At 41.4% G+C, this 69,510-nt stretch overlaps 1 protein-coding gene across 1 annotated transcript; it reads left to right on the top strand.

Moving 5' to 3' along the window:
• The first annotated feature begins 20,397 nt into the window (after nt 1-20,397).
• LOC140492504 (FERM and PDZ domain-containing protein 1-like) lies at nt 20,398-69,110 on the top strand. The gene is made up of 13 exons (XM_072591415.1): nt 20,398-20,417; nt 21,410-21,561; nt 30,460-30,683; nt 33,782-33,877; nt 39,946-40,071; nt 41,792-41,911; nt 44,006-44,142; nt 46,507-46,633; nt 50,800-50,895; nt 50,981-51,163; nt 53,218-53,356; nt 57,867-58,715; nt 66,844-69,110. Exons 1-13 carry the CDS (start codon nt 20,398-20,400, stop codon nt 69,108-69,110), a joined length of 4,536 nt encoding a protein of 1,511 aa, XP_072447516.1.
• The last annotated feature ends 400 nt before the right edge of the window (nt 69,111-69,510 follow it).

The raw sequence follows: 69,510 nt of genomic DNA, 5'->3' as shown, positions 1-69,510 counted from the left end.
AAAGGGCATTTATGTCTGGGGCAATGGAAAGATCCTGGACACTGGGGAAAGTGGAAGTAATAGGGTCAATAGAACAAGCAAGGACAGGAGCTGGATACTAAGTGTGGGGAACACAGCTGGATAATGAAGTGTGCTGGGGTGGGGTGGGGGAGAGTGAATAAATGCACCTGTAACTCGAGTGATGGAGCAAAGTGGACAGGTAGAAGAATCGGAAGGGTTTAGAGGGATAAGGGACAAATGCTGGCAAATGGGACCAGTTTGCCAGTTAGGATATCTGTTTGGCAAGGACAGTTGGACTGAAGAGCCTGTTTCTATGCTGTAAAACTCTGAATTAAATTATCAAAAGACATAAAACAGTAAAATATTGTACAGGCAAATAAATATTAAAGGAAAGTCAGAATCATTTGGGATAGTCCACATAAAATCACAGGCAATGAGAGTGACACTGTATTGGCAGTAAATAATTATTTTGCTTCACTACTTATCAAAGAGATTGATCAGTGGATACAACATCAGGAACATATCCGGGGAGCTATGAATCAGATAGCTTAACATCCGCTTTGGAAAAATGAAGGAATCCCAACTAAAAGCTAAAATAGACAAACATCTAGGGCACCAAAAAAAAACAAATGAATAATCAATATAGATTTCAAAAGCAAACCTTTGATCATACTCTCTGAATTCTTTGCAGTGAGATAAAGAGGAATAGTGGCCGGGGGCAATATACAACATTTCTAGATTAACAAAAGGCTCAGATTCCATATGACAAATGGAAACAGCATCCATGATGTATTAATGGACTGGTGAAAGCGTTGTTGGAAGCAGCCCAAGTAAGATGGGAATGAGATAGCTCCCACACACAGACAGGAACAATTGGGACCCATGAGGACACGCAAAGCCACAGCTTTGACTTGGAGAAAGTGAGATGAGTTAAAGTAGGAATCGATCAAAGTGAGAATGAGCTTAGCCGGGTGGAATGTGGTGGTGGATGGGGACCGTGCCGGTCTCTTTTCGAGGGAGAAAGGAACTTTCAGACCGTTGAAATGGGGATGGATGACTAGAGGGATGGTATATTCATGGTGAAGAGGAAGCAGCTAGGGCTAGAAATTATAAATTGTGAAACGGAGGGAAAGTGTCAGAAGAATAATCAAGACTGAATGAGCAGAGAAAAGAAATAGAATCAAGATTGGAAGTACTGCGTTCAGTTCTGTTCAGCTTGCTATAGGAAGGATTTTATTAAGCTGGAGAGGGTACAGAAAAGATTTACCAGGATGCTGCTGGGAATGGAGGGTTTGAGATGTAAAAATAGACTGGAAGACTGTGACTTTTTCCACTGGAACATGGGAGGTTGATAGGTGACATTAGAGATGTTTATAAAATCATGAGAGGTATAGATAAGGTGAATGGCAGGTGTTTTTTCTCGAAGTTGGGGGATTTTGAAGGTGGGAGGAAAAAGATTTTTAAAAAGACACGACGGATAATACTTTTACACAGAGAGTAAAGGTTTGTGTGTGGAGTGAGCTTCCTGAGGAAGTGGATGAATGCACACTAACAACATTCAAAGGAAATTTGGGTCAATGCAGGAACAAGAAATGTTTTGAAGGATGTGGATCAAGCACAGGCAGGTGAGACTAGTTTAGTTTGGGATTATGGTCAGCATGGAATGGTTGGACTGAAGGGTCTGTTTCTGTGCTGTGTGACTCCATAACTCTATGAAGAAATAGGTTCAGTGGAGTAAGAAGAAGCTGAAAAGGTGGATCTATCAAGGCAGTCTTGTGGGTCAATTTTGGGAAGGAGGTAGAAGTGGATTGTGTGGTTTTGGGGGAACTATGAGATGGGAGGCTGTGGAGGGGTGATCTCAAAGGGGATGAGGCCAGTGACAATTTTGGAAATGGGCTCAATATTCAGTGTTGGGGTCATGGTCTGTGGACTCAAACCATTAACTCTACGGAGAGAGAAACAGATGCTGCCAAACCTGATGAGTTTCAATAGGCTTTCTTGTTTTTTTTGTTTTCATTTCTCCAACGTCCACAGTATTTTGCTTTTAACTTAGAATAACAAACAAGGTCAGGGCACATCAAGTCCAGGAATGGATAGCTAGCTGACTGAAAGACAGAAAATCAGCCAAAAAATGAAAATAATAGAGTCAGGTAAAGGACAGATATTCAAAGTTTCAGAATATGGGTAGTGGGGACAAACATCAACAAGCTTGATCACAACTTAAAGCAACAATTTGGGCTTTACAACCCAAAATAGAATTTCTGTATTTGTGGTCACAGAAGGACAGTTAATGCTGTGGACTGCAGTTAATTACAGAAAAATATTAATCATCTTGTTGACTGAGTATATAATTGACAAAAACATTCTTTAGTGGTATAGAGTTGGTTAGCTCAGTTGGCTGGACAGCTGGTTTGCAGAGTAATATCAATAGTACAGGTTCAATTCCTTTACCAGATGAGGTTATCATAAAGATCCCAATTTCTTAACCTCTCCCTCATCTAAGGCGTAGGGACCCTCAGGTTAAATTTATCACCAGTCAACTCTCTCTGATGAGAGAGCAGCCCTATGGTCCTCTAAGATTTCAAGAGAAGTAAATATGAGATATATATTTTGATAACAAAATATTGGTGTCACATCTAATTTAGAACATCCACAAGCAGTGAAGGAGTAGTGAGATCTGGGAGTATAAATACACAAATCACTAAATGTAGTAATGCAGGCAACAGAGTTTATTTTTGTGAGGAATAGAACTGAAGAGTTAAGATATTATTTCAAATCTATAGATTACTATGTGCAGTTCTGGCTGTCAAATTGTAAAAAAGACATACAGCCACTAGAATGAGTACAAAAATTATTTAAAATGATGGTTTCAGAACTGCAAGGTTATATGCATCAGCAAAAGATGAACAAGCTCTTTCTCTTGAAATTAAAAGGCTGACGGGTAACTCCTGGTGTGCTTCCATTTGTGGGAAAGAACAACAATTAAAGGTCATTAATATAAAAATTGTTATTTCTTTTCATGGGATGTGTGCATCCCTGGCAAGGCAAGCATTCATTGCCCATCCCTAATTGCCAGTGTGAACAGGTTTTGACTTTTTTTTAACACTCCTGTGCTGTTAGGAATAGGATTTTGACCCAGAGACAGTGAAGGAATGGCAATATATTTCCATGTGCCCTTGTTCCTGTGGGTGCTAGAGGTTGCACATTTGGAACATTCTGTCAAAGGACTCTTGGGGAGTTGCCAATTAATATAAGATAGCCTCCAAGAAATGCAATTGTGAATGCAGAACAAACCTCTCCACCTACCTCAAGGTGAGTCGTCGGGATACATTTAAAGGATAATGAAATAAGCAGAGAGTGGAGAAGGATATTGATGGTGACGCTGACAGAGATAGATGAGGGGGGATGGCAAGAGTACTGGATGAAGTATTAATGCTGACATGAACTGGTGTCTGAATTACCTGTTTCTTTGTTATATATTTTTTATAACCAGACATGTTGCTTAAGTCATTTAGACCAGAGTCTGTTACAGTATTGGTTCCTGCCAGTTACAGACTGTGACTGAATTCAATATGGCATTTTTCCCATGCAGTAGAGATACCAATGAAATTCATGTGAGAGATTTAGAGAATCTGCCACTTTTATAAGCAGGAGGAAATCCATTACCTTATCAAATGCTGGTTGTGTGTGAAGTCCAACTGTGAATTCTTCACAATAAAACCAACCTGTATTTATAGAGTGCTATAACAGTAAAACACCTGAATTCATTTCACTGGAGAGTTAACAAATGAAATTTGGCAGAAAGTTCATAAGGAGCTATGAGAACATGTAACTAAAAATTTGATCAGTCATAGCTCTAAAGTGTAAAAGTTTATTTAAGCATGTGAATCTAAAAGAGATCAGTTAGGACCAACATGGGCAGGTGGAGACAGGACAACTTAGAATGAAGAACAGGAAAATAGGAACACTAAACAATTATTTGTATCTGACGTCAGAGAAGAAAATACATTAAGTCTCCCAGAGATGCCAGGTAACCAAGGGACTGGTGAAACTAAAATTAAATTAACTTTAGTAATGTTGTGGTGCTTGAGAAGTTAACTAGATTGAAGATTGATAACTTCCTGAACCTGATTATCTACATCTCAGAATGTTGAAGAAAGTGTTCATACAGATAATGGATGCAACAGTGGTTACCTCGTAAAATTCTGTAGACTCTGAAAAGATTCCTGCAGTCCAGAAAGTAGAAAGCATAACCCCATTATTTAAGAAGGTTTGGAAAGGGAGAAACGAGAACTATAAAATTGTTAGTTTAATGTCATAGTAAGGTAAATTTTATAATCTATTATAAAGAGTGATAACTGGACACAAATAAATAGTAGATTTGGGGAATGTCCATGTGGAGCTATTAAGAAGGAATTATGTTTGAAAAAACCTGTTGGAGTTTTTTGAAAGGTATTATTTTTAGCATTGATACAGGAGAATCAGTGTATGTGATGTATTTTGATTTTCAGAAGATTTTTACTAAGTCTTTGTGTCCAAAGCTACGTGGGTGTTACTGCTCACGTGTCACTAAAAGATAACATGCAGGTGCATCAAACATAGGCAGGCTTTCATCACCTGATTAATTACAGAAGTAAAACATATTGTTCTAATTGTACAGAGCTTTGATGAGACTGCAGAGTGTTGTGTACAGTTATAGTCACCTTACCTAAGGAAGAATGTGCTTGACATACAGGTAGTGCAATAGAGGTTCACTAGACTAACTTTAGGGATGGTGGGATTGTCTTATGTGGAGAGATTGAAGAAAGTGGCTGTGTGTTCTCCGAAGTTTCAAAGAATCTTATTGAAACTTATAAAATTTTCACAAGGCATGACAGGGTGGATGTAGAGACATTTCCTCTGGCTGGTGAATCTAGAGATTGGAGACATAATACCAGAATAAGAGGCAGGAATGAAATGAGAAGGAATTGCTTCATCCAGTAGGTTGTAAATCTTTGGAATTCTTTGCATCACATAGCTATAGAAGCTCAATTACTGAGCAAATTCAAAGCAGAAATTTATTTCTGAAGACTAATACACAGATATGGATAGTAGGAAAAATGGTATCTAGGTAGATGGTCATCCATGATCTTGCTGAAAGGCAGATCAGGCTTGAAGAGCTGAATCACGGACTCCTGTTCCAAGGATGGTGACATTGGGGGGGTTAGGATATTGGGATACTTGAATATAATGTTGAGAATTTGAAAATTGAGATACTGTCTGATCAGAAGCCAATGTAGACAGGCAGGAGGCTGGAAGAACACAGCAAGCCGGGCAGCATTATGACGTGCAGGGGTTGACGTTTCGGGTGTAACCCTTCTTCAGGACTGTAATGGTAAGTGAGTGTAGAGAAGATGGATGATCAGGAATTAGTGCAAGTTCAAATACAAGAGGCGGACCTTGTAAGCACTCATGTTTATGGAAGATAGGAAAACTGCCAGGGCTGCATTGTTAGGGCAACAGAATATGGATGAGGGTTTCAGTAGGTGAGCCAAGCCAGGGACGGAGATGAACAACTTTGCAAATGGAGTATATCTCACAGTCAAATGTGACAACGCTATTGCAAATGGTTTCAGCCTCAGCCAGTAGGTACAGAGAGAGACAAAGTCAGGGATTAGGATGTGGAGTTTGTAGCAGAGGACGAAGACAATGACATCTGCTATTTAGTTGGAGAAAATTCATGCTAGCTTGTATGGTCTGTTGGTCTGACAAATCAGAGACAGTGGAGGGGGTCAAGAGATAAGGTAGACCTGGGTGTTATCAGTGTACATGTGGAAACTGGCTTGGTTTTGGATGATATTGTCGAAGGGTAGCATGAAAGTGAGGGGGCCGAGGAAAGACTTGTGGAACTCTGGAAGGAGAGAAGCAGGAAGAGATTATTGGAATGGATTCCCTGGTGGTGGCTGGTTAGAAAAGAGTAAAGGAAACGTGGCAGGAAGCCTTTGAGGATGTGCAAATGCTCCACATTACTTCTTACAAACCTCTATTTCTTAATAAACTGTAATCAACTTTGATTTAGGATTATATGCTAAATAGCATTTTGCTGATCACAAGTCTCATTGCAATCTGACAGCTGTGGCTCATGGAGCTTCCTCATGTGAGTTCCATGATGTGGAGGTGCCAGTGTTGGACTGGGGTGGGCAAAGTTAAAAATCACAAAACACCAGGTTAGAGTCCAACAGGTTTATTTGGAAGGACTAACGTTCGGAGTACTGCTCCTTCATCAGGTAGATGTGGAGCAGGAACATTAAATACAGAATTTATAGTAAAAGATTACAGTGTCATGCAATGGAATGACAGATTGAACAAACCCAGATTGCTGTTAAGTCTTTCATCACCCAGAGACCACAGTACAAATTCATACTTAAACACTTCAGCACAACGCTGAAAACATGCAGTGTTTTCAGAGGGGTCATCCTTTGGGTGAGTTATTAAAGTGGTGGCTTGCTCTCTCAAAGTCATATAAAAAGAGACCATGTTACTTTTTTGAAGAACAGCAGGGCCAATGTTTCTTCCTCAACTGGTGCCACAAGGAAAAAAGGATTATCTGATTGTTTCCTTCATTGCTGTGTTAATTAACTTGACACACATCATGGGAAATGAGCAGGAGGAACACACTATTGGTGGTTTTGTGGGGGATGAGTGTAAAAGGTTTATATGTATTACCCTTTTTGTGGGGCATGGGGCTTGGATTTCAAACTAGTGTCAAATGGGTATTGGCCTATTTTTGTGAAGGGATTTAACAGTTAACTAGATCAGTCTTTCCAAACTATGACTGAAAACCAGTATATATGAGAAAGTGGGTAACTGCAAGGCCTCCTGGAATGTTAATGGATATTTGTTATACTATGGTAGTTTATAACAGGAGAGAAGAAACATTAAGCCATTACCTGCAGCAGAATCTGGGATGAGCAAAGTTTAAAATTTGGTTCAAAAGCTTTTGATTCGGCTCAAAGGAGATCTGGCTGAAATCATATGCAAATACACTCTCTCTTAGAAGATTATTCAGAGCAGATAAAGGAATATGTTATCTCAGTGACAGTGTATAGTTTGTGAAACTTCCAGACCAGGACTGCTTATAGAATCTATAGAATCCCTAGTGTGGAAGCAAGCCATTCGGTCTTTCGAGCCCATACCTGCATTTCCCATGGCTGATCCACCTAACCTGTACATCCCTGGACACTATGGGGCAATTTAGCATGGCTAATCCACCTAATCTACACATCATTGGACTGTGGAGAATGTGTTAACTCCACACAGATAGTCACCTGAGGGTGGAGTTGAACTTGGTTTCCCTGGTGCTGTGAATTTATGGCTCTGCAGATTATTAAAACACTGAAAAGGTCTAAGATCTCTCTGGTGTGTGTGCTTTCAAGAAAAAGATTCCACAGCTCATAGGACATGAACTGAGAGAAAGCAGTTAAGTCAAAACTATACTTTGGACAGGGAAGAAAAAATTCTCTGGATTATGATTAACTTTGAAGTTCAAAGTGTTAGAAAATAGTTGAAATTTTGTTTTGCTCTCAGTTTTAATTTATTTTGCGTAATAAACTTGTTTTATTGTTAAAACTAAATCTGCAGCCGTGTGCTTAAGTTACAGTGAAAGACCATCACATTAAATAAAAAAAAAGATGTATTTCATTATAAGATATGAATTGTCCAGTAATAACATCAGCTACAATCATAACAATAGTGACAATAGAAATGTAGGAACTTGGATGAATATGTTTGAGGGTCGATTTCCTCTCAAGTGGATAGGAGTTCTTAGTTAATAAAAAAAATAAGGTAACATTATCATCCCAGCAAGGTACATGTTCAACAAACATCTTTTACCATTTCAGCTCACTTCAGCAGAATACCACATTTGCCTCTCCCCATCCAGCATTCCAATGGGATCTTAACCACATGACATCCTGACACAAAACTTAATTTGCCCTTCACACTGCATTCTACCATGTAAGTGCAGGAGATGCAACACTTGCCCTTTCGTCTTCTCTAATTCTTATGTTTAAAAACATTAACATTTATTTCAGAAATAGCCACTTATTCACAAAACTTTCAATGCTGTTTATTGTATTTACTGTTCACAATGAGGTCTCCTCTGCAGTGGACTCATCAAATGCAGATTGGATGACTGCTTTAAGTAAAAGCTTCACAAGTGTGACCTTACACTAACTGTCAATTTAATTTGCAACTTCTTTTCTACTCTAGTCTTTCTGATCTCAGCTTGGTGCCCTAACCCAGTGAAGCTCAATAGAAGTTTCTAGAGCGAGGCTTCATCTTTCCATTTGGGACTTTACAGCCTTCCAGACTCAACATTTATTCAATAATTTCAGGTCATATGTTATGCTCCCAGCTTTTCAGATAATAATGATTTCAGTGATCAGTAAAACATTCCTGTTTCCACCCTAATCCTCCCAGCTCTGTAGAAAGGTAATTGACGTGAAACAGTGTAATAGAGTTGTTACTGCACAGGAGACCATCTCAAGGCAGCTCTTTGCAAGAAGTACTCTATTACTTCCACTGCCCATTCTGCTCCCATAGCCCTTCAATTCTTTTTCAGATAATCATCCAATTCATTTTTGAAAGCAATAATAAATGTCTTCACCACATTCCCACATCATTCAATCAATGGAAAGTTTCCCTCTATCTAATTTTTCTTCAGTTCAAGATTTTGAACACTTTGACAGCTGTGATCTCAACTTTCTGTGACTTCTGTGACAGCTGTGACTTCACTGTGAGAAAAAAGATTTTCATGCTTGCAGCAAACTTGCAAGTTGGGACAAAAAAAGCAGGAAACAATCGTTTCAAGCTAGTGAGAAGGGAAACCAAGGGCAGATTATAATAAATCAGAATGATAGAGAGTTGCTATAAAGAGTGTGAACAAAAAATATTTTCTAACTAGATCGTTGACAAAAGGACCATGTTGATCAGGAGTCTGGGGCGTACTCTATGAGGTGCATGTTTTTCTGTGAAAAGTGGCTCCTTGTTTGCTTCCTTTCTATAATTCCAGATTCCTACAGGTAGCAGAGTGGTTGATTTTGCAGCTGAGTTATGGAAGTTGAATTTTTAGTAATCTTTCTTTTTGAAAACCTTTTACTTGAAACAGCATTGTCTTGGGTAAATTGTGAGAAGGAAGAGACATGAGAAATTTCTCCCTGTGGTGTAGTGGTCAGCGAAGGTGGTTATCTCAGAGTACAACGGGACCTTGATGAGATGGGCCAATGGGCTGAGGAGTGGCAGATGGGGTTTGATTTAGATAGATATGATGTGTTGCATTTTGGTTAGACAAACTAGGGCAGGATTTATACACTTAATGGTAAGGCCTGGGGAGTCTTGCCAAACATAGAGACTTAGAGGTGCGGATGCATACTTTCTTGAAGGTGGAATCACAGGTAGACAGGGAGGTGAAGAAGGTGTTTGATACACTTGTTTTTATTGGTCAGAACATTAAGTGTAGGAGTTAGGATGCCATGTTGCAGCTGTAGAGGACATTGGTGAGGCCAGTTTTAGAATACTGCATACAATTCTGGTTGCCCTTCTATAAGAAGGATGTTGTTAAATGTGAGAAGGTGCAGAAAAGATTGACAAGGATGTTTCAAGGTTTGGAGGATTTGAGTTATAGGAAGAAGGTGAATAGGCTGGGCTGTTTACCCTGGAGTGGCAGAGGCTGAAGGGTGACCTTATAGAGGTTTATAAAACTATGAGGGGTGTGGATTGAATCAAAAACTAAAGCCTTTTTCCTAATGTAGGAGAGTCCAAAACTGGAGGGAATGGGTTTAAGAGAAAAGATTGAAAAAGAAGCTGAGGGCTAAATTTTTCATGCAGAGGATGGTCCATGTATGGGATGAGCTGCCAGAGGAAGTGGTAGAGGCTGGTACAATGACAGCATTTCAAAGGCATCTGAATGGGCACATGAGTAGGAAGTGTTTAGAGGGATATGGGCCCAATTCTGGCAAATGGGACTAGATCAGACTGGGATGGCACAGACAAGTTGGCCAGAGAGTTGGTTTCCGTGCTGAATGACTCTGTGACTGTGTCACAACTTACATGAATCTCATTATACCATAATCAGCACAGAGCCTCTGTAAACATTTGGCCTCTAGGCCTTCAAATTTTTTAATGTTCTTTACTTCTTCACATTTACCCGGAAGTGCTATCACGTACAACCAGTTTTTCCCACCACTGGATCATCTGGCAATATTCATCTCCTATCCACCATCATTAAATCACCCGTGTTTTCCAACTGATTTATTTACATACAAAGCCCATTAGGGCAATGCAGACCACCAAAGATGAGAGAGAACGAGGAGAGAAGGATGGGGCTTGGCCTTTAACTGGCCCCATAAGATGCTGCTCATTTGTGCCTCCATTTTAATCTGAACCTCGATGCAGCAGTGGTTAAGTTTAAATTTAAGTTAAAACTTTCTTTAATTCACCCTCATTTAAATATTAACACCACTGACCTGTCTCTGTAGGGGAGGGAGTTAGTTGCGATGGCTCAAATCTGAAGTGGTCATAAAGAGAGTTGGTTCATTTGCAGCAGTTTTGGAGTTGGACTTTTGCAAATGTAATACTCTCCCAGTGCAGACGCCCTTTTGTCTGTCACGTGGTGAGAAAGGCGCAGGTTAAAACCTCAAACACTATTCTTATCTGCTAAGCAGCTAACCACATTGAAAGCATCATGCCCTTCTCTCAGGAGTGTGAACTCAAATTCTATATGTTTGAATTTATCAAGAGATCTATTTATATCATATATACCATTATCTTTGGTAGAATGTATTCACAATGTTTTCAACAAACTAATCAATACAGTTATTAATTCACATTTTATATTGTGTCCCATCTCTGCAAAACATCTTCACATTTATTGCAACATTCTCTTCCCTTCTGTAGAAGAATCCATTCAATTTTTAATCCAACCAATGAAGGAAATCATTCAATTAATTCCCATCTGTAAAATAATTCATTGTGTTTCATATATTATTCACAATGAAGTAGGAATTAATCCATGTATTCTACTTATACTATAGTGTAATTCATTCACATTTTACATCTTACACTCATCTATAGTGCTTTGTTTACATAATTATTGAAATTTTACAAATGTGAATATTTACATTTTATTCATTTATCAGCAACTGTGAATAAAATCATTTACATTTTATATCTTGTTCCCACCCCTTTCCACCCTACAGTAGTGACCTGCATAACAATAAACCTAATTCTAACTGTAAGGCAGTTTTTTTTGTTAAGTTGGAAGTGACACTCCTCTTGAACTGTTGTCTGTGTTTTACTCAGTTGCAGGCTGCCGCTCCAATGCCTCTAACTGACCTCCCAGAATCGCAAACCTGCTGCCATCCTTAATTAGAAGTAGTCCCATCTCCAGATTAATTAAGAGTTCCCCATAGAAATAACAATGAATGACTGTTGTGACCAGTGGGGGCAAGTTCAGGACTTGAGCCTCATTACAGAGCTGTTTCCATTGCCAGTACAATTGCTGTGCCTGTGTACCTTTAAATCTTTGTGACCTATCAATATTGTGTAGGTTTTATAGATATGCCTTCCGTGTAATAGCATTTACATTGTCATAATGTTTTGTGACACAACTTGTAATGGTACTTAATCTTGTAAATTTCTTTGTTTGCTTCTCATATCCACTTTTGATGTGCCAAAGGGACAATGTAACTGTAGTATTTGAGCACTCGTTGCTGCTGAGTCAGCAGGTTTTAGGTTCAATATTCCCCACTCCTGGGATTTGAGCTCATCATCCAGGCTGACACTTCACTGCAGTACTGAAAGGGTGCCAAACTGTCCGGGGTGCCATGTGTGAGTTGAGACATTGAACTGACCTCTGTCTGCTGGCAGTAAAAGATGCAGAACCACTTTTCAAACAAGAATGGGGAATACACCCAGTGTCTCAGTCAATGTTTATCTCTCAACCAACATCATGATTGACCATTTAAGTTATTGCTCCTGGTGGGATCTTTTTGTGCAGAAATTGGATGCTGCATTTCTCTGCATTTACGTGACTACATTTCCAAAGTAATTCATTCACTATAAACATTTTGACACACGGTGAGTCGTGCTGTATAAGTTCAAATTTTTCTGTTGTTACCATCTTGGTATAAGAATATTTGTATTCCAATATTTGTGAGTTTAAAATGATAGTAATTGGGTGCCATTAGTGAATATGTAAACCATCTTGAACCTCAATGTTTGCATTTCAAGTCCTGCTGGCCTCCCAATCTCCTTGGGATATAAACTCGACTGTATCCAACAATTCCAGCTGAATTTTAACTCCTAAGAACTGCTAAATGGGAGCAGATGTTGGAGGAAGTGGCAGTTTTGGGATCGAGGGGGGAGCTGGGGAAGTGTCCTAGCCTTGGCCATTTTCACCTCCCTCCACAATAACCTTCCCACTGTCTTAATGTCAGGAGTAGGGATGTTCACCATGATTGCACGGTTTAGTTCCGTTCATAATTCTTCTGGTGAACAGAACAGTCCGGACTCATTTGAAGCAAATGTTATGAATGTGGCTCTTTAAAAGAGAGTTATTGAACTGAATTGAATTTATTGTCACGTGTACCGAGGCACAGTGAAGAGCTTTGTCTTGCGAGCTATACAGGAGATCACAGAGTTAAGTAGCATAGATAAGTAAATAATAGGTAAACCAGCGACAAAAACAAAAATACAGATACAGGTGAATGTTAAGAGTTTGTGAGTCCATTCAGTATTCTAACAACAGTAGGGTAGAAACGGTTCCAAAACCGGCTGGTGCGTGTGTTTAGGCATCTGTACCTTCTCCCCGATGGGAGAGGTTGTAGAAAAACATTGCCAGGGTGGGATGGATTTTTGAGAATGCTGGCGGCCTTTCCTTGACAGCGGGCCTGGTAGATGGATTCTATAGATGGCAGGTTGGCCTTTGTGATTGTCCGGGCCGAGTTCACCACTCTCTGTAACCGTCTCCGATCTTGAATGGTACAGCTACCAGACCAGATAGTGATACATCCAGACAGATTGCTCTTGATGGCGCTTCTATAAAAGTTGGCAAGGGTATTCGCCGTCATGCCAAATTTCCTCAGCTGCCTGAGGAAGAAGAGACGTTGTTGGACCTTTGTAACCAGTGCGTCCACATGAAGAGTCCGAGAAAGCTTGTTGTGGATGACCACTCCCACAACCTTGACACTCTCTAGTCGTTCCACCTCTGTGCTGTTAATGTGCAGGGGGGCATGAGTAATATCCCACCGAAAGTCAATAATGAGTTCCTTGGTTTTGCTGACATTGAGAGCTAGGTTGTTCTCAGTGCACCATTTTTCCAGGTCCTCCACCTCCCGTCTGTAGTCTGTTTCGTTGCCATCTGAGATTTGACCGACTATGATAGTGTCATCAGCGAACTTGTAAATGGCATTAGTCTGGTATTTGGCGACGCAGTCATGGGTACATAGTGAGTATAGTAGGGGCCTGAGTACGCACCCCTGGGGGGGCTTCAGTGTTGAGTGTTAGTGAGGATGAAATATTGCCCCCAGTCTTCACTAATTGTGGCCTGTGGGTCAGGAAACTGAGGATCCAGTTGCAGAGAGTGGGGCTTAGTCCGAGATCACTAAATTTAGTAATCAGTCTCAAGGGGATAATAGTGTTAAAGGCTGAACTGTCGTCAATGAGTAGGATTCTTACGAAGCTGTTCTTGGTGTCAAGATGTTCTAGGGAGGAGTGAAGGGTAAGTGATATGGCATCTGACATGGATCTGTTGGTCTGATAGGCAAATTGGAGTGGGTGAAGAGTAGTGGGGAGGCTGGAGTTGATTAATGCCATGACCAGCTTTTCAAAGCACTTCATGACTATTGAAGTTAGGGCCACTGGGCGGTAGTTATTGAGACATGCTGCACGAGCCTTCTGAGACACAGGGATGATGTTGGCCCTCTTGAAACAGTCAGGGACAGTGGCCTGCTGCAGGGAGAGGTTGAAGATGTCCGAGAAGACCTCTGCCAGTTGATCTGCGCGTGCTTGGAGTGCACGGCCTGGTACTTCGTGTGGTCCCATCACTTTCCTTGGATTCACGTGAAGGAAAACTGATCTGACCTCTGATGCAGTGACTCTCATCAGGACTTGTCAGATTAGGTGTTACCTGTCTGCCGAAATTCTGCTCAAAGCGAGCATAGAGGGTGTTGAGATGATCTGGGAGGGATGTATCATTGTCAGCTATCTAGCACTGACTCTTTTTAGAACCTGTGATGTCATTCAGTCCTTGCCATAGTCTCCAGGTGTCTGTCTGGGTCTCCAGTTTGGATCGGTATTGGTCCTGTCTTAATAGCTCTGTGGAGGTCATACTTGGATTCCTTGTATTTGAGTGGGTCTCCTGATCTGAAGGCCTCACGCCTGGTTTTTATCAGGTTCTGTATGTCCTGATTCATCCAGGGTTTCCCGTTGGGGAACACCCAGATTGACTTCCTCAGTTGTGTTCTGAGATGTCTCCTTTAACCTGAGGTGTGACAAAAAGTCCTGAGTAGGGATAGTGGTGATTACATTTAATGTCAATCCAGAGACAAGCCCACAGTTTTTGCTGTGCCCCAAACGTCTACTAGATGGATACAGTTACAAGAACAAATCCACAATCTACTCAACTTTCTATCAAGCTCTCCTGGGTTCACTAGGATCCCCTAAAAGGGTGGATTATCTTACAAACCATAGTTAAACAGGTTGGTACTCTACTTCCAAGAGTTTAAAAGAATGAGAGGTGATCTCATTGAAGCATTTTAGATTTTTAATGGACTTGACAGAGTAAATGCAGAGAGGATGTTTCCCCTCATGGGAAAATCTAGGGGCAAAGGGCATAGTCTCAGAATTAAAGGCACCAATTTAAGACTGAGATGAGGAGTAATTTTTTCTTTCAGGAGTTTGTGAGTCTTTGGAACTTCTTGCACAGTGAGCTATTTGGAGCACAGTCCTGCTGTGTACTTAAGGCTAAGACAGCTAGATTCTATTCTAGATTCAGTTGGGGAATCAAGGGTTACGGAAAAAGAGCTGGGAAGTGGAACATGAAGAATGTCAGATAAGCCGTGATAAGCTGTGGTAAAAAAAATGACTGCAGATGCGGAAAACCAAATACTGGACTAGTGGTGCTGGAAGAGCACAGCAGTTCAGGCAGCATCCAACGAGCAGCGAAATCGACGTTTCGGGCAAAAGCCCTTCATCAGGAATAAAGGCAGTGAGCCTGAAGCGTGGAGAGATAAGCTAGAGGAGGGTGGGGGTGGGGAGAGAGTAGCATAGAGTACAATGGGTGAGTGGGGGAGGAGATGAAGGTGATAGGTCAAGGAGGAGAGGGTGGAGTGGATAGGTGGAAAAGAAGATAGGCAGGTCGGACAAGTCCGGACAAGTCAAGGAGACAGTTACTGAGCTGGAAGTTTGAAACTAGGATGAGGTGGGGGAAGGGGAAATGAGGAAGCTGTTGAAGTCCACATTGATGCCCTGGTGTTGAAGTGTTCCGAGGCGGAAGATGAGGTGTTCTTCCTCCAGGCGTCTGGTGGTGAGGGAGCGGCGGTGAAGGAGGCCCAGGTCCTCCATGTCCTCGGCAGAGTGGGAGGGGGAGTTGAAATGTTGGGCCACGGGGCGGTTTGGTTGATTGGTGCGGGTGTCTCGGAGATGTTCCCTAAAGCGCTCTGCTAGGAGGCGCCCAGTCTCCCCAATGTAGAGGAAACCACATCGGGAGCAACGGATACAATAAATGATATTGGTGGATGTGCAGGTGAAGCTTTGATGGATGTGGAAGGCTCCTTTAGGGCCTTGGATAGAGATGAGGGAGGAGGTGTGGGCACAGGTTTTACAGTTCCTGCGGTGGCAGGGGAAAGTGCCAGAATGGGAGGGTGGGTCGTAGGGGGGGTGTGGACCTGACCAAGTAGTCACGGAGGGAACGGTCTTTGCGGAAGGCGGAACGGGGTGGGAAGGGAAATATAACCCTGGTGGTGGGGTCTTTTTGGAGGTGGCGGAAATGTCGGTGGATGATTTGGTTGATGCGAAGGTTTGTAGGGTGGAAGGTGAGCACCAGGAGCGTTCTGTCCTTGTTACGGTTGGAGGGGTGGGGTCTGAGGGCGGAGGTGCGGGATGTGGACGAGATGCGTTGGAGGGCATCTTTAACCACGTGGGAAGGGAAATTGCGGTCTCGAAAGAAGGAGGCCATCTGGTGTGTTGGAGTATAATTGTTTCATCTATCACTGATGAAATGGAGTTTTGTGTCAGCTTCTTTCACATTGTGTTAAAAGTTAGTTTGTTTCCTGCTGATCATATCTTGGAAGTGTGTCTATTTGAACACTTCGAACGTACATGCTTTGCTGTTTCGACAATATTTCAAATCTGTTTAACATGCTGTGTTTGTACTTTTATTGTAATATTTTTCAACTACTGCTGACAATCCTCATTGCGCATGGTAGCATGAGCATTTTTCAAAGGAACAGTTAAACCACAGTCTGCCTCTTCATGGGGTGGCACACTGCACTGTTAGAGGCTGTATCATTCAGTAACTCTCTCCTCCACCTTAGGCACATTTGAAAGATTCACAGCACTGTTTTGAGGAATGACAGGGAATTTCTCCATAGGCCTTGATCAAAGTTTATCATTTCAAGCAGATTATTTCATCCTTTGATGTCATTGCTGTCTCTGTTACCTTGCTGTGCACAGATTCACAGCTGTGTTTCCTACGTTGCATGATGAATATAACATGAAAAAATAGGAGCAGAAGTAGGCCATTTATTCCTCAAACCTGCTCTACCATTCAACCAAGTTATGGCGAATCTCCCATCCCAGCCTCATCAACTTGCACTGTCCCTGTGACCCTTCATTACCTTAAAACCCAAACAATGGTCAGTCTTTGACTTGAATATGCTCAGTGACAAAACATCCACAGCTCTCTTCTGTTGGAACCTGACGAGACTCAATCTGCTGAGTGACAACATTTCACCTTACCTTGGTACTGAATTGCTAAGCCCTTTTCTGAGATTGTGACTCCTAGTTCTTCACTCTTCTGCAAGTACAAACATTCTTCCAGCACCTATTTTGTCCAGTTAATTAAGAACTGAATAGGTTACAAAGTGATCCCCTTTTATTCATCTAAACTCTTAAGTCTGTAGACTTTGTCTGTTTAATCTCTCTTTATGGAACATTCGTAATGCCCCAAGAATCACTGTGCCTTCATTTCACTCCCTCTGTGAGGAATGTAAATCCCTTCATAGGAAAGGAGTACAAATCCTTTTACAGTACCAAGATCCTGTTAAATTGCAATTAGATATCTTCAACTTATATCTAATTTATCTTTAAAAATGCATTCCTAATTACTTGCTGCCTTTCTCATGAAATCGTGTATCCTGTGCTCCAGGTAAGATCTTCTCCTGGTTTCCTTGTAACACCCACCCCTGCCCCAAAAGCCCAGCTGCCACTACTTCAGACTCTCCCAATCAGCACTGATCTCTCACACTCCCAATCAGCATTGATCTCTCACACTGCAGGGGCTTGATCTGGAAAAGGTCTTTAGGGGAAAGACAAGCTCCTTCCAGGACAGAGATCTGAAGGTGCTGCTGGGCTGTCTGGTGGAGAGGATGGGAATCCTTATCCTTGCTCACCTCCCCCATCCCCCAAAGGGGAACACCATAACAAAGCCAACCAACCCTGGCATAAAGAGCAGTGTGGGTCAGTGCTGTGTACAGAGTGAAAAGATTTTCTGCACTCTGCAAGATCAAGTGCCACCATCTTCGCTCTGTTACCTCTTACTCAGGATATGGCACTTGCCTTTCCCAAGGCTCATGAACTCCTTGCATGCATTGTGTCCCACCCAAGGGCTCACAGCATCACCTCAGCCTCCCAAACTGCTAACCCTTTCAGCATTTCTAGCTCACTCACGGGGGACACCTGATGACCTCTTGTGATAATGCTGTGGCTAAAGGAAGTGTGTTTTGTCCTGGTTACGATTAAGCAAAGTTTTAAGGCAGAGGTGCCGAATTGGCTAGTGAGAGCCTAGAATGTAAACAACTTGGGAGGCCTTGTTTCTTTTTAAAGTTGGAATAATAGATGCAGCCTGATGGGTGTGGTCAGTTCTCACATTTCTAGTTTTTTAGTTTTGAGATTCAGCATCGGTTGCTATTGTGATGTTGAAAAAGTGGAATCTATTTTTCCCCTCTCTTGATTATAATGAAAAGCTAGCGGTTCTCTTCATAGGTTGCTGGATGACATGTGAGTCAAAATCTGTTTTCTGAATTTGCCTTTTTGCCAAAAGGTGTGTTTATGGAATACTACTATATTGAAACAGTTAATTAGTAATAGTTGTTGTATTTATTGTTCTGTTAAGTTTTCCAGTCGAATTAATTTATTCTAAGTTCTTCTTTCTTTTGTTGTATTTTAACTATAGCATTTGAATACATTGTGTTTTACATAGAACATAGAGCAATACAGCACAGTACAGGCCCTTCAGCCCACGATGTTGTGCCGACCACTGATCCTCATGTATGCACCCTCAAATTTCTTGTTTAATATCAAGTAGTTTGACCAGTAAATAGTGTCCGGAACACGGCACGTTACATCTGTCTTTAAAATAAGAAAAGATTCGGGCCTAGACTACCTTCTTAAAATATTTTGAGAGGGTCTGGTCTGGTCTGGTCCATAACACTCTCCTGTTCATCATCTCCTCCCTCCGCTCATGTGTCCCTCTCTGTCAGACTGAATCTCTCCCTTTGTCTCATTGCAAAAAAAAGCTGGACCACCCCCCTCACAGATTGATGCCTCAACTGACCCACCTGTAATCACTAGACTACATCACTTGAATTGACTGTGACCATCCTCATATAGTGTGATTGATTGACTGTGGTGGATCCTCTAATGTTCACACATCACCACTTACTCGAAGCGCATGAATTGTATTTGGTGTGTAAGCAGCTGGCAGTCTGAGTGATGATGGTCTCCGACAGTCTGTAACCTGGTGCTAAAGTTAATGAGCGTCAATCCGCCATGTCAGCATCCTGTGTCGATGTGTGAAGTGCATTGGGTGATGGCAGGATGAGTCTTCACCAAGTTGTAGTTGTCAGGAACCGGCACTGACCTTTCTGTTGGAAATTTTCACTGTCTACATTTCGTGGTAGAGGAGAGGTGTTTTGAAAAAGTGATGTAAGTAGGTCGAATTGGGCTTTTAATGAACTGCAAATGCACTGAAATAAGGTCGTCACCTCTTCGAAATCACCTTTCTAAGTTGCAGGGCAAATCAAGACCTTCTTTTGCAATGATGCAAATCTATACTTTTTTCCTTTCTCACCTTATTTTGTCACCACACTTGTCATTACTCTCATGACATCAGGGTGGGAGAATTCACTCAAACTTTTAAAATTAAAACTAAGCCTTTCAAATTCACAACTGTCCCAGAAGATGGCATTCCAAGGTAATATGTGGGACTGTAATTTTCAAAGTTTCCCAGCACTGGATCAAAATCCCATGGCCATTTGATGTCTAACCCAATAATTCAGATCTCGGAATCATTTATAGAGTCAGGGCAACACGAAAACAGACTATTCAGTCCAACTCGTCCATGAGGACCAGATAACCTAATTTAGTCCCATTTGCCAGCACTTGGCCCTTACCCCTCTAAACCCTTCCTGTTCATATACCCATCCAGATGCTTTTTCAATGTTGTAATTGTGCCAATGTCCACCACTTCCTCTGGCAACTCATTCCATACACACACCACCCTTTGTGTGAAAAAGGTGCCCCTTAGGACCCTTTTAAATTGTTTCCCTTTCATCTTAAACCTATGCCCTCTAGTTTTGGACTCCCCCACCCATGGAAAAGTCCTTATCTATTTACCCTCACGATTTTATAAACCTCTGTAAGGTCACCCCTCAGCCTCCAGGGAAAACAGACAATCTTGTGGCAGTGACTCTGTTGTCATTGTGTATCCCTCTTCCTCATTCATGTTTTGCTCCTTGATTTGTTCCATTCTGACTTCATTTGCCTAACACCATTAACCCCCATTTGTTATTGTCCAGCCTTCAATCTCATTTCAGACCATCCCATGGTTTTTCTTTCCACTCTCTACCCTTGCATTTGCTTAAAACCTGGTACATCCCTAAGGCTAGGATTTAATGTGGTGAGTACTAAGTGCAGGCATAGGTGACTTCATGGGGCATTAACCTACTAGCCCCCTCTATCAACCCAGCATGAACAATCATTGTATTGAGCATCAATTTAGTACTTAATGGCTTCTCCTTTGTCCAATCAGGAGCTTGCTCACTGAATCCTTGCCCTGCCCACCACCCACCCACAGGTAACTGGCTAATCAGAGATTTGTAGGCTCAGGGAGTATGGTGGAAGCACAAGTGGCACACCATGACCAGCTTCACCAGTGGGTAAGTAAGTGGGTATTTTGGGGACACTATTGGGGATGGGATGAGAACCTCTCCCTGTCCCAATTAGCCCCAGATTGAGGCAAGTGGAGGTTCCCTGTGAAGAAAACACGCCCTGTTCCCACCAGCTGGGAGAGAGGGTATTCAGGCCAATGAGTGGCTTAGGCCCTAAAGTGCCCATTAGCTGATGATTCAAAAGCTTCACCTGTTGGCGGGCTGAGGATGCCCACCGTGGATTTTCCTGCCCGGAGTGGAGGTGGTGAGAAAGGGACTGAGTATGCCTCTGGGTGAACTCAGCCAAATATTTGCCTTTTCCTCACCATCTCCAGGGAGGGGAAATCGCACCCTGACTTTATCCACTTCTGAAGAAGGCATATTGGAGCCTGAGCAGACCATTCAGCCCTTTGAGCCTGTTCCGCCATTCTAGACCGTGGACTGATCATTCACCTCAATGGGTGCATCAGTGACTCACTAACCTGAAAATTTCTCCACAGATGCTGCCAAACTTGCTGAAAATTTCCTGGTTTTATTCACTAACTACATTTTGATCTCATCCTAACCAATTTGCTGCAGTTTGGATAGGGCAGCCATTCTGTGACTCTTAGCCTCTGTCTTTGATTCTATTAACTCACCAAGAATCTTCTGATCCTTTGACATTCTTGAAACAGCTTGCTGGAATTTTTCACCCTGGATTTGGCAGGTCCCTCTTGTCCTAAAGGATGGGTGTGTCAGTTTTGAGGTGGATACAGAGAAGCAGAGGAAATCCCTTTTACAATGACCTAGCTCTCAAAAAGCCAATGCGATGGGGAGAGGCTACGAGTGAGAATTTTGCAGGAACCTGACAGAGTCCAGGCTGGGGGTGGGGGATGGGGGATTGAAGGGGTGTGGTGAGGATGGGTGCGAGGTGGATTAAATAATATGGAAAATAATATGGAAAATAATAAGATACTGACAATGATTGACAAATACGACTCTTGCTTTTTTTGTGATTGAAGAAATCGAGGTCCAGCCGATGGAGCAGCTGCTAACACAAACCAGCTGAGCAGCCCTTTGAAGGTGACAGTGAAGATTATCAAAGATCCACTGCTGGACTATGGCTTTATGGTCTCAGAAGATACACCAGTGTGTGTGAGGTCTGTCACTGCAGGTAAATACCCTGGGAATGGGAGGTTCCAATGTGGGCGGCACGTTGGCACAGCAGATAGCACTGCTGCCTCACAGTGCCAGAGACACGGGTTCAATTCCCGCCTCGGTGTGGAGTTTGTACATTCTCCCCGTGTCTGCGCGGGTTTCCTCCGGGTGCTCCGGTTTCCTCCCAGAGTCCAAAAATGTGCAGGTCAGGTGAATTGGCCATGCTAAATTGCCCGTAGTGTTAGGTAAGGGGTAGATGTAGGGGTATGGGTGGGTTGCGCTTCGGCGGGTCGGTGTGGACTTGTTGTGCCGAAGGGCCTGTTTCCACACTGTAAGTAATCTAATCTAATCTAATCTAATCTAATCTGATCTAATCTAATCTCACTCTTCCTCCCACACAGTCAGATTTGCCATGGTGACAGTACTTAGAGTGGAATTTTCTCTTCCCCGAAGGTGGTCAGAAGGTGATATAATGGGCTTGGCCCCTCACCCTCTTCCTGCCACCTCGGTAATTAATTAAAATGATCCATAGATAGCCTTCTTGACTTCCACCAAAATGGTCAATTCAGGGCCTGAACCCGTCACCTTCCAAATTATCTGCCCCCTGGTGGTCAACAAAGGTGCCTAATTTCCAAACTGAGAAACCATGACAACTTGCAAACTAGGTTAAGGAATAGAGCCTGCATTTTATCCAACTAGTGACAATGGGGGCAGGGATGGGGGCAAGGAATGGCCTCAAATCCGCACCCCAATCCAAGCCTCCAACTCCTCCTGAGACCCCTTCCTCAAGAACCCACCCCACAATAAGATCATAAAAGTGGCTTATCATCTAATTGCTGGATTTTTTCCAAGGGGTGAGATATGACCAGTGGACGTTAGGACCCAGAGGTTCTCTCCTCACGTATTTAAAAAAGTTCATAGAGATTTGTAGGGCCTTTACTACTGTCTCTGATCGGCTGAAAATTAGCTACATCTTCAGCCACTCTGTCCTCAATGATAGGCCTAGATATTTGCCAATGCAAGATGTGAGGTTATTTGGGCTATAATTCACCAGGCTTCTGAATTTAATTTAATGTAATTTATTGTCACGTGTACCAAGGCACAGTGGAAAGCTTTGTCTTGCGAGCAATACAGCCAGATCACAGAGTTCAGTAGCACAGATAAGTAAATAATAGGTAAACAGCAGCAAAAACAAAAACACAGGTACAGGCGAATGTTAAGAGTTTGTGAGTTCATTCAGTATTCTAACAACAGGAGGGTAGAAACTGTTATGAAACTGGCTGGTGCGTGTGTTCAGGCTTCTGTACCTTCTTCCCGATGGTAGAGGTTGTAGAAAAACATTGCCGGGGTGGGATGGATCTTTAAGAATGCTGACGGCCTTTCCTTGACAGTGGGCCTGATAGATGGATTCTATAGATGGGAGGTTGGCCTTTATGATTGTCCGGGCCGAGTTCACCACATCTCCAAATCTTGTTTGGTACAGCAGTGATACATCCAGACAGAATGCTGTCAATGGCGCACCTATAAAATATAACAAGGGTATTCACCGTCATGCCAAATTTCCTCAGCTGCCTGAGGAAGAAGAGATATTGTTGGGCCTTTGTAATCAGTGCATCCACATGAAGGGTCCAAGAAAGCTTGTTATGGATGACCATTCCGAAGAGCTTGACACTCTCCAGTCGTTCCACCTCTGTGCTATTAATGTGCACTCTGTGCCGAAAGTCAATGAGTTCCTTGGTTTTGCCGACATTGAGAGCTAGGTTGTACTCAGTGCACCATTTTTTCAGGTCCTCCACCTCCCGTCTGTAGTCTGTTTCGTCACCATCTGAAATTCGACTGACTATGGTGGTATCATCAGCGAACTTGTAAATGGCATTAGTCTGGTATTGGTGACGCATCATGGGTATACAGTGAGTACAGTAGGGGGATGAGTACACAACCCTAAGGGGCTCCAGTGTTGAGTGTTAGTGAGGATGAAATATTGTCCCCAGTCTTCACTAATTGTGGCCTGTGGGTCAGGAAACTGAGGATCCAGTTGCAGAGAGTGGGGCTTAGTCTGAGATCACTAAGTTTAGTAATCAGTCTCGAGGGGATAATAGTGTTGAAGGCTGAACTGTAGTCAATGAGTAGGATTCTCACGTAGCTGTTCTTGGTGTCAAGATGTTCTAGGGAGGAGTGAAGGGTAAGTGATATGGCATCTGACATGGATCTGTTGGTTCGATAGGCAAATTGGAATGGGTCAAGAGTAGTGGGGAGGCTGGAGTTGATTAATGCCATGACCAGCTTTTCAAAGCACTTCATGACTATTGAAGTTAGGGCCACTGGGCGGTAGTCATTGAGACATGCTGCACGAGCCTTCTGAGACACAGGGATGATGTTGGCCCTCTTGAAACAGTCAGGGACAGTGGCCTGCTGCAGGGAGAGGTTCAAGATGTCCAAGAAGACCTCTGCCAGTTGATCTGCGCACGCTCTGAGTGCAGGGCCTGGTACTCCGTGTGGTCCCATCACTTTCCTTGGATTCACACGAAGGAAAACTGATCTGACCTCTGATGCAGTTCTTCTCCCTTTCTCAACTGTTGGAGTGACATGAGTAATTTTTCAGTCTATGGGACCAGTTCCTCAGCTTTGATAGGTTACAGTCAGGGTATATGTATTGTCTGCACCAATTCTCCTTTAAAACTCTGGCATGGAATCTTCTGCTCTGGGTGATTTGTCACACTTTCATGCCTTTAACTTGTTCATTATTTTCATAGAATCATCATTGAATCCCTACCGTGCAGATAGAGGCTATTCGGCCCATTGAGTCTGCACTAACCCTCTGAACAGCATCTCACCCAATCTCCTTACCTCCACATTTACCACAGTTAACCCATCTAGCCTACACACTATGGGGCAATTTAGCATGGCCAGTCCACCTAAATTGCACATCTTTGGATTGGCAGGAAACCGGAGCACCCAAAGGAAACCCACATAGACATGGAGGGGGAACGTAGAAACTCCACACAGGCAGATTTGCTTTGGTTATTTTGGTGAGCTCCTGTCCTTGGTCCAATATCAATTTCCTTATGATTTCTTGCATGCTGGTCTGCTGGTTCTACGCTGTGATTATTCAACACACACAAGAATCCTTAGTCCCATTGACATTATCTGTGTTCCCTAGTTCTCTATAAGAAAGTCCCAAACAGGTACAATCCACCTCTCTCTCTCTCTCCACAATCTGAGAAATGCATCATTCCCTTTTCATTGAGATGAGACAAGCTTCAGGCAGCAAGATGTGCAGTTGTAAAAAAAAAGTATGAATAATTTTCTGTGTGTTTTTTTTATCCTTTGCATTTGCTAATGAGCTTCCCATGTACTTTCAGCTTTTTCTCCTCTTTCTGTGAGGGACAACCAATGCTTCATTCAAAAATATGCTGACTTCATTTTCCTTCTTAGGTGGTCCTGGAGAGGGAAAGCTATTCCCAGGAGACCAGATTTTACAAATTAACAACATGCCTCTGGATACAATTTCCCAGGAACATATCGATAACATTATTAGGTGAGGACCCTTTTAGCTCATTCACTGAATGTAAAGTTTTAATAGTTACCACCAGCTAATTATTAATGACCAGAGTCGCAGGTAGACAGGATAGTGAAGAAGATGTTATGGTTTCCTTTATTGCATTGAACATAGGAGTTGGGATGTCATGTTGTGGCTGTACAGGACATTGGTTAAGCCACTTTTGGAATATTATGTGCAATTCTCGTCTCCTTCCTATCGGAAGGATGTTGTGAAACTTGAAAGGTTTCAGAAAAGATTTACAAGGATGTTGCCAGGGTTGGAGAATCTGAGCTACAGGGAGAGGCTGAACAGGCTGGGGCTGTTTTCTCTGGAGCATCGGAGGCTAAGGGGTGACCTGAAAGATGTTTATAAAATCATGAGAGGCATGGTTAGGGTAAATAGCCAATGGCTTTTCCCTGGGGTGGGGACGTCCAGAACCAGAGGGCATAGGTTTAGGGTGAGGGGGAAAGATATAAAAGGGTCCTAAGGGGCAACCTTTTCACGCAGAGGGTGCTGCATGTATGGAATGAGCTGCCAGAGGAAGTGATGGAGGCTGGTACAATTGCAACATTTAAAAGGCATCTGAATAGGAAGGGTTGAGAGGGATGTGGGCCAAATGCTGGCAAACGGGACTAGATTAATTTAGGATATCTGTTCGGCATGGATACGTTGGACTGAAGGGACTGTTTCTGTGCTGTACATCTCTATGACCTTATTTGAGGGCTGTCTTTAAGTTCTTCAATAGGTGAACGTGCTATGAAGTTTGAATTATGAAGTTTTATGACATTCAAAGTGCTATATAAATGCAAGTTGTTGGTGGCAAACTCAGAAAATAAAACAAAGCTAAAGTGTAGAAAATTGTTTGCAGTTCTAAAGGGAGATCACCAACAAGATTTAATTGAGTGTCATATGTCTCCATAGTTCTACAGCAGCTCACCAAGACATCTTGCACAATAGTGTTCTATAATATAAACCATCACATATATTGAATTACACAAACAGTTGAGTTCTCAATTACTCACAGAGACAAATATTCTACTGCACGCACAGTCGACATTTCAATCGAAAATTCCATTACACAGACTGTTGAATATTTTTCACACACAAGGTTGAATATTCCATTACACACCTTGCCTAGTTCTCTATTACATGCAAACACAATTGAATACCCCATTTTAAACACATTTGAAAATTCAAATACAAAGACAAACTTGTATGCACAATTGAATGCTTTGATATGCATCAAGAGTGTGATGCTGGAAAAGCACAGCAGGTCAAGCAGCATTCGAGGAGCAGGAGAATCGACATTTCAGGCAAAAGCCCTTCATCAGAAATCCTTTATTCCTGTTGAAGGGCTTTTTCCCGAAACGTCAACTCCCCTGCTCCTCGGATGCTGCCTGACCTGCTGTGCTTTTCCAGCACCACACTCTCGACTCTGATCTCCAGCATCTGCAGTCCTCACTTTCTCTTTCTTTGATATATGCACTGTCAGGTTACACATACAGTCAAATACTTGAATATACATATAGTCAAATACTCCATATACACACAATCAAGAACTCCATTTCAAGTACTATTGAATGCTCCGTTGTGTACCCTACACAAATAACCAGTACCCCATTACACGTACAACCAATTTCTCCATAAAATACACACAGTTGAACACTCTATTATCCACACAGTTGAGTTCTTGCTTGCTTACCTAAGATGAATTCTCCATTGTATCCATAGTCCCACTATTTACAATTCAGTGTATTCTATCAGAAATGCAGTTAAAGAAAGCATTTTAAGTTAAAGATTGTTCATAAATGATAAACCAAATCAAGATGTATGTCGCGTGTGCATTTGTCAAACCCAGAGTCTCTTTTGTTGGAATATATTTCTCCTTTCCAATGCTTGCAGCTCTAGGATTCAGTGCTAAGGTGGGGATCATTACAAAAGAATTTCTCAGTAACTTTACTGAATTTGATTTGCTTCCTGTCAAAGGTGTTCTCAAGGGTTTTGGGCTTAAACAGTGTTGTCTGGCTGGATCTTAAGAACTGTTTAGCAGAATATATAGAATGGAGTTCCCACTTGTGTAGAAAACCTCACTGCAACCCCAATTTAAATACATGCCAAACATTGGAGGCAGGGTTTGTAAGAACCGAATATGTAAAACTAAGTATGGTCTGAGTTATGACTTGTACTCCTTTGGATATATTTCAATCTCTAATGTGTTCAGGATCAAATCCAGAATGTATAAGGCTGACGTCTTTGTTAGACTTCACTCTGCTTTAATCTGGGCTGTGGGAGACTGCTTATAGGAAGACATCTGCCCTTTGTATCTGAACTCTGGACTTACACTGGAGCTTTAGTACTATTGATTACCAGAAATGTTTCTGATGCTGATGTCTTTGTATAGACATTGGTTACCATGAAGGACTCTCCTTCTCAATCTTTCCCCTTTTCTGAGGTTCAAGTTAAACCACTACCATTACAGAAAGCCCTAATAGAGTCAGAGAGTCATGGAGATGTATAGCACAGAAACAGACCCTTCTGTCCAACTCATCCATGCTGATCAGATATCCGAACCTAATCTGGTACCATTTGCCAGCGCTGAGCCCAATATCTCTCTAAACCCTTCCTATTCATATACCCATCCAGATGCCTTTTAAATGTTGTAATTGTCCCAGCCTCCACCACTTCCTCTGGTAGCTTGTTCCATACACGCACCACCCTCTGCGTGAAACATTGCCTCCTCAAGCCCTTTTATATCTTTCCCCTCTCACCCTAAACCTATGCCCTCCAGTTCTGAACCCCCACCCCCAACAATAGTAAGACTGCAATGTGAATCTTTTTATTTCATTATTTCTTATTTTCCTAACTTATACTGTGTATATCTGTCGTGTTCTGTAACTTCTTTCTTTATTTTCTCTAATTTTATACCTGAGATTTATATCTAGGTATTTTGTACTTAAGATGGCACTGTGTGTTGGTGACATTGTACACTTTTCACTGCACTCCAGTACTTTTGTAACTTGAGTACACGTGACAATGAACCTAATTCTAATTCACCAGTCACCTCTCTTTCTCAAATGAGAGCGCAGTCCCATGGGTCTTGTAAGATAGTGGCAATTTTATTTTTAACATTGAACTACAATCTGAGTGAGATAGATGGACTAGATCAGATTGGGATGTCTGGTCAGTGAGGACAAGTTGGACAAAAGGGTCTGGTTCCACGCTGTTCAACTCTTATGAGTCTTATGTGTTGGTGTTAAGTTCAAGCCTGTGATCTCCTGTGATCTCAGAAAATAATATTCTGCGCCAGGAGCTTAATTTTGCAGGTTTTAGTCAAGCGTCCTTTTTTTTCTGCACTGGACCCATATTGTTTTAATATTTGTCAAATTGTTTATTGCAGGGAATGTGGTAACACTGTTACAGTGACTGTACTGCAAAATACCTCAGTAAGTACAACCTTTCGACTTTAAAAAGCAGAGCTTTCCAATGCTACTCATGGTCATCGGTTCGATTCCAGCCTCGGGCGACTGTCTGTGTGAAGTTTCCATATTAAATTACTAAATTGCCCATAGTGTTCAGGGATGTGTGGGTTAAGTGCATTAGTCAGGGGAAATGTAGAGTTATATGGTAGGGGAATGGATCTGGGTGGGATACTCTTCGGAGGGTCGGTGTGGACCTGTTGGGCCAAATGGCCTGTGTCTACACTGTCGGGATTCTATGGGTTTCTTCGCAACTCGTTGCAGTCCAGAAGAGATTCACTCGACGTGATTCAGATTCATTCCCAAATACTTTAGTCTGGCATTTGCAATGGCAGTTTGAATGACATGATATTCCTCTCAGCTCAGATATAACGGATCTATAGCTGGGATGGATGCTGACATCTACAGTGAGCACTTGATCTTGGACACGAGAACAGGAGCAGGCTATTTGGCCTGTTCCTTCAGTCAGTTGTACCTCATCTCTGTCTACTCACTGTCGCTGAGTATTCCAACAAAACTCTATCAAGCTTAGTCTTGAAAACTTCAATTGACCCTATTTCCTTAGCATTAAGAGAACTAGATGTCTTGAAGTAAGCTTGCAGAAAGCCACCTGACTCAGAACAGGATGGTGCTTTATGTTCAATTAACATTTGATGGGGCTTGATGAGACTGTGCACGGGTCCAAGTTTGACACAAATTCAACCAGCTCACGTCAGAAGGGTTTGATTCATGCTTCAGTGGCCATTTGTCTTGTGTGATGTGTTATCAAGCTACATAATCAAAGAAGCTTTATGCAGGATACAAACGAAGATTTGATCATTAATCTCAGCATATCCTAAAGTGGAGCAACACCCATCAACTAGACCTCCAGTTCTCTCTATCTAGCTAGAAGTCCATGATATTACGGGGATATTGGATGAGCTCCAGTGCAAGACTGAGGCAAGCACTACACTTTTAGAGTTGAATTATTAAACCGAGATGCCATGTCCGCTTTCAGATGGATACAAAAGGTCACATGGCTCAATTTGAATGGTTTATTGCAAGGGGAATTAACTGCAAATGTAGGGAGGTTATACATTAATTTTACAGGGCATTGGGGAGAACACATCTGGAGTACTGTATAAAGTATTGGTCACTGTACTTATGGAAGGATGTTAACGCATCGGAAGCAGTTCAGAGAAGGAATACCTGGAATAAGTGGATTGCCTTAGATGGAGAGGCTAGGCCAGATGGGCTTGTATCCTGTGGAGTTTTGAAGAGTTATAAATGAGTTAACTAAAACATCTGAGATCTCAAGGGGTCTTGAACGAATGCTGAAAGAATTCAGGTTTCCTCTGTGGGAGAATCTGAGAACTGGAGATCATTATTTTAAAATGGGGGGGGCACCCATTTAAAACAAAGATGAGGAAACCCTTTTTCTCTCAAAGGGTTGTGGGCCTTTAGAATACCCTTCCTCACAAGGCAGTAGATGCAGAATATTTAAATATTTTTTAAGGCAGAGATAGACAGATTCTTGATGACTGAGGAGTTGAAAGATTATCAGGGAGATGCAGGAATCCAGCCTCGGGTGACCCCGTGGAGTTTGCACAATGTCCCAATGTCTGCGTGGGTTTCCTCCTGGGTGCTCCGGTTTTCTCCCACAGTCCAAAGATGTGTAGGTTAGGTGAATTGGTAGTGCTAAATTGCCCATTGTATTCAGGGGTGTGTAGGTTAGGTGCATTAGTCAGGGGTTGGGGAATGGGTCTGGGTGAGTTACTCTTTGGAAAGTTGGTGTGGACTTGTTGGGCTGAAGGGCCTGGATCCTACAATAAAATCGGAACAGCCATGATTTTATTGAAGAGTGAAGGAGGCTCATAGGCCTACTCTCTTAATCCTTGTTTGTATGTTCGTATTTTAGGTTACAATCAAACTTTTGGAACCCAAAACATCAGTGCAGGGCTTTCCCAATTGCCACACATTGTCAACACAAAACGCCAAAGCTGTTGTTTAAGTGTCATGGTTTCTGTTTGTATACAGGGGCCCAAGTCATCATTTATTACTGAAGAAAAGCGAGCCAGATTGAAAAGCAACCCAGTCAAAGTACGCTTTGCTGAGGAAGTGATTGTCAATGGCCACACACAGGTTTGTGCCTTCCGCAGGCATTTAGCCCACTGACTAGTTCAGCCAGATTATAATTAATCTGATTTGCTCCCAGTATGTTCTGGACTGGGTAACTTGTATTTTTCTATAAAACACTAGGTGCCTTTTGGCTTTATGCTTCCTGAGGGCCTGAATAATGTTGATTGTGGTGAGCATGAGTGAAACCTGAGTCCCATACTAGCATTCTAGAATTAAACAAAGCTAATTACATAGGGAAATTGACAGATTTGGCCCTAGTGGACCAGGTGGAAAAACTAAAATGTAGGACTATTGATGAACATTAAAGGAGATATTTAATTCCTCCAACTAAAATATATTTAGAATGGAAGAAAAGAATATAAGAGGGATAAATGCTTCCATAGCTAACTAAGGAAGTTAAAGATAACATAATTGACGAGGTCAATTCCTGGAATGGCAGGATTGCCTTACACGGAAAGACTGAAGCGACTGGGCTTGTATACCCTTGAGTTTAGAAGACTGAGAGGGGATCTGATTGAAACGTATAGGCTTATGAAAGGACTGGACACTCTGGCAGGAGGGAACATATTTCCGTTGATGGGGGAGTGCCGAACCAGAGGACACAACTTAAAAATACGGGGTAGACCATTTAGGACAGAGATGAGGAGAAACTACTTCACCCAGAGAGTGGTGGCTGTGTGGAATGCTCTGCCCCAGAGGGCAGTGGAGGCCCAGTCTCTGGATTCTTTTAAGAAAGAATTGGATAGAGCTCTTAAAGATAGTGGAGTCAAGGGGTATGGAGATAAGGCTGGAACAGGATACTGATTAGGAATGATCAGCCATGATCATATTGAATGGCGGTGCAGGCTCGAAGGGCAGAATGGCCTACTCCTGCATCTATTGTCTATTGTCTATTGTCTATAAGGGCAAAAACTAAGGCATGCCATATTGTAAAGGGCAGTGGCAGGCTGGAGGATTGGGAAACTTTTAAAGACCAGCAAAGCGTGACTCAAAAGTAATAAAAAGAACGAAGGTTAATTATGAAAGAAAACTAGTTCAAAATATAAAAACAGACAGCAAATAATTTTATCAGTATATAAAAAGGAGAGTAGCTAAAATGAATGTTGGCCCTTTCGAGGTTGAGGAGTTAATAGTGGGGAGCACAGAAATGGCAGAGACTCTAAATCGATTTTTTACCTCAGTTTTCACAGTGGAAGACACTGAAACCATCCCAATGGTAACAGGTAATGCAGAGATTATAGAAAAGGTAGAATTTGTAGCAATCACCATCAATAGGGAGAAAATTCTGAGCAAAGTATTGGGATTAAAGGCAGACAAGTCCCCAGGATCTGATGACCTATTCCGTATAGTCTTAAAGGAAGTGACAGCATGGATAGTGGATACATTAATTATAGTATTCCAAAATGTCCCGAATTCTGGAAAGGTTCTAGTGGATGGAAAATTGCTAATGTAAGACAATAGTTCAAAATGGGAGGGAAATAGAAAGTAGGAAACCACAGAATGGTTAGTTTAATGTCTGTCATTGGGAAATTGTTTAAATTCATTATTAAGTAGTATTACATTTGTAAAGTAAAACACAACTCACCACAGTTAGTGTGGTTTGATGAAGAATAATTCATTTTCTTTATGAAGAGTAATTCATTTAATTTGCTAGAGCTCTTTGAAGATGTAACAAGTGAAGTGGGTAATGGGGGTCCTGCAGATATAGTATATCTGGACTTCTGGAAAGCATTTGATAAGGTGCCACACATAACTGGTCTGTGGTTTCCTACTTCTGCCTCCCTACAGGTAATGTGGAACTGGGAGGAACCTGTGTGTCTTCCCCATCAGGTTATTAAAAACAGTTTGTGCTCCAGACGTGTGTGGACATTTGATCCCCTGATACTTCATACCATGGTGCCAACTCTCAGTTATGCCACTACTTTTTTGGATGCCCAGATCAAAAGTTAGTGCCCTCCAACTAGCCACATTTTGAGGCCTTCTTTCACTAATCTGAAGTAACTGTATGTCCTTCATTAGATCTACCAACTCTACTTAGGGCAACACTTAGGGTGGCTCAATGGTTAGCACTGCTGCCTCACAGCACCAGAGTCCCAGGTTTGATTCCAGCCTTGGTCGATTGTCTGTGTGGAGCTTGCATGTTCTCCCAGTGGGGTTCCTCCGGGTGCTCCGGTTTCCTCCCACAGTCACGAAGATGTGCAAGTCAGGTGTATTGGCCATGCTAAATTGCCCATAGTGTTAGGTGCATTAGTCAGAGAGGGATGGGTCTGGGTGGGTTACTCTTCGGAGGGTCGTTGTGGACTGGTTGGGCCGAAGAGTCTGTTTCCACATTGTAGGGAATCTAATCTAAACCTACAACAAGGCCCTTAGTAAGGCTGGAAATCGGGAACTTTAGGCACAAGATGCACACTACCTCAACCCCACTCTGGATTCCTGATCTTCAGTGTGGTCCCTCCAAACCAGTTGCTTTGTTTGGCCTGGTCTCCGGACAAAACCATAGAAAACTCCTGTGGCTGTGATGGTTTTTTTTATTGTTTAATCCCAAAGGATTGGCTGAGCTTTTCTATGGATGTGTGTATGTGAGTGAACTTTGGAACAAAATGACAGCAAGAACTTCATGAATACCTGGAGAGATTGGATCTGAAACTCCAGGAGGGATATTGGAGGCAAACTGTACATATCACTAGGCACAAACACAAAAACAGGTACACACACACACACACACACACACACACGCACAGACATATGCACATACGCAGACACAGATACAGACACACACACAAGCACAGATACCAACACCCACACCGGCACACATATGCAGACACACACAAACACAGACACATACAAACACACAGGCAAACACACACAAATGCATACACACACACAGACAAAGATACACAGAAACATAAATGTGCACGCACACACACATGCAGATGCACAAATACATCCACACCTATATATTTTATATATGCGTACACACACTCTCTCTGCTGTCCCTCATTTTAGTATTTGTAACAACGATAATGAGGAGTCTATTATGTTATTTTGCTTATCTGTTTTCATAAATAATCCTAGAATTTTGTGTTTTATCATTCCCGCAGGGTAACTCACTACTTTTCATGCCCAGTGTTCTCAAGGTGTATTTGGAAAATGGACAGACCAAAGCCTTTCGATATGAGAAAAATACAACAGTGAAGGTAATGATGGCTATAAGTGTTCTTTGTTCCTTGCTGTGATATTTTCCCATTTGTTGATTTTGCTCAGCTTTGAATGTACTATTAATTTTAACCATCGACTGGGGGTGGGGTAGGAGGGAGGGAGGAGGTGTTGGGGATGGGCTTGGTGGGGAGGGCAGTAAATGAGTGAAAAATTTTAATTCAGTTGTCGATGGATTAAAGTAGCATTAGTGACAAAGATGCAGGAGAGAGATGATGGTGCTTTTTTTCTTTATTTCTCTATTTTAATACCTAAAGTTTGTAATAGGTAGAACTTTTATTTTATAGAATCCCTGCAGTGTGGAAACAGGCCCTTTGGCCCAACAAGTCCACACTGACCCTCCGAAGAGTATCCCATCCAGACCCATTCCCCTACCCTTTTACTTTACATTTCCCCTGACTAATACACCTAACCTACACATCGCTGAACACTGTGGGCAATTTAGCACGGACAATTCACCTAACCTGCACATCTCTGGATTGTGGGAGGAAACCAGAGCACCCGAAGGAAACCCACGTCAACACAGGGAGAAGGTGCAAACTCCACACAGACAGTTGCCTGAGGCTGGAATCGAACCCAGTCCCTGGCGCTGTGAGGCAGCAGTGCTAACCACTGAGTCACCGTGCTGCCCCTAACTTTGTACCTAACGTGGTGCCGTGTGTGGTGGCATTGTAACTTGTCACCATACTCCTATACTTTTATACTTGAGTACACGTGACAATAAAACCTAAAATCTAATTCTGATTTAAAAACCAATTCTAGACCATTCGTTCCTGTCTACAAATGTTACTTTTCATTGTCACAATTTTTGTTTATGCTTTGTTAACACTGAATGTTGTAAATCAACATTTCCATTCAAGTGCCATAATGTTTTTACAAGCTGTGGCCACTAAGTGATCCCAGGGATATATTTCACTCAATATGATGTGTAGTAAAGACTCAGGTTTGTTATCTAACCATGGAAGTTGCTATGGGCAATCTAGCATTCATTAATATAAATAATAGCGAGATTGATTTGGATTTATCATTCAGATAAAGCACCTTACCTTTAAACAGAGGTCTCCTCTGGGAGCACTAGTGAGACATAAACATCCAATAAATGACTGGTTCCAAATTCAAGGAACAGGCTGTTTGACTGAAATGAGTTAGCTTGTTCTTTTGTCTTGTTATAGAGTCATACAGTCATGGGGTCATGCAGCACGGAAAGAGACCCTTCGGTCCAACTCAACCATGCTGACCTGATATCCCAATCTGATCTTGTCCCATTTGTCAACATTTGGCCCATACCCCTCTAATCTCTTCCTATTCATCTCCCCATTCACATGCCTTTTAAATGTTGCAATTGTACCAGCCTGCAACACGTCCTCTGGCAACTCATTCCATACATGCACCAGCCTCTGTGTGAAAAAGTTGCCTGTCAGGTCCCTGTCAAATCTTTTCCCTCTCACTTTAAACCTATGCCCTCTAATTTTGGATTCCCTTACCCCGGGAAAACGATCTTGACCAGTCATCCTATCCATGCCCCTCCTGATTTCAATAAACCTCTATAAGGTCACCCCTCAGCCTCCTACGCTCCAGGGAAAACAGCCCCAGCCTATTCAGCCTCTCCCTATAGCTCAAACCCTCCAACTCTGGCAACATCCTTTTTAATATTTTCTGAACCCTTTCAAGCTTAAGAATGTATTTCTTATAGCAAGGCGACCAGAATTGAACGTAGTATTCTTTAAGTGGCTTCACCAGTTTCCTGTACAGTTGCAACATGACCTCTCAATTCCTATATTCAATGCACTGACCAATGCACTGACAAACATGCCAAATGCCTTCTTCAGCACCTGCAACTCCAGTTTCAAGGAACTATGCACTTGCACTCCTAAGTATCTTTGTTCAGTAGCACTCCCCAGGACCTTACCATTAAGTGTATAAGTCCTGCCCTGATTTGCCCTATCAAAATGCAGCACCTCACATTTATCTAAATTAAACTCCATCTGCCATTCCTCGGCCCATTGACCCACCTGATCAAGATCCTATTGTACTCTGAGATAACCTTCTTCACTATTACTCCATCACCAATGTTTGTTTCATTAACATCCTGTTTTGCCCAGTGAAATCATCCACCTTGTCATTTAATCCCTCCTGCCTTCCATCACAGATCTTTCCTTTTTCTCTTTCACCACTCACTGCTCTCTATCTGCAATACTCATTTTGAACCTGTTACATCTCCAACTCTCTCTAATTCTGAAATATGCTCTTCATTAATGCTGAAACTTTAATTTTGTTTCTCTCTCCATAGATACAGTCTGACAGGTTTATTATTTCCAGCTTTTTCTATTTTTTTTATTTCAGAGTCTCAGTATTCTGATCTGCTCCTTATATTAAAATGATTTTTATTAACAACATCAATGACAACAATCTGCATTTATAGAGTGTATTTACTCAGGTGTTTCACAGGACATTTATGAAACCAAAATTGACACAAATCATATAAAGAGATACTAGGATAAATGATAAAACTCTTAGTGAAAGAGATGTGTCTTAAAGGAGGTGAAAGGGATGGAAAGGCAGGGAAATGCTGATCTTGGCTATCAGCGATGGAATGTTTAAAGTCAGGGAGTTGAATGAGGCCAGAATTTGAAGAATGTAGGTGTCTTGGAGGATGGTAGGAGTGGAGGACACACAGAAATAAAGATGGTCAAGAAAATGGAGGGTTTTGAAATGAAGGATAATGGTCAAGTCAGTGTACACCAAAGAGACAGGGTTCGGGTGAAGAGGAACTTGTAAGTTAAATGGAGGCAACAGATTTATGGATAAGTTATCATCTATGAAGGGTGGGAGAGGGGACACCGGGCAGGAATTTGGACCTCAATATAATTAAGTTGCAGTCGAGTGTTTCAGCAACAGATGAGTCGAGGATGGATTCAGGCAATAGTATTGAGGTGGGATATAGGCAGTCTTAGCGATGATGTGGATTTGTGGTAAGATCTCTGGTCAAATGTGGTACCCAGGTTGCAAAGTCTGGTTCAGCCTCAGCTAGTTGAGAGAGAGGTGGAATTGGTAACTAGAGAATGGCAGGACTTGAAAATAATAGCTTTAGTCTTTCTGGTATTCAGTTTGAAGAAATCTTCTCTCATCAGTACTGGATGTCAATCCAAAGTCTAACAGTCTGGAGACATTGAAGGTTGGAAGGGAATCATAGTTCAATAATTTCTTTGAGATTTTAATTTGGTTATGAACTGAAAGAGCAAGATTGATTATACCGTAGCCATCTGGTAATCTGTGAAATGAGCGAACTTTGAGGTACAATACTGATCATGTTTCAGAAGTAGCTTTTTGGCATTAAAGCACTTTGGAACATCTTTTGGTGATAAAAATGTGTTGTCCAAATGCTGTCCCTTTCTTTAATGCACATGAACAGTATACAAAAGCAACCGAATCTGCAGAATAGCAAACAAAACATAGAACAAAAATTATTGATGTAGGCTTGTCGGTCAACCCTTGATTTTTAATCTGACTTTCAATTCATATCCAAAGTCTTGTATTCACTGCAAAATGGATGAAAGCATTTATCCGCTAAAGGCCAAATTCTGCAGTGAGGATTGTCAAGGTTCATGTATGATAACTGAAATAAGTCAACTCCGAAAATGCTTTTCCATCTTTGCAAGTTAATGTATCCAGCAATTAAAAAAGTTTTCAAAAGCTTTTAGACGTTGACAGAACAGGACAGACAATAGATGTTGGAAAGGGAAACAAGAACGACTGCTCTGTCAATGGGCTCTGTCCTGCCAATGGCAGAGGTACTGGGAGATATGGTAACCCCCCCCCCCAACCCTTTAAGTCTGGTCACCAATTAGTTCTAGTCAAGAAGGTCCATGGGCAACCTATTCAATCTGCTAAGGTCTTAAGTAATCAATTATTGGCCACTGAAGAGCCTCAAATGACCACCTTCGACGTCTCTCTCTTTACATTCCTGCTGGTGGTTGGTTTCCCTGGAAAACCAGGGTGACCTCGCTGCCGGATTGGGAGGGGATCTCCAGTTACCCCAAATGGCATCTACCTCTGAACTCCCTGACCATCCCCCATCGCCTTCCCACCCTGTGACAAGAAGATAAAGAAGACTTGTGTTATTGCAGCTGGATCTCATGATGAGCAGGCCTTGCCTGACTTCAGGACTCAAAGGCTGCTAGCCTCTGATTGGCAGGCAGTTTCTGACAACCCAGGATACTAGCATTGAGCCCAATGAAGGGCCAGGAACCTCACCCAGGCTTACCAGTTAGCTCTGACTGTCTTCACAGCCAAGGGTAGGGGTACGTTACTCACCACCTAAAGCCAGTGTGAGAAAAAACAGGAACTTCATGCCCTCTGAGTCGATATATTAGGCACCAGGATTGTGGATGGTGCATAGGTTTGGACAATTTATAGAGCAAGAGATGTAGTGAGTGGATGGAGAAGGGGGTTTGGACAGCAGGTGGAGAAGAGGGTTGGTACAGTGGGTGGAGAAGGGGTTTGGGAGAATAGATGAGGAAGGGATTTGGGACATTGGAGAGAGATTGTGGTTGGGAGAGTGGGTGGAGAAGGGGGCTGGGAGAGTGGGTGAAGAAGGGGTTTGGGAGGTTGGGTGAAGAAGGGGGTTGGGAGAGTGGGTGGAGAAGGGGGCTGGGAGAGTGGGAGAAGAAGGCGGTTGGGAGGGTGGGTGAAGAAGGGGGTTGGGAGAGTGGGTGGAGAAGGGGGTTGGGATAGTGGATGGAGAAGAGGGCTGGGAGAGTGGGTGGAGAAGGTGGTTGGGAGGGTGGGTGAAGAAAGGGGTTGGGAGGGTGGGTGGAGAAGGGGGTTGGGAGAGTGGGTGGAGAAGGGGGTTGGGAGGGTGGGTGAAGAAGGGGATTGGGAGAGTAGATGGGGACAGGGGTTTGGGAGAGTGGATGGGAAAGGGGGTTGGAACAGTGGAGAAGGGCATTGGGAGAGTGGGTGGAGAAGGGGGTTGGGAGACTGGGTGGGGAAGGGGGTTGGGAGAGTGGGTGGGGAAGGGGGTTTGGGAGAGTGGGTGGAGAAGGGGTTTGGGAGAGTGGGTGGAGAAGGGGGTTGGGATAGTGGGTTGAGAAGGGGTTTTGGAGAGTGGGTGGAGAAGGGGGTTGGGAGAGTGGGTGGAGAAGGGGGTTTGGGAGAGTGGATGGGGAAGGGGGTTTGGGAGAGTGGGTGGAGAAGGGGTTCGAAGAATGGGTGGAGAATGGGGCTGGGAGAGTGGATGGAGGATGGGGTTGGGAGAGTGGATGGAGGATGGGGTTGGGAGAGTGGATGGAGGATGGGGTTGGGACACTGGATCGAGCAGGGGGTTCCCACAGCAATGGAGGAGCGGATATAGACTGTGGATGGAACAGGGACTGCAGACTTGGGCAGTGAGTAAGGCAGGATGTTAGGGATGATTTAACACTATTTCCTTCTTATTTCTGCAATGCTTATAATCATGTTGCCTTAGGAGTCTTCTTAGACCATAAGAGCATAAGGAACAAGTGGAGAAGTCGGCCATTTAGCTCCCTCACTCCTACCCTGCCATTATGCAAGATCATGGCTGATCTGCTCCAGCCCTCAACTCCTGTTTCATGCTCACTTCTTAATATTTTAAATATCTACCTAGTGCTTCTTTAAATACTTTCAGGGATCTCAACTCCACAACTCTTTGTGATTGAGAATTCAGCTATTCACCTTTCTCCGGGAAAAGAAATTCCTTTCCATGTCATTCTGTAACTATGTCCCCGAGTTTGAGATTCCCCCACAAGTGGAAACATCTTCTCAACATCCAGCCTTTCACGTCCCCTGAGAATCCTATATGTTTCAGTCAGGTCACCCCTCATTCTTCTACACTCGAGTGAATAATGGCCGAACCTGTTTAGCCGTTCCTGAGAACTCAACCCCTTTGTCCCAGGAATCAGCCAATAGAAGAAGAGTATTGTGTGAGTGAAAGTTGGGGATAGGTAATAAGACCGTATATCTTCAACAGGAAATTCAGAAAGGCAATAAGAAATTAATTTTATTGTCCCTTTCTTCTGCAATTTGACAGGATATCATCCTCACCCTGAAGTCAAAGTTATCCATCCGTTGTATTGAACATTTTGCCCTGGTTTTGAAGGAACGATACAGTATCACCAAGGTCTATCTCTTACATGATGATGAAATCATTGAGCAGGTATGTTGGGGTTTCTGTGGACTGTGTACATGAGGGAGTGATATCCCTGAGAGTTTGCGAGCTTTAAAGTAGACAACTAAAGTTACCCACATGTACGTCTACAGAATGAAACCCTTAACCATCCTCTGTATCAGTTCTGAGGAAGGGTCACTGGACCCACTGGGTCACATTAACTCTGATTTCTCTTCACAAATGCTGCCAGACCTGCTGAGCTCTTCCAGCAACTTCTGTTTTGCCTCTATATCTGTTGGCTTTGTTACCTAACATTGGACTGCTGTCCAAGTCTGGCATTTTAAATAGTTCCATCTGCTGCAGCCTAAAGAAAAGTTCTATTTTTGGAGACTTTGTAAATGGAATTTGAACAAAGCAACATCTCTTGGTTTTATCAAATTCTGGTTCAGAAATGCTGATCAATATTAGACAACATAGGAGTGAAGAAGATGTCTCTCTGCATTACCTGTGGTATTTCCTGGTAATCACTTTTCTGGGAAGGCAAATTGTACGTTCACTTTGGATAAAAAATTGGATTGGATGTAGGAGTCAAACAGTCTTCGCACAACAATTCCAAGATATTGGTGAGGTCACACCTAAACGACTGTGTACTGTTTGGGTCCATCTACCGAAGGAAGGATGTGACAGTAGAAGAGGGGCTCAGACTGATTCCTAGAATGAGGTGATTGTCTTATGTTGGAAAGTTGAGTAAATGAATTCAGTGTTTCTTGAAGTTCAGAAGAATGCGAGGAGATAGAATGGAAATCTATGGGACTGTTCTTAATGTCCCATGTAACATAAAATATGACAGGTGGCTAATTTACTGCCTTCCTGTCCACTCCAACCTGCTCCTGATAAAATGAAGGTACATGAGTGAGTGCCAATATCAGCAACTAGACTGTATTTTTAAAAGAAATTAACAGGTATTTGGAATTGTTAACTTGATCTAAATGGCGAAGCCATGATATATTTGGCATGGATCAGCTCTTCCTTTAGGCAGACTGGTTAAAAGATAGGAGGAAAGAGAGTGGTGGTCCATCCTTCTTCGGGTGCCGTGTCCACATTGAGAGCCTTCCCCTTGGCTGTCACTCCCCCCCTTTGTAAGTTCCCACGTGGCTGGTGAATCTCGGACATAGGGTCACACCCTCAGAATAAGATGCTGCTCAAGTAGGACTGGGATAGAGAGTTGAGTCGTGAATCTTTGGAAAACTGTATTTGGAGAGCTGAGGATGGTCTGACATCGAGCCTGTTCAAGGTAGAGGGTGGCAGATTTTTGTGTTCTAAAAGAACAAAGGGATATGGAGATAATACAGGAGGGTGAAGTTAAGTTACATGTTAATTATAATTTTGTTGAATGGTGGAGCAGGCTAGAAAGACCAAATGGCCTTCCCCAGTTCCTAATGCTTATGTTTCGTATGTTCAACTGCAAAATGTATGTGAAAATTGATTCAGCATAGAAATAACAAGTTTTATTGAGACTGCTAAAAATAGCATTGCATTGCAAGTAATTAAAGAACTTGGGGACTGGGCCTCCATTTAACAAAAAGAAATCTAGGCTGATATCAACAAATGTATCCAGAGAAGCTTCCCTCCTCTGTTTCACAACACCACCCAGTGCAAAATGCTTCTTCTTAAAATATAAGCTTAAAGAAATTTTTTTGTTGATTATTTCCACAGTGTGACAATAAGAAGTTAATTCCTGATATAAATGTTTTCTACCTTGTCACAGGTGGTCCAGAAGCGAGAGCCCCGTGATTATAGGTGTCTCTTCAGGGTTTGTTTCCTGCCAAGAGATCCACTTGTACTTTTACAAGATGATCCAGTTACTTTTGAATACCTCTACTCACAGGTATCTATTTGACATGAAGGTTCATGGTAAGCCCCTTATAAGGATCATGGTAAGCCCCTTATAACAATCATGACTGACCACACCAAATAAGGTTCTGTTTCCCAAGATTGATAAAGCCGGAGGACGTATTTGCACTTAAAGTGGAATATATTCAAAACTAATACTCTGAAGTACATTAGGGGAGATTATGGCCTCGTGCTCATATCACTGGACTATTAATCCAGAGACCCAGCTAATGTTTTAGGAGCCTGGGAACAAATCCTGCCACTGCAGATTGTGGAATTTGAATTATCTGGAATTAAGGGTCAAATGTTGATTGTTGGGAAAAACTCATCCTATTCACTAAAATCCTTCAGGGAAGGAAACTCTGTACATGTGACCCAGACCCACAGCAATGTGGTTCACTCTGAAACCACCTTCTGGATAATTAAGGGATGTGCATTAGAGGCTGGCTTGGCCAGCGACATCCTCATTCCCTAAATGAATTTTAAAAGTATTTCAATGAGGACGTTGTGGAACATACCTCTAAGGGAGTGGAGTAAATCAGCTTGGGCGATTCACATAAAAATTAAATAGATTACTTTCAGACAATAGCAACTTTGGATATGTCATATAAACATGACATTTGGTAAGTGTGACCGGTCTAGGAGAAATGGGTGACTTTGGATCTGCCAAAATCCCCACCTCCAGTGGTTTTGCACACGTGTTGTCTGCATCTGTTGTATATTAATAGTTAGGGATGAATTACCATGATTAGATAATAGTAACATTATCACTGTACAATTAGTATAGCAAGATTGCAGATGGTGAACTAGATGGACTTCATTTTCGTACATCCAACAATTTTGGTATTTGTGAGATGTTCTGTATTCATGGTTAAAATTATAGTTGACATATGGGGATTGGTAATTTGAGTTTTGTAGCAGCTAGAGAAAGTGAGGTGGTTCTCTGTAGAGCAGAGAAACTTAAGGGGAGATTTAATACGGGTGTCTATAAATACAAGTGGCTTTGACTGAGTAAATGAAAAGAAACTTTTCACCATTTTCACTTTGGTTACTAACCAGAAGGCACTGGTTTAAGGTAAAAGAACAGTGAGCAGATGAACAATGCTCCCTCTCAGAGGTCCTGTAGATTTCAATGACTTCCGGTTCTGGAAGATACTGCAGGAATCTCAGGATTCCATGCAGCAGAAAAATAATTTAAGAGAAAGGAGGTTAAAGGTTTATATTCAGTGTGTTATAATCTGAAATTCACTGCCTGAAAAAGAATGGTGGATGTACTTTGGCAGTAAGATTTGTTTAGTGTTTGTAGATAATTTCTGTTCAACCTGTTTTTTAAATTAATTCATGGGATCAGGGCATCACTGACTAGGCTAACATTTGTTACCCATTCTGAATTGTCCAGATGGCAGTTAAAAGTCAAACCACATTGCTGTGGGTCTGGAGTCACAAGTAGGCCAGACGGTAAGGATGGCAGACTCCTTCCCTAAGGGATGTTCGTGACCTAGGTGGGTTTTTCGCCAACAATGGTTCACGGTTATCATTAGACTTTTAATTCCAGATTTTTATTGAATTCCAGTTTCCAGCATCTACCATGGTGGGATTCAAACCCAGGTCCCCAGAACATTATCTGGGTTAACAGTCTAGTTGTACCACTAGATGATCACCTCCCTTCAGAGCTCAGAGGTGTTTTTACACGTTTCTGGAGCAGATGGGACTTGTAGCCAAAACTCCTAGCTCAAAGGTAGGGACACTGCCACTGTACCACAGAGCCTTTGATTAGTTTTGGATATGTAGTTGTAAAGAAAATATGTAGAGCTACAAGGAAAGAACTAGGGTGTTGGTTTAACTGGACAGATCATTCAAAGAACCAGCAGCAACACAATGCACTTGCGAAGCCAAGACAGACAAAGCTATGGACCAAGTGCTGGAAAAGGGGTTTTTGACCAACACATACTTGATGGACCAAGGGGCATTTTTCTGTTGCATAGTTTTATTCTATTCTGTAATTTTGTGAAAGCATTTGTAAGTGGTGGCAATTTGTGTGGATATTTTCTAGATGGCTGTGTGTTGCCTTTAGTAATCTCTTTTACAGAGTTGCAATGATGTGCTGCAGGAGAAGTTTGCGATGGAGATGAAATGCAACACTGCTATCCGTCTCGCAGCACTGCAAATTCAGGAATGCATCCTCAGCTCCAAGCATTCTCAGAAAGTCTCCATGAAGTACATTGAGTGAGTCAATACATTCAGCAGATTGAACTGGGCAGTGCTTCAGCTGCACCTCACACCACACTATGTTCACACGGCACTTTCTGGACTTCTTGATAGAAAGACCCCTGTTTCATAATCCATCTCATCAGTCAGACACTTTCTTAGTGGGCTGCTTAATTGGCAAATCTTCCCATTAGTGTGATCCTTCATTAGCTAGTCTTCCTTTTATTGAAACTCCTTATTAAGGAGATTCTTTATTCGTCAGTTACCTTGTTCATAAGATTCCCAGCTAGTGAGGTGTTTGTTTGGAGGAACTTGCTGTTGGTGAGGCACTGTTTGCATGAGTTTAGCAACTCGACCCTTCATTAAGGACACTCCTCATTGACAGCACTCAGTGTTTGTGAAACTCCAGGCGAGAGGAACTTCTCAGTTATGAGTTACTTCACTAACATGTCATAGAATTACTCTTTAAGTGTAATTAATCCTAGATTCTTATTTTTAGTCCTCTACTTGAAGACTAACTCCCTGGCACTTCGTAATTCTTTAAATTTCATCCAGACCCGAATTTAAATTAGGATAGGAATGGAAGTCAACTTAGCATCAATCTCTACTGACACAAAAACAGGCCCAGACACCTTTCACTCCCAGGCCCTGTCAGTGTGACCTCAATAGCTGTAACAGCAGTCCACTGATAGAGTCGTCGAGTCATAGAGATGTACAGCATACAAACGGACCTTTGGTCCAACCCGTCCATGCCGACCAGATGTCCTAACTTAATCTAGTCCCATTTGCCAGCACTTGGCCCATTTCACTCTAAACCCTTCTTTTTGATATACCCTTCCAGATGCCTTTTAAATGTTGTAATTGTACCAGCTTCCTGCACTTCCTCTGGCAGCTCATTCCCTACACGCACCACCCTTTGTGTGAAAAAGTTTCCCCTCAGGTCCCTTTCAAATGTTTCTCCTCTCACCCTTTGGTTCTGGACTCCCGCACCCAGAGAAATCACTTCGTCTATTGACCCAATCCATGCCCCTCATGATTTTATAAACCTCTATAAGGTCACCCCTCAGCCTCTGACACTTCAGGGAAATCAGCCCCAGCCTATTCAACCTCTCCCTTTAGCTCAAACCCTCCAAACCCAGGCAATATCCTTGCAAGTCTTTTCTGAAGTCTTTCAGGTTTCACAACTAGGAAGCAGAAGTGCAGTACTTGGTATATTCTTCCTGAGAAAACAAGAGTTTTTAAAAAAAAATCCAACATGCATTGGATATTTCTAGCCAATATTTATTGCTCATCAAAATCAGGTTTTCAGTTCTCATTGCTGTGTGTCAGCAATTGCTGTGTACAAATTAACTGCAATGTTTCTTTTATCATGACAGTGACCATATTTTAAATGTACTTTATTAGCAATAAAGCACTTTGGGATGTCCCAAGGTTCTGACTCATTTACAGGGATCCCTGATTTACAAACGTCCACCTTAAGAATGCTCATACGGATCATTCTGCTGTAGCGCGCATTTTGTTAATGTGAGTTCGCTATAACATAATTGACGAATTGGGGACACTGTTTCTATCGTGTAAACTTTTGAGTATAACACGACTATGGCCCCATTAGTTTAAATGGTGCTGCTATTACGTGATTTTCTTATAACACAGGTTTGCACAAGAACAGAACAATAGCATTATAGCAGAACTGACTGTACTTATGAATGTGTTCCATTGCATGTTCATAACTTTAACGACCAGATAGCCAAACATTTCCTGTACTTATGAATAGCTGCTTTCCATTGTCCTGCATTGTGTGCTGCCTTGTGTACAAACCAACTTGTGAACAAACTCCAGAATGGAACCCATTTGCAAACCAGACACTCCCTGTATTGGAAATCTCTACGGCAACTGTCGCAATGTAGTTGCAGCTTCAGATCACCAGATGGCTCTATGAGGTAGGGTTCTTTGTTCCAACTCCACCATCATTGTGCAGAAGATGCAACTATTACTTAATTGAACACGGGATTTTAAAACAAAATCACTCATAAATCATGGGTGATGCTGGCTGGCCCACCATTTCTTGCTCATCTCTTGTTGCCCTTGAGAAGGTGGTGGTGAGCTGCCATCTTGAACTGCTGCAGTCCACGTACTGTGGATTGACCCACAATGCCCTTAGGGTTGGAATTGCAGGATTTTGACCCAGTGACAGTTAAGAAATGGCAATAGATTTCCAAGTCAGAATGGTAAGTGGTTTGGAGGAATAGTTTCCAATGTCATAAATATCATAGCTGTTCTGGGAGCCAGTACAGACACAATGGGTGAAATAGCCTTTTTCTGTACTGTAAAATTCTATGATTTGGAGTTAAATAGTTTTAAATGCAATCTTATTATTTTCAGGAAGGATTGGGGAATTGAGAATTTTGTCTCACCAACGCTGCTTCATAACATGAGAGAGAAAGATATCAGAAAGGCTATTAACTATCACCTTAAGAACAATCATAGCTTGATTGCACCAGGACAAAAGGTAATTCTGTATAACCGGCTATCCAGAGGTGAAAGTGAGTTTTTAAAAAAAGATTAATCTTTACTGCTTTCCACCCAATCACAGATGCTCTTTCTGCACATACCCTTGAGTTTTTTTTATGCCTTGTTTAAATACTGTTACATCTCAAAGTGCTCTCAGTGCTGACAAAGCATTCCCCATGTTAACTGTTTTCCTCCCTCCAAGCATGCTACCTGACTTGCTGAATATTTCCAACTTTCTCAGGTATCTGTTTCAGATTTACAGCTTTCTTGGTGGTTTTGCTGTTTTATAAAATTGTGCTGTTTCATAAGCCATGACTCGATGTGTAGCGCACCTGCCATTTGGTCAAAAACATTGTGGATCAGGTCCAATTCTGGAGACTTGAGAACAAGTAACTTGGTTGATGTTGCAGTGCAGTAATGAGGGCATGCTGAAATGCTTAAGGTGCCATCTGTTGAATGAGTCATTAAACCAAGGTCCCTTCCTGCTCTCCGGAGATTTCATAGAATGGAGTCCCTCCAGTGTGGAAACAGGCCATTTGGCCCAACAAGTCTACACTGTCCCTCTGATCTGTATCCCACCCTGACCCATTCCCCTATCCACGACTCTATATGTACCCCTGATTAATGCACCTAACCTACACATCCCTGAACAATATAGGCAATTTAGCATGGCCAATTTACCTAACCTGCACATCTTTGGATTTTGGGAGGAAACTGGAGGAAACTTGCGCAGACACGGAGAGAACATGCAAACGCCAGACAGACAGTCTCCCGAGGCTGGAACTGATTCCGGGTCCCTGGCACTGTGAGGCAGCAGTGCTAACCACTGATCCAATAGCACAAGAGTATTTCAAAGACTTGGTCCGTTCTTCTTGTGTCCAAGAGAATCGATAGCTCTCAATGAGGAAAACAAGCAAAATAATTATCGTTCATTTGCACATTACGATTATGGAATCTGTTTACTGCACTGTGTACAATACTGATCACCATATGTATGGAAGGATATTAATGCATTGTGATTAGTGTAGGGCTTTACTAAACTGGACCTATATAGGAGTTTAGATGAGTCAGAGGTGACTTCATTGAAACATGTAGGAACATGTGAAGAGGTTATTATCCCAAGTGCAAAAGTTTCTAGTTTTATACTGAAGAGAAAATATTTCCCTTTACACTTTAATACTGTTGCTAAAGCAGGCCGGTGTAAGGTGTGAATGTTCTTTGCCTTCTAAGAATCAGTGAAATGTTTATTTGTTACTTCTTAAAGCCCCTTAAATATGTGTCTGAGTTGCATTTCAGATCACATCTGTATTCGTGAATTATTAAAGGAGGAGAAAATAAACTTTTGCTGTTTTCTCTGTTTCCATCTCCTGATGGTGTTAGCTCATTCCGAGTTTTTGGTTTTGCTGCCATTATTCATTCCTTGGTGCTTTGTCCAAGTGGCCTTTCCTCATATGGGAACCTGGTCGTGAATGGTTGCTGTATTCAACTGTCGGGGGCATCACAATGAAGCCCTGTCATACCCAGAGGAAAAAAACCCGATAAAACTGGCAGATGACACATACTGGTCTGCCCCTCTTGTAATCGAGCTTCATCGAGGGCCGAAGGGCCTGTTCTGCGCTGTATTGAAATTAAGCTTCATTGTGTCCAAGGATCACATTTCTTTTTAAACTCTCTATTTTCTCCATTTGCCACCACCTTGAATCCAGCCTGAGTTTATGGCCATCATCAAGGGCAGAATCTGAACTGTTATCCCTTAACCCAAGGTCATTGAGGCCTGTTTAACGGAATGAAAGACATGTACTAAACAATATTCTTTTTCACAAAAGAAGTCACAAATACTTCAGACCAAGTGAACCTGTTTTGAAATGTTGTCATTATTATAGGACAGGAATCCTAGCAAACAATTTCCACAAAACAGGCTCCCACAAACAACAACACGATAACTAACTAAGGTATCTTAATAAAATGTTGGCTGAGTGGTAAATATTGGCCACTACTGTTCTTTAAATCGTACCATGGAATCTTGTTTAATTCTCTTTATGGAATATCTAATATCTCAATCATAGAAAAATACAGCGCAGTGCAGGCCCTTTGGCCCTCAATGTTGCGCCGATCCAAGCCCACCTAACCAACACTAGCCCACTATCCTCCATATGCCTATCCAATGCCCGCTTAAATGCCCATAAAGAGGGAGAGTCCACCACTGCTACTGGCAGGGCATTCCATGAACTCAAAACTCGCTGAGTAAAGATTCTGGATTAGTGGTGCTGGAAGAGCACAGCAGTTCAGGCAGCATCCAAGTAGCTTCGAAATTGGATGCTGCCTGAACTGCTGTGCTCTTCCAGCACCACTAATCCAGAATCTGATTTCCAGCATCTGCAGTCATTGTTTTTACCTCACTGAGTAAAGAACCTACCATCAAAGGATGGCAGCTTTGTCCCTGAAGAACATTAATGAAGTTTTCCCAACAATTGGCAATAGATTTATGATCATCACTAGACTCTTTAATTCCAGATATTTATTGAATTAAAATTTCACCATTTTCCATGGCAGGATTCAAATGGTTCACAGGGCATTATCTGGGTCTCTGGATTAACAAAACAGCAATAACACCACTAGGCTATCACCTCCTCTATCAGTCAGCCAACCATTAATGCGTGCCTGTAAGTTACTTCTCATCCTAAGTGCTTCAAGATAATCTTAGCACCAGTGCAGAATTATCCATTATCCTGAATCACCCTTCGATTTTTTTTTCCATATACTGCATTTTAATAACACTTTTACAATCCCTGTATGGTCTCATACATCTCTAGGAAACTTTTCCTACTTGACCTCCAAGTCCATATCCTTTTAACCTCGTCATGTGTTTGTCTTTTCTGCTGCTGTATTCCTCAATAAGAGACTTCAGTTGTGTATTTTCCTCCACTGCTTCTACCTCTGCTGCCCCTCTTTAGACATCCCCCTACTCAGCTGTGAAGTGATGTAGGAAATTCCACTGTAACCAGCACTATTAAGTTGAAGCTTGTTTGTAAAGAGTGCTTTAAACAAAATTGCTTTCTTGGGAATTGCAGTTTCAAAGATGCATATTTTATAATTAGGTCAAAAGTTTTAATTAAATCTTCTCATATTGTAAGCCCAGTTAAGCATTTCAATATTTTTGTGTATGAAAGATTGAAGTTGATCAGCCCCTGAAATTGCTCATCATTATCTATCAGCCACTTTGTGATCCCCAGTGTTAACTGCAGACATTACATTTTAGGGAGGAAAACCAACTGTTCACAATATAAAGAATATCTTTGATAAATTGAGCTTCATGAATATACATTGGTTATTTGATATTAAAACTTTTTTTTGTAAAGCAATTATTTAAATCCATGCAACAAAGATAAAAGATAAAATGTATTCATCACATGGATTTTCCATTAATTTCTTTCAAATCAGAGGAAGTGTGCCTCGTTGTTTTATGATAATAAACTCAACTGGATTAGTTTGGTAAATAATGGAATCAAAATGTGAAGATGGCAAATTAACTAGACATCTGAAAATTCAGAACTATTGTGGGCGGCACGGTGGCACAGAGGTTAGCACTGCTGCCTCACAGTGCCAGAGACCCGGGTTCAATTCCCGCCCCAGGCGACTGACTGTGTGGAGTTTGCACATTCTCCTTGTGTCTGCGTGGGTTTGCTCCGGTTTCCTCCCACAGCCCAGCTTAGGTGAATTGGCCATGCTAAATTGCCCGTAGTGTTAGGTAAAGTGTAGATGTAGGGGTATGGGTGGGTACGCTTCGGCGGGGCGGTGTGGACTTGTTGGGCCGAAGGGCCTGTTTCCACACTGTAAGTAATCTAATTATGTCTGGGAAGGAAATGCTGAAAATCATGTTTTATGCATTGAAGGAGAGAATTATTGTAGGGTCTTTATTAACATGCAAGATTGAGTTTAAAGAGGATGTAATCACAGGGTTAACTTGATTTGCTGATAGGTGTTTGCTGTCATTGTACTGAATCACTAGTTAGAAAATTCCAGGCGGGATTCCCATTATTTTCCATTGAAAGTCTTTGACCATTTTTGATAAATGTTGCCAAAAGTGCAACGCTGCTGGGGACATCTTTTCATTAAAATAACTTTCCATGCCAGTATATTAAAATACACTCATTCTGTTTGAAGCAACTGATATCCACGGCACAAGTCCGGCTGAATTACCTGAACATACTGAGTGATCTTCGAGCATATGGAGGGAAGACCTTTAACGCAACCCTTCTGGTACGTAGGGAGAAACAGAAACCCGGCTCATTTTTTTAAACTTGACTTTTTTTAATAAGTTTCTAATGAAATGCAACTTCTTCAGCTGCAGGACAGAGAATCATTTATCACATTGTTGGTCGGAGCCAAGTATGGTATCAGCCAAGTTATTAACAGCAAACTCAATATTATAAACCAGTTAACAAACTTCAACAACATCCGGAAGTTGGAATTGACCTTTGAGTGTGAGAAGGTCAGCATGGTGAACATCTACCTGGTGGATGTGAAGGTAAAGGCTATTGATGCTAATTGCTTGCTTGGACAAGGGCTTGGTACATTTTATAATACAGGTTGTTGTCTGGTCAAATCCTTGATGCTGTGACCTGTGCTGCATTAACAGTTGTTTAGCAATTATTCCTATCCTCAGTTTGCTAATGTTTTGCAATGAAGTTACTTGGGAGTGACTCTTACCTTTGCTCACTGTCAATCAGACAGCAGATGCCTTTAGTACTTACCCGCACTGGCACCTCCATGATCCCAACATGAAGAGACCTGACTGCAATTTAACTCGGGCCTGAGCTAGGGAGGCCTCTGCATATTTCCAGCCAGGCCAGGCCAATCTGATCAAGCCCAGCAAAGTGAAGTGAAGGAAAGGGAGGAAGTACCAAGGACATTTACCAAGGAAAGATGGGATTTCTGCCTGTCTGCCAGCCCGTCTTGCCTGTTTTCCCAGAATGCCAGTGACACTAATCTGCTGACACTGGAATAATTTCCAAAGGCAGCAGTGACTAGGCCACTGCAGACCAGAGGAAGGCAGTCTCTTCGAGTCATAATTCCTGCCTCTCCAATTACAAATTAATTCTGTTCCTCAGAATCATTCAAGCAATTTCTCCACCACGAGGTAAGACTGACTGGCTTCTAGCTCCTGGTTTATCCTTTGCTCCTTTTTGAATAACAGTACTACACTGGCTGTCCTCAAGTCCTCTGACTCTTCTCCTGGGCCAGACAGGTTTAGAAAATTATTGCAATGTCCCTGATTTTGTCCCTGCCTCACTCACCAACCTGGGATATATTTCATCCAGCCCTGGACATTTATCGAATTCTAAGCCAGACCACTCAGAGCTCTCTCTGTCAATGATAATTTCTTTAATTGTATCACAGACCTTCTCCCTGTTTTCTGTATGCATATTGTCCATTTCACAAGTGAGTACTGTCTCATAGTATTCTTTTGGAATCCTACCTACATCCCCTGACTCCCTGCACAAATTACTGCTGTAGTCCCAATGGCACTACTCTTTTACCCTAACTGTAAACCAGTTTAGGATTTCCTTCTATTTTAATTTTAGTATCCTTTCATGTCACCTATTTGGTCTCCTATTCTCCATTTTAAGTTCCCTCTTGAACATTCTGTACTCCTCTAGGATTTCAGCTGTTTTCAGCCCTGGATATCTGCCATAAGTATCTCTTTATTCTTTAAATCCATTGCTGTGTATCTTTAGATATCTAGGGCTCACAGGATTTAATGGTCTCACCCCTTCCTTTATTGGACCATGTTGGCCCTGTACTCTCCATATTTCCTTCTTGAATGCGCCCCATTTCTCTGTGACAAATTTGCCTGAAAGTTATAAGAAATTGTTGCATTTAAATATTAATGATTAATTGAACTCACCCCACTCCTTTCAGACGGTATCTGAAAGATAATCCATGTTTGGAAAGTGATGTCTAGTGGCTCTGAAATATGCTATATAAATGCAAAGTTTCCTTTCAGGAAGTTGGTAATAGTTAGTACTTGACAACACCAAGACATTTTTAATGATGAAGTTTAGGTTTTCATAACACAATCCACCTCTCCCATTCAGAAGAGGAATAAATCAAACCCCAGATATTATTCCAAACTGTAATAAATGTTGTTAGAAATTTGCAACCTTTTACATTTGCTTTCACTTCTCCTTTCTCTCTTTTTTTTTGTCTGTATCCAAACAATTTTTCTTATTCTTTGTTTCTCTTTCTGAGCCCAATTTGACTAATTCACCTGCCTTCTCTATTGTTCCTGCTTCTTTCTCAATCCTTGAATTTCGTGGTTAAAGAAATAGATTGTTTTATCCAATATTTGCCCAGATCTTAGATTCCCTGTTGCCCTCACTTATCAACTCGCAATTTCAGCATTGTACAACATTTTCACGCTATAGATTGGAAGGAAAACAAATGAGGGAAAACACTGCTCCCAGCAAATTCAAGGAAGCTAATGTTGAGCAAACTCTTTAAAATGAGTGAGTTGATATCATTTTCAGGTTAGGTCTGTTAGTGGAAAAGTTTAATTACTGACTCTGTTTTTATTTACAGTCTCTGACATTGTTACTGGAAGCTCATCATGCTAAAGACCTTGTGTGTTTGATTGCTGGATATCATAGGCTATATGTGAACTCAACAGACTCCATATTCATCTGGCCTAGCAACTATCAAAGTCAGACAACTGAAGAAGGTAATACATTAGTCATTTTTTTAAACAATAAGAATCCCAGTTTTATTCCTGCCATACCTTTGCCCAAGAAACACAGAGAGTGATAGATGCTTGGAATGCAGAGGTAGTAGAGACAGACACGGTAGATTAATTTAAGGTGCATCTGGACAGATGTATGAGTAGGTGGGGAGCAGAGGGATACAAATGCTTAGGAATTGGGCGATAGATTTAGACAGTGGATTTGGATCGGCTCAGGCTTGGAGGGCCGAAGGGCCTGTTCCTGGGCTGTAAGTTTTCTTTGATCTTTGAAAGCAAACTTCCAAATGTGAATTTTGTTTCTATTGTCACCACCCCCAGGCAGAACTATGTTTTCTCTGCCATTTGTTAACACTCCAAATCAGACAGGGATGTTCTGAATATAGAGACTGATTGAATCCTTGGTTAATGTCAGCTTTTGTTAAGTGGCAACCTTTACATCCTGTGTGAAGGTTGCAGTTTCAAGTAACACTTGAAGACTCTCTCACTGACTGGATGCTGAACATTAAGACTTGGGAAAGCTTAGATAATTCTGTGTACGATTTGGAAAAAAGGGAACAGGTTTCTCCTGGTATCTTGGTCTGTTGTACCAGACTTGGTGTAGTGCAACATGACAAGATTAATTATTGGCCACAGAGAAGAGGCATCTCTAGGTAGATTGAATCTCCTATCCAGCTTTAAAGGGAGATGAGTGGGTCTGAGACTAGTATTTTACAATTTAAAAAGGGCAATTATGTATGCTCGAAAACTGCACACCTAAGATGAGCTGAGACACTAAGTTCAGGAATAGACTGATATAGAAGTAAAGGTAGATATTTAAGGGATATTTCAAAATAAGTATATTTAAGAGTAAATATATTCCTACTGTAAAAAAGAAGTTGCAAAGGAAGAACAAACCATCTATGGCCAACATAAGAATTTAAGGAAGGTACTGAGATTAAGGAAGAAGTATAATATGATTAGCAGATCAGATATTGGACAGAAGATAAGGAATGGCATAGAATGACAACAAGATTAATCAAGGGAAAGAAATTAGAGTATGAGAGGATGCTAACTAGAAAAGGAAGAACAGATAATGAGTTTTTACTAGTATTTAGAAAGGAAAAGATTAAGTAAGGTGAGTGATCCTCTTGATAGTGAGAATGGGGAGAAATTAATATATAATAAATAAATGGCAGTTGAATTAAACAAATATTTGCTTCTGTCTTCACTATAGAAAATACAAAAACACTCTAGTAATAGCTGTAAATCGAAGGGAGAGAGAAACCTGGTGAAATTACAATTAAGAGGGAAGTGTGATGAAGCCAACAGGTAGACCTCTGGGCTGACAGGCTTTCAGACCCATTTGGACTTCATCCTGGGTTCTTAAACAGAGGGACCAATGTGAAAGTCGAAGCATTGATGTTGATTTTCCAAAGTTTCATAGATTTGGATAAGGTTCTATTGGATTGAAATGTAGCTAATGTTATGTCATTATTCAAGAAGGGAGGGAAAGAGGAAACTATTGGCTTGTCACAGGGTGAGTGTTGGAATAATTATTGAGGAGCTTATAGCTGGACACAACTCTAGCTATTTGGGAAGAATCAGCATTATTCTGTGAAAGGGAAATCATGCTTAATCAATTTATATCAATCTTTGAAGGGTTAGCCTATGCTTTGGATAATGGAACCTGTAGAGATACTATACTTGGGTTTTCAGTGGGATTTGATGTGCCACATAAAAGATAATTGCACCAAATAGGACCCAAATATTCACTTATTTGAATGGATAGAAGATTGGCTGGGTTCAAGTCCCATCTGATCCAGAGATGTGTAATAACATCACTGAACATGTTAATTAAAAATATCTAGAAGATTGACCGGCTGACAGAAAGAGAGAATGTGTTTGAAAAAGCTCTCTTTCTGATTGGCAGGATGATGAGTCCGAGAAGAATCTGTGTTGGGGCCTCAGCATTTATAACAATGATTTAGATATGGGGAGGAAAGCCATGGCAGCTAAATTTGCAGATGACTCAAAGATGGGTGGGGAAGTATGTTGTGAAGAGGACATAAGGAGTTTTCAGATGGGTGTCAATCAATTGAATGAGTGCCCAAAAATTAGATTCTAGATTAAAGTGGTGCTGGAAAATCACAGCAGTTCAGGCAGTATTCAAGGAGCAGGAAAATCGACATTTTGGGCAAAATTTCCTGCTCCTTGGATGCTGCCTGAACTGCTGTGCTTTTCCAGCATCACTCTAATCTAGAATCTGGTTTTCAGCATCTGCAGTCATTGTTTTTACCTTGTTGATTTTAACCCTACTGCGAATCCTCTGCAAGGATGCCTACCTTGAAGAAGTTTTCCTCCTCTCTCTACAAGAATCTCAGGAAGTCCCTCTCCCTCTGCAACTCCCAGGTCATTTCCTCTGCCCTGAAGCTCTTCAACCACATCCTGAAACAAAAAGCTCTATTCCTGATGAAGGGCTTTTGCTCGAAACATCGATTTTCCTGCTCCTCGGTTGCTGCCTGAACTGCTGTGCTTTTCCAGAGCCACTCTAATCTAGAATCTGGTTTCCAGCATCTGCAGTCATTGTTTTTCCCCCGCCCAAAAGTTAGGCCAATGTAGTATAATGTGGAAAAATTATTTAGTTTGCAGGCAGAATTAAAAAAAAGCAGAGTATTACTTAAAGTAAGAACAACTGCACCATTTCAAGGAGCAGAGATATCTATAGGTGATAGTGCATGATTCACAAAACATTACTTTGCATGTGCAGCACATAATTATGAAGGCTAATGGAATGTAAACATAAAGGTGTTTTGCTTCAATTATCCAGGGAATTGATGACAGTACAGGTCTAATATTTCATGTAGTTTTGGTCTTCTCGATTAAGGAAGACCATAAATGTTTTTAAAACAGTTCAGAGGAGCTTTCTGAGATTGATACCTGGAACGTGCAAGTTGTCTTATGAGAAAAGGTTGGGCAGACTGCCTTGTTTCCTTTGGTGTTTAGAAGTGCAATCCTTGACAAGTTGGAAATGGAAATAAAGTCTCCTCTTGTGGGTGAATCAAAAATTAGGGGTCACAGTTTTTAAAAGAATACAACCTTTTAGAGCAGAGATGTGTGCTTTTCTTTCAGATGGTTGGTGGGGGCTGCGGTCATTAAATCCTTTTTAAGGCAAAAGTAGATAAATATTTGTTAAGCAGGAGAATGAAAGGTTATCACATGGAAGTGGGGAAATGGAATTTGAAACACAGATAGATTAGTTATGGTTGTTTTGATTGGCAGAGAAGGCTTCATTGTCCAAGTGACTCACATCTGTTCCCAAGTAGTATGTGCTTACATAAAGCCCTACTTTTTCTCTTCGCTTTCAGTTCAGTCAATTTCCTGAATGTAAAGGCTCAGATTCTTTTCTCAGTGTACATTTCCTGCTATGACATATCATCCACACAGTTAGTAAAGATAAACGGCAACTCACCCACCATCCTCTCAAGGGCAATTGGGGATGGGCAATAAATGTTGGTCATCCAGCAATGCCGTCATCACATGAATTAATATATGAAAAAACACAGTGTAAAGGACAGGAGGACTCTTCTCTCCGACCCTTTGAGATGTGTGCAGATTATTAGAAATCGAGGTTAACGGACTGTTCAGCTCCTGTGGGTATTGTACCTAAGGGATGGTAACAATTTTCATGTCCATGCCAATCCTTCCATTAGACTGATCAGTTCTGTGGAGCATTAGCGAGGTTTGTGATTATTGGCATCACTTTCAGACAGTGACTCTTTGCAATGAAGTTATGATAGAAAATAAACTCATGTCAGTTTAAACATGTTTCCCTCTCAGAATGATATCAGTAGCAGCAATCTGAGAGAGAGTTCAGACACAACTCACATTTTCCAATGGCATTGCTCACTCTGACTTTATGCCAATTAGGTGAGTTACAGTTGCTGATAAGTCTTGTTAAAATTCCAGAATGTAGGAACTTACATTTTATTATATGTATCCATAGGATCTAGAAAGTCTTGAAAGCTTATGCAAGGAATGTCTCAATCAGAAATATTGATCAAGAAATAGGATATCAAATTTTATTTACTGTAAAAGTTACTACTTTTCTTTTTACATCGTGAGTAATAGCCTGGCACTGTATTTGAGTGGTGTCCTGAAGCTGAATGAACATGTACAATTGGTATGACTTCAATATTGAAGCTTTAACAGTTAAAGACTCCACCCCAGGTATTTCCTTCAACCAACTCCTTGCAGACAGTAATACCCTGTTTACGTGAAGAAACTTATCCAAACAAACATTTTCAAGCAAAATAAATAACCTAAACAGAAAGGAAGAGCATAGAAGTTAATCATTGAAGTTTTTATAATTTTTTTTATTCATTAATGGGATGTCATTTATTGCCCATTACTAATTGCCAGGAGGGCATTTTAAGATGGCAGAATTCAGTTTTTAAAGAAATATTAGATGGTTCCTTCTCATCTGACCTTAGATGTAACTTTTTTTACTGTGCAGGTGACGAAGCCCGAGGATTAAGTGATTCAGAGTCATCATCAGACATTGAGTCATCATTAGACTTGTCTATAGAGCTCCACAAAATGAGGAATGGATTCATACAGCCTCTGACTGAAGAAAATGAGGACATCGAGAACTCGGAAAGTGAAGCTACAGACAGTGACTGCTTACGGGAGGATATCCAGGAAGAGACCAGTTGCAGCACAGGGGATGTGTCTGATTTGAATGATGAAACAACAAGTCAGGGAGGAGACTTTTGTGAAAGAAGCTGTTCTGCCGACTCTATGGACGAACTGCAAACGGAGACTTCAATGAGCAGCACTTCAGGTCCACACTCACATGGTGAGATTTCAGAAGATGATGACAAAGATTCTATGGCTGAAGAGAGTGATGGTGAGCCAGTTACAAAGAAGCACTGTACCATGGAATCGAAAGACAGTCTTGAACAACCTTCAGCAGACTCCTTAGCCTCTACTCCGACCCTTTCTAAATACATTGCAAGTGATATAAAGGTGGTTTGCTCTATTCCTGACCTCAGCCAAAGTGAGAACCCATGCACTGCAGAACTTTACAACCAGTGCCCCAGAAACGAGGGTGAGAGTTATGCACAAGGGGACAAGTCTTGGAATGTGACAAGTCGTGGCCTGCTCACTGAGTTACCACCAATTCCTTTTCCAGAGGAACCAGCTATTGATGGGAACCTATCCAGTGAGGTCCTCACTATCCCGATTCTGGCTCCTCCCCCTGGCTTTCAGGACAGCAGCTCTGATGACGAATTTTTCGATGCAGCTGAAAAGTTTACTGATGTGGAATGTTCAGGTGACATCAAATTCAGTGGAACTGAAGCAGGTAGGTCTGACAGATGACAATCAGGTTTCCATTTACTTCCACTTACTCCATACAACAAATTAAATGAAATCCAAAATATATTTGAACACATTTTCAAACATACTTAAGAATGATGAATAATTAAAATATTTTCTGTGTTTATTTTGATTCGCTTATTACATGTTACCAATGCACCTTTATATACCCGACTAGTGATGTCACATGAGGAACAGGTACTGAGTTCCAGTGATGTGAAGAATCTGAATTAAACAGGCAATGATGAAATTATTGATGTCTTCACAAGTTAAAAATTGCATCTTCAGTTATGAATTCAATTTAGTCCCATTGTTGAGCTCATTTGAAAAAGTCAGTTTTAAGTAATTGACATATCTGAGAATTATAAAGCTTCAAACCTCGAGACAATTAATCCCTGGTAAAGTCATTCCATTTCTAAAGAAATAAACAGACAAAGCAATTTAAGAAAATTATACTTCACTAAAAATAGAAGAATTCACTAAAACTTCTTTCTCCAAATTAAAAGTTTTTACCCTTGGTATGTCTTTGATCATTTTCCAGACCAGTTTAGTGAAATCCTGGTCACTATTATGGAAATACATTCCTGCTGATACTTCTTGAATCTGCCCTGCTTAGTTTCCAAAACCAAAATCCAGAACAGCCCTTGATCATCACAAAAGGGGATAAGAACAACTGTTCCCTAATGGAGAGACAGTTTGACTTTGGTGGTGGGAAAGTTTTTCAAAATGATAATCTGGGACAGAATTAACAGTATTAGGATAAGTGTAAGTTAGTTATGTAAAGCAAGTATCACTTTAGAGTCATAGAGATATACAGCATGGAAACAGACTGTTCAGTCCAACTTGTCCATGCCAACCAGATATCCTAAATTAATCTAGTCCCATTTGCCAGCATTTGGCCCATATCCCTCTCAACCCTTTTTATTCATATACCAATCCAGACGCCTTACAATTGTACCAGCCTCCACCACTTCCTGTGGCAGCTTATTCCATACACATACCACCCTCTGCATGACAAAATTGCCCAGTAGGTCCCTTTTATATGTTTCCCCTCTCACTTTAAGCCTCTGCCCTCTAGTTTTGGACTCTATAACCCAGGGGAAAATTCTTGTCTGTTTACCTATCCATGCCCATCATGATTTTATAAATTTCAATAACGTCACCCTCAGTCTGATGCTCCAGAGAAAATAGCCCCAGCCTATTCAGTGTGTTTAAAGGCAGATAATTTTTACATAACTTGTATAAGAGGCAATAAAGAGGGCTGTTGAGGGTAATGCAGTTAATGTAATGTATATAAATTGTTTGATAAGGTATCCCAAAGTAGGTTTGCTATCAAATTTGAAAACCTTGGAATACATAAAAATGAAATGTCTGAGGGGCTCTAAATGGGTAGTAGTAATTGTTTTTGGACTGGAGGGAGAAAGTGTTCAGTGATGTTTCCCATGGTTAAAAAATAGGATCACTGTTTTTCTTGACAAATTTTAGACATCAGTGTAAGCTTTAAGAGGATATGAAATGGCTGTGAAATGGACAGACATGTGGCAGATGACATGTAATGCATTTAATATTTTTACATGGTGAGTGTGTTTGATCCAGAATGTGTTACCTGAAGGTGTGGTGGAAATAGATGTAATCATGGCTTTCAAGAGATGAAGGGTGCAGGAAAGATTTACAAGATTGGTCTCAGGGATAAGGGATTCAAATTTGATCAGCAGAATTGTACAAGTGAGACTGTTCACCTTCGAGAAGTGACGTTGAAAGGATGAGCGATCTAGACAGAGCAGATACAAAAAAAATCAGAGGAGAGATGGAGAACCTGAGGACTCAAATTTAAAATGACTGGTGAAGTAACAAAAGAGAACATAGAAAAACCTTAATATGTAGTTGGTGGTGGTGGAGGAAGATTCAGTCATGTCTTTGAAAAGAGAGTTGATAGTAAAAGTTAAAAATCACACAACAGCATGTTGAAGTCCAACAGGTTTATTTGGAAGCAATAGTTTCCAAATGGTTCATCACAACCACCTGATGAAGGAGTGGCGCTCCGAAAGCCAGTGCTTCCAAATAAACCTGTTGGACTACAACCTGGTGTTGTGTGATTTTTAACTTTGTCCACCCCAGTCCAACACTGGCACCTCCACATCATTGATAGTAAAAAGGAGACCAATGGTAGTAGTTGATCAGTGAATGGGATAAGGTTATAAGGTTGTAAAGAATAGTTGAAAGGCTGAGATTTGGGAGTGTTTAGAAAAAAACACTGAGTGATCAAAAGCCAGGCAAGAAGTATAAAAAGAATAGAATGAACTAACCAGGAATTTAAAAGAAAATCTGAAAAGTTTTTAAATTTGTGAAGAAAGGAAGAGGGTGGCTAAAATAAATGTTGGTCCCTTGGAGGAAGAGACAGGAGAAATTATTATTTGTACCCATCTTCACAGTAGAATACACAAATATATAAGAGAACTGTTGATTAATCAAGGAGTTAATAAGGGTGAGGAATGTAAAAGTGATTAATATTAGTGGGGGAAATGTATTAGAGAAACTCAAGAGACTAAAAGCTAACAAATCCTAAACTCTGATGATCTACATCCTGGGGTTCCAAAAGAGGTAGCTGTAGAGATAGTGGGTGCAATAGTTATGATTTTGCAAAATTCCATGTTAAAAACACCAGTCCAGCATATTAGAAGTAGGTAAATGTAACATTGCTCTTCAAGAAAGAAGGGAGAGGGAGAACAGGGAATGAAATGGTAGTTATCCTGACAACAGTGGCTGAGAAAATGTTGGAAACTATCATTAAGGAAGTCTTAATAATGCATTTAGAACAATATAAAAGAATAAGACAGCACCAACATGGTTTTATGAAAAGGAAATGGTTTACTTAATTTATTAAAGCTTCTTGAGGATGTGATTACTGCTGTCCATTTTATTCTTGGTTGAGCGACAGGAAACAGAGAAATGGCTGATGGGTATTTTTCAGCTAGAGTGAGGTTTACAATAGTGTTCCCTATGGTTGATACTAGGGATTTTTGTTGCAGGAGAAAGTTTCAAAGCTTGCAGATGTCACAAAATTCAGAAGAATTATAAATGTAAGAAGACGGTTCAGAAAACATTGACAACTTAGTGATGTGGGCATTTGAGGCAGGTAAATTCATTGTAGAAAAGTGTGGGTGGTGCAGTTTGGTAGGAAAGAAATGGGCAGACAATATAAGATCTCCTTCCTATCGGAAAGACGTGGTAAAACTTGAAAGGGTTCAGAAATGATTTACAAGAATGTTGCCAAGGTTGGAGGATTTGAGCTACAGGGAGAGGTTGTTTTCCCTGGAGCAGCGAAGGCTGAGGGGTGACCTTATAGAGGTTGACAAAATCATGAGGGGCATGGATAGGGTAAATAGACAAAGTTTTTTCCCTGTTGGGAGAGTCCAGAACTAGAGGGCATGGGTTTAGGATGAGAGGGGAAAGATATAAAAGAGACCTTTTCACGCAGAGGGTGGTACATGTATAGAATGAGCTGCCAGAAGAAGTTGTAGAAAGATTGTGTTATCTGGGATATCTGGTCGGCATGAACGAGTTGGACCAAAGGGTCTGTTTCCGTGCTGTACATCTCTATGACTCTGTGATTCTATAAGGGATACAATTTTTAATGTCTGCAGGAGCAGAAAGAACCAGTTGATTGTCTGCATAATTCATTAATGGTGCCATGACAAGTAGAAAGAGCTGTTAATAAAGTATGCAGTACTCGGGTCTTCATTAATATGGACATGGGGTCAAGAGCAGGGAGGCTATTCTGAACCTATACAGGACACTGGTTATATCTCAGTTGGAGGATGGCATACAGTTCTGGGTGCCACACCTTTAGAAGGATGTGAATGCATTGGACAGAGTACAGAAAGGCCCATGAGAATAGTTTCAGCGATGAGAAATTTCAGCTATGAAGATAGATCCGAGAGGTTGGGACTGTTTTGCTGGAGAGGAGAAGGCTGATGGGAGATTTGATAGAAGTTTGGGAAATTGTGAGTGGTCTGTACAGAATAGACAGGGAGAAACTTGTGCCTGCTCTTAAAGGGATTGAGAACCAGAGGGTACACCTTTAAGGCATTTTGCAAAAAAAGCAAACGCAAAGTGAGAAAAATGAAATTCATGCAGCACATAGTTAGGATCTGGAATGCACTGCCTGGAAGTGTGATGGAGGGAAGGTGAATTAAAACGTTCGAGAGGGCATTGAACAATTATTTAAATTGAAAACAAATGTGCGGAGTTATGGAGAATACGCAGGAGTCTGACACTAGGATAAAAAAGCTCAGACATCCAGTACAGACTCAATGGGCCAATTGGGTATCCATCTGTACCATGACAATTCTGTGATTCTGTGTGGGTGAGAAATTATTCACTTTGGTAATAAGAATGGCAAAGTATAGCTATAAAATGTTTGAATATTCGTGTATAGAGAGACTTGGGTGTACTGGTGCATGGAACTCAGAAAGTTATCATGCAGGTACAGCAACAATTAAAGTAAAGGCTCTTTTACTTTTTTGCAAGGTGATTGGAGTATAAGGATAAGGAAACTGAGGAGAATAAAGGGATTTTATAAATATGTTAAGGACAAAAGGGTGACTAGGGAGAGAATAGGATCCCTCAAAGATCAGCAAGACAGCCCTATGTGTGGAACCACAGGAGATGGGGAGATACTAAATGAGTATTTTGCATCAGTGTTTACTGTGGAGAAGCACATGGAAGATATAGAATGTGGGGAAATAGGTGGTGACATCTTGAAAAAAACATCCATTGTACAGAGGAGGAGGTGCTGGATGTCTTAAATGCATAAAAGTGGATAAGTCCCCAGGACCTGATCAGGTGTACCCTCGACCTCTGTGGAAAGCTAGGGAAGTGATTGCTGTGCCTCTAGCTAAGATATTTCTTTCATTGATAGTCACAAGTGAGGTGCCAGAAGACTGAAGGTTGGCAAACGTGGTGCCACTGTTTAAGAAAAGCGGTAAGGACAAGCCAGGGAACTATAGACAAGTGAGCCTGACATTGGTGGTGGGCATGTTGTTGGATGGAATCCTGAGGGACAGGATTTACATGCATTTGGAAAGGCAAGGACTGATTAGGGATAGTCAACATGGCTTTGTGTGTGGGAAATCATGTCTCACAAACTTGATTGAGGTTTTTGAAGAAGTAACAAAGAGGATTGATGAGGGCAGAGCAGTAGATGTGATCTATATGGACTTCAGTAAGGCATTCGACAACGTTCCCCATGGGAGACTGGTTAGCAAGATTAGATCTCATGGAATACAGGGAAAACTAGCCATTTGGATACAGAACTGGCTCAAAGGTAGAAGACAAGAGGGTGGTGGTGGAGGGTTGTTTTTCAGACTGGAGGTCTGTGGCCAGTGGAGTGCCTCAAGAAATGATGCAAACTACATGATCATAAACAAGGCGGCATATGAAGTGCAAAACATGTAAGACAGCACAGTAATTCCTGACACTTCAAGACAATAGTGGTGTATAAATTACAGTGTAATAAAAGAATGATAATTAAGAAAACGTTGTTCTAGCATTGTTTATGAAGAGCAGGTAGTTGAATGTTGTTCCTGGTAATGTTGATATTGGTAATTGAATATTTTTTTTGAGAATTGTGCATTTGCAGGCTGATTAAAGCTCACTTGTCCTGATTTCTTTTTTAAGCAGTTTGCAACAGAGAGGGATCTCTGTTTCATTGTTCTGTTAGCTGACTTGGAGCATTTCGAGTAAGAAAATTCCTTTACAAGCAACAAGGGTGACAATGGCATAGTTCTTCAGTTGTGACCCTCACAGCCCACTAATGCCTGAATGCTGGTCCACAGAAAGGCCTTCAGTACCACTAGTCCACGACTGTAGAGTTGAAGCTGGCTATTTCATTCCTGTCCTTGTACATTATTTTCAGGGAAAAATACAAAACGTGTCTGTAATTTGCATGAGTGACTTAGTTTTGAGCAGGAGCTCACCGGCTCCTCCCATTATCGTCATACTCACAAGAGATCACAGTTCAGTCTGTTGTTTTATTCCTTTCGCTGTTATATTCCATCAATCCCACACTAAACCTTAGTCAGTCAATCTTTAAATTTATATCTGCCGTCATTTTATCTCAGTAATTGTAGTCTTTTTTAAAAAACACAGGTTTTGGAAATAAGGACTATAAATATCCGCAGTACTGTTGATATTCTGAGTTGTGGTCTTGTCAGGCACTTATCCTTCAGGAAATCGAAATACAATCCATTCATCAGTTCTCTTTTATCCATGGGACATGTTCCTTCCTCAAAGAACTCTAATAGATTGGTTAAATGTGATTTCCCATTCACAAAACCACGTTGATACTACCTGATTATTGAGAGTTTATCCAAGTGGCCTGCTATAACTTCTTTAATAATAACTTCTGACATTTTCCCTATGCAGATGTTCAGCCTGTCATTCCCTGCTTCCTGCCCTCCTCCCATTTGAGTAAAGAAATTACATTCATTGTCTTCCAGTTTAATAGAATTTTTCCTGAATCTCAGGAAATTTAGATAATTAAAACTAAGGCAACAACTATCTCACTGTGGGGGGGGGGGGGGCGGGGGGGAAGGGAGGTCCCCGAATTACGAACATCGAAATTAGAGACACTAATGTATTCAAACATGATCCTGGGATTTATTAATTTTAATTTTAAAGATCTGATAGATGGAAGTTACTTACAAATGGTTATTTTACATTTTCCTGCATCGCACTCTGACTAGTCATTTCTTTTAAGATTCTTGAATAAAGTCCACCAGAACCTGGGCACATGGCAGGCTGCATCTCCAACAAATTACTCAATACCACTTCTTTGCTAATTGTAAATAGCTTCCCATCTTTTCATTTTATGACTTGTAGCTGCATCTGAAATGCTATTTGTATACACAATAGCGAAGACCGATACAGTTTCACTAACATTAGTGAACCATTAGGGCATTTTTGACTACCTGGCAACTTTTACTAGTAACCTTTTTCTTTGTAGCCCGCATAAATGACCTTGTTTGCTTCATTAAACTCCCACCTTGCAATGATGGATTTTGGTCTTAGAAACCTTTGGAGTAGCTGCCCAGACATATAACCGGAGCAGGAGAATCAACGTTTTGGGATTTCCCGATGAAGGGCTTTTGCCCAAAACGTCAATTCTCCTGCTCCTCAGATGCTGCCTGACCTGCTGTATTTTTCCAGCACTACACCCTCGACTCTGATCTCCAGCATCTGCAGTCCCTCCTTTCTTCTAGATCTACAAATTGTGAAGGAGTCGGCCATCATGAATCACAGCAACATTCTAGCAAAGCTTGACCTGTTGAACCTAAGCAGAGCAAGCAGAAGTGCCATTTCCTCAGGACACTAGTGGTTGGCTCCTAACTGCAACATAGCTTTCATTGAAAAAACAGAAACGACATGTTGTGGAGTAGCTGAAACTGTCATTAACCGTGTAACATTCCTTGTTGCCAAGCAGCCAAACCCTAGTTCAGTCTACTGTCTCAAAGAGAGCTGAAACGGTAGACTAATGTAGGAAGATAGTGTTGTAACTATCGACAGGATAGTGGACATTTAGCAGCATGATATTCTAGATAAGGTTGCAGAACAAGAGTACATTTGTGATTTTGGTATATCTTCCCATTGAGGCACAATACTGGCAAGGGCACAAGCATTTAACCAATGAATCCTTGTTCCATTGAAAAATCTACTTATAAAAATTCACCCTAATGTGCCCCTAGAATCACTGGAATAAATCATTTCAAGGGGCAACTCTAGTACAGTAAAGACATTTGCTACGCTCACTATAAAATAGAAAGGAATATAGAAACTTGAAGTTTTGCTCCTTATCCGTTATTCAATTCATTTTATTTAAGATAGGACAGTTCCTCTTTGTACAGCTCTATTGGTATATTCAAGAATTTATTTCAAATATAGGTTGAAAATCAATTAACAATGGAGGCCAATGATTACATGTATATGCTAAGAGTCATGTAGATGAAAATTAAACTGCTCTGTTAACTAGCAGAGTAGTCACTGTTGTTTGATGTTTGGAGAAAGGATAAACAATATGTCCACAAATTAAATATTTTATTTTGTTTTCTTGGTAGAGTTGGAGTCTGCTAACATTAAGGGGATTGAAGCAAAACAAAATATGCAGTTAAGTCCAAGTCTTTATGGCACAGGACTGGACATCAAATCTGTTGAATGCATCAAAAGTAAAGCAGAAGAAATAAAATACACAACTACAGGAAAAAGACATTTTGCATCTGATGACGTATATGATGTAAAAGCAGTTGAATTGCAGTGTCATTCAAACAAAGATGGAGATCATATGTGTTGTTACGAAAAGGAACATCTTATGACAAAAATGCAGCGATCACTTACTCTTTCTTCTTTGACAAGTATCGAGAGTGAACTTGCCTTGTTGGAAACTAAGCCTATTGGTCCATTAAAATCCATTTCCACCTGTGCCAATAAAAAGGTCCAATCAGATTTAATGGAAATGGAGCCAGATACCATGGAAACGAAGTCAGTCACAGAAACAATACCAGTCATTACTCCAGTTTCAGTTAGACGTTACCCATGTGATTCAGGCATGAGAGAGGAATGTGCTTCTCATACAGAGACTAAAGTAGGAGAAAAAGTAAACAAACTTTCTCTTAAAGCCCAACGGCCTGGAGCTGACTGCACCAATGTGGAGGAGTGTTCAAGTCCTTCAGGAGTAATTCTAGAGCTTGCTCATGCATACTCACAGAATCTAACAGAAGATAAGATGCATAATGTTACCACTGTGTCTTGCGCTGATGAACAACAAACCATGAACACAATTAGCATGAAAGACAAGGAGCAAGATGAAGCAATTGTCAAAAACAACACAGTCCTAGAAATGGGAGATGAACATGCTCAGTGGATGGACAAGGATCAAAGTGGAACTGTATTCAGGCAAACTTTATATCAAGTAAACTCCAAGGAAAATATGTTCATCTCTGAAGAAGTGGTTAAAAATAGTCAAAGAGGAGGATCATGTTACCAAAATGATGATGGCAGTATAACTTCACAGCTATATTCTGTGAGGTCTACAGGAGATCTGACAGCACTGTCAGAAAACTCAGTACTGGAAAAGAGAATCTCCAGCAGGAGGAACTCATCTGAGACAGACAAAGGAAGCAAAGATGCTTACTCCCTTGACATATCCAGGTTACTTCTGAATTTAAATCGAGTCTCCTTTAAGACATTCGGCATGGTTAAACATTTGGGATCACCACACTTAGAACCAAAGATTGAAACTTGCGCAGTGAGGTCTCTTAACATTTCTAAGTGCAACACAGAGCCTGCAGAAGACAGTTCAAAAGATTACTTACCAAAAACAGAACAGATCTCTAACCAGACTGAGGCAAGTATAAATGAGATCAGTACATCGATAATTTGCCCTCAAGATAGAAACCTTCCTCAGGAAATATCTTCGCTGACAAATACACCAAGGCAGCTTTATGAAGTAGACAACTCAATCATTCAGGAATCCTCAACTGCAACTCAGCAAAATGAATGTCCCTCCACCAAACTGAGCTGTCTCCAACAAATAAAAGATAAACACAGTTTGAATGTTGACTCCAGAGTTCCAGCTGTCCTCACAACTGACTTGGATAAGGAAACAGATGAACAACTCCCAATGGGTGATAAGAACACATGTAGCTGTAAGATAGTATATGGGAATTGTTTTAGAGCACAGGGCACTGATGTTGATGACGAAAGCAAAGATTTAGCATATTCCATACAGCAGTGTTCACCAAAGACCACCCCACCTGATTCAGGAAACCACCTCTCTCAATACCTCACAACATTTACTGGGCGAAGTGAGAAATCCATGCTTACCTGTTGTTCCTTTGATTTTCCTAAAACTGATCTTACACCAAAGCTTGAAGGCTCCATTCTGTCACAATTCAAGGCTAAAAGATATAGCATGCCGAATGGATTCCATCTGATACAGAACGATATCATGGAGCTACTCAATGTGCTGAAAGAATTCCCCAGAGAAAGTCATATTGAGGAAGAATGTGCAATACTTACTTCATCAATAAAGGAGAAATTATATACTGAAAGTGGAAAACTGATGTCTGCTTGCCAGAAGGGCATTAAAGTAGACCAGGCTCCTGTGGAGATGCTCCTGGGAGTTTCTGAAAGTTTCCAGGCCCTCATACAGCTAACAGCAACATGTCTCCAGTTCACGACCTGCATGCATTGCGCAGAACGTCATGCCGAAGTGGTCAATAACTTAAAAGAAGTTTCTTTGACTTATAAAACCTTTGTGCAAATCTCTGAGGATGCATGCAGCAGGAAGTGTGATGACTTAAGCATGAAACTCCTGGCTCAATAGTGTACTGCACTGACCGCTGGGGTTTTCTGCTTGACACAGCCATTCAAATAATTCACCCCTGAAACAGAAAACAGTGTTTGTAAAGTTTGGGACATGAGAGAATATAATTAGAAAAATCTAAAGAAAGATGTAGAATTGTGTGACAAGTACATGACATGCACTAAACTCATCCCCTGGAAAAACATGTGTACTACAATATGACACATTGATTGGCATTGGCCACATGACTAACAACAATCAGAACTGATGCAAGACATGTCCTGTTTCTAGGGTAATATAGTACTCTGCTGATTCTTCAGACTTCTATATAGACAGCATTTTAATGCTGCCCTTTCAACCTGAAACTGAGGTCTGAATTCATTCCATTGGCTGTTGGGATCTGAAGGTTTCAGGGGCTTCC

Source organism: Chiloscyllium punctatum, chromosome 2, assembly GCF_047496795.1.
Source record: "Chiloscyllium punctatum isolate Juve2018m chromosome 2, sChiPun1.3, whole genome shotgun sequence".
Classification (NCBI taxonomy): Eukaryota; Metazoa; Chordata; class Chondrichthyes; order Orectolobiformes; family Hemiscylliidae; genus Chiloscyllium; species Chiloscyllium punctatum.
Note: the sequence above shows the minus strand (reverse complement) of the source record. Positions and strands in the feature narration are given on the sequence as shown.

What these genes read in the sequence shown, in the direction of transcription:
- LOC140492504 (XM_072591415.1), top strand. Translation starts at nt 20,398, where the DNA reads ATGACCAGCTTCACCAGTGG. An exon ending in ATGATGAAATCATTGAGCAG is followed by an intron (nt 40,072 to 41,791) that starts GTATGTTGGGGT and finishes ACCTTGTCACAG; the next exon opens with GTGGTCCAGAAGCGAGAGCC. An exon ending in AAGTCAGACAACTGAAGAAG is followed by an intron (nt 53,357 to 57,866) that starts GTAATACATTAG and finishes TTTACTGTGCAG; the next exon opens with GTGACGAAGCCCGAGGATTA.